The sequence below is a fragment of a genome, unplaced genomic scaffold (genome assembly GCF_019419815.1).
Source record: "Pyrus x bretschneideri cultivar Hongxiangsu unplaced genomic scaffold, Pyrus_bretschneideri_v1 Contig61, whole genome shotgun sequence".
Taxonomy (NCBI): domain Eukaryota; kingdom Viridiplantae; phylum Streptophyta; class Magnoliopsida; order Rosales; family Rosaceae; genus Pyrus; species Pyrus x bretschneideri.
The window spans coordinates 115,994-181,224 of record NW_025999800.1 but is presented as its reverse complement, the minus strand read 5'-3'; the positions used below and the strand labels follow the sequence as shown (position 1 = coordinate 181,224).

At 36.4% G+C, this 65,231-nt stretch overlaps 4 protein-coding genes across 12 annotated transcripts; 3 read left to right on the top strand and 1 right to left on the bottom strand.

Annotated features, from left to right (window-relative positions):
* The first annotated feature begins 5,083 nt into the window (after positions 1-5,083).
* Positions 5,084-10,099, top strand: LOC125471779 (linoleate 13S-lipoxygenase 3-1, chloroplastic-like). Its single transcript, XM_048572527.1, has 8 exons — positions 5,084-5,686; positions 5,913-6,193; positions 6,935-7,172; positions 7,276-7,605; positions 7,786-7,979; positions 8,225-8,526; positions 8,704-8,967; positions 9,147-10,099. Exons 1-8 carry the CDS (start codon positions 5,332-5,334, stop codon positions 9,901-9,903), a joined length of 2,721 nt encoding a protein of 906 aa, XP_048428484.1. The 5' UTR covers positions 5,084-5,331; the 3' UTR covers positions 9,904-10,099.
* A 10,839-nt stretch (positions 10,100-20,938) lies between these two features.
* LOC103932276 lies at positions 20,939-29,093 on the top strand. Of its 9 annotated transcripts, XM_048572491.1 has the most exons (10): positions 20,939-21,454; positions 21,608-21,692; positions 24,016-24,107; positions 24,213-24,323; positions 24,585-24,680; positions 25,611-25,739; positions 26,761-26,882; positions 27,503-27,645; positions 27,861-27,986; positions 28,840-29,093. In XM_048572491.1, the coding sequence occupies exons 6-10, from the start codon at positions 25,616-25,618 to the stop codon at positions 28,916-28,918; spliced, it is 594 nt and encodes a 197-aa protein (XP_048428448.1). In that variant the 5' UTR covers positions 20,939-21,454; positions 21,608-21,692; positions 24,016-24,107; positions 24,213-24,323; positions 24,585-24,680; positions 25,611-25,615; the 3' UTR covers positions 28,919-29,093. The 9 variants fall into 9 exon arrangements, 8 of the variants coding, with proteins under 8 accessions (XP_048428448.1, XP_048428447.1, XP_048428450.1 ...); XM_048572490.1 differs by lacking the exon at positions 24,213-24,323 and having other exon boundaries at positions 20,947-21,454; XM_048572493.1 differs by having other exon boundaries at positions 20,951-21,454; positions 21,608-21,676; positions 24,585-25,739.
* A 17,060-nt stretch (positions 29,094-46,153) lies between these two features.
* LOC103964280 (trimethyltridecatetraene synthase-like) lies at positions 46,154-49,804 on the top strand. Its single transcript, XM_009377199.3, has 2 exons — positions 46,154-47,079; positions 48,943-49,804. The coding sequence occupies exons 1-2, from the start codon at positions 46,180-46,182 to the stop codon at positions 49,570-49,572; spliced, it is 1,530 nt and encodes a 509-aa protein (XP_009375474.2). The 5' UTR covers positions 46,154-46,179; the 3' UTR covers positions 49,573-49,804.
* A 9,954-nt stretch (positions 49,805-59,758) lies between these two features.
* On the bottom strand, positions 59,759-62,656 carry LOC125471795 (putative receptor-like protein kinase At1g72540). The gene is made up of 5 exons (XM_048572558.1): positions 61,455-62,656; positions 61,204-61,339; positions 60,956-61,092; positions 60,739-60,862; positions 59,759-60,539 (listed from the first exon to the last, which is right to left on the bottom strand). Exons 1-5 carry the CDS (start codon positions 61,836-61,838, stop codon positions 59,950-59,952), a joined length of 1,371 nt encoding a protein of 456 aa, XP_048428515.1. The 5' UTR covers positions 61,839-62,656; the 3' UTR covers positions 59,759-59,949.
* Positions 62,657-65,231: the final 2,575 nt, after the last annotated feature.

Genomic DNA, 65,231 nt, shown 5'->3' with positions numbered 1-65,231 from the left:
GGGGTCCTTCTGGAGATCTTTGAGCTCCTTCAGATCCGTTTGGAAGCCATGCGGGGGTCCTTCTGGAGATCTTTGAGCTCTTTCAAGATCTGTTTGGAAGCCATGGATCGACCTCGCAAGTCGTAACGGATCTCAGGAATGGAGGAAGGGGCGTTCCTCTGACGGAGAGAAGAAGAGAGAGAGAGAGAGAAAAGGAACTTGGCAAAGCAGAGAGTCGGACTAATAATACACCGATTTTGAGGAGGATAATTAGTCGGGTGTGAAGAGTATCTGTTTGGTAAATCGGATAAAGGATCGGATAGGATTAGTTATACGGATCCTAGTGTTTGGCGTTCACTCGTACTAAATAAGTACCGGATTAATTTAACCAGTCGGATAGGATAATACGGTATACACCTGCTTAATAAAACCAATCAAAACGTCCGGATTATTTAGTCGGGGAAGAAGAATATGAGAGAGAAAGGGAGGGAGTTTGGGGGGTGTGGCGGAGAGAGCTGGGGAACAATTATTTGGGATTCTTCTATCGTCGGGGAAGAAGAAGGGAGAGAGAGGGAGGGTGTTTGGGGGGTGCGGAGAGACCTGGGAACAAAAAAATGATTTCATTTTTAAATTTTTTTTTTTTTAAAGTTTGATGCCTCGTATCTAGTATAATATCAAACACAGTATAAATAATACGGTCACTAGTCCGATATTGCACCAAACACCCGACTAATTTAGTCAGTACTATCCGGTGGCTATTTATCCTATCCGACAGAAATAGTCAGTACAGTCCGAGCTGCCAAACGAGGTCTGATGGGGTCGGATATTTAGTCTGGGTACTATTAAATACGTTAGGCACCAAACATTCGATTTTTTATTATTAGTACTGTCCAATTCTATATACGGCATACCAAACGAGCCTTAAAGGTATAATTAACGTTTGGAACTTTGCATGCGCACACAGATTTGGTTGCAAAAAGCAAACTTCAAAGTATGGCAGCTTTCCTAGCGGAAATACGCATGAATATACAATATACAACATACTGGTCACAACATTTTAAGGCTTACAATTTATCAACAGACTACAGTTATTTATGTACGTATAGATAATTGACAATCGTAAATATATCGCTCATGTGGATATCGACATACTATTAATAGATGTATGATGGAGATTGGTCTAGTAAGAGTTTGTTAGAAGGTTCGAGTTAGTTACTTTGTAGGCTAGTATAAATCGTAAATTCTCTCTCATTTTCTGTAATCTGTTCAACTATCAAATACAAGCGGTGGCGGATGCATTGAGGGGCATGGGGGTCAGCTGACCTCCTGAACTTCAATGAACATCTATAGATACTTTGGTTGCTGACCCTCCGAATTTCGGTGAATGTCTATAAATACCTTGGGTGCTACCCTTTTGAAGATTAGAGTTGACTTCATACATGCCCTCCAACATCATCATTTTTGGACAAACATATTAATGGATGCAATGATATCAAACATTATTAGTGTGTTCAAGATAAGTGTGTTTCTTTGTTAAGCATTCATATGGGAGCACCCTTGAAACATGTTAGTTACCCTCACAAATGAAGCATTAATAGGTGTGCAATATGTCTTTCCAAATAACTTCAGGCCTACCAAGATTCGATGAAATGATGATATACATCCTATTTATGGTAAAAAAAATTTGCGCGCGCTATTTTTACTAACCCTTATAATATTATTTTCTGGATCTGCCATTAAATACAAGCTTTGATTTCCTTCTAAATCTTTTTCTCTATAATTTCGATAGTTTCATGCCTCTTCTAATGTAGTTAACACATACAACCTACATGCATGAATGGTTGAAATATAGCATCTACATATGCATGCATGATTGGTTACACTAGCAAACACAGTTATAACACGTGCATGAATGATTGCTAGTAACCTACGTGCATGAATTATTGAAATGTGTAGTATATCTAACTTGATCAATCTGTGGCCAAACTCCGAAGTCTCAATTTGAAGTCTTCAGAAGCAGGAATTAATATGCATATAAATAAATCTGATTACGAGTTACCAAGTGCTCTAATATTGCACTTGGGAAATGTCATGGTGGTCAATGTGGTCGTGGCCAAATTAATTAATGTTTGATTCTCTTGCAGTTTCTGGGTAGCTAGATGGTTAGTCGAACAGATTGACGCGAATCACTATGTTTAAGATATAAGGGGACAGATCAGCACACAGAAATTTTCAGACCATATTTTTGTTGTCAAATACAAGATTATGCTTTGGATCCACCCAAAAGTTGATTCGGGTTGAGTTGGACGTGGTCCATATCCCACTCGGTCAGCTTTGATCGAATAACTTGCGGTATGCTTACATGAAGTTTCCATGTCATTGTCGTCTATGGTTGTGTACTACTTTACTCATATTCCTACCAAAATTTTCAGCCACTAAATACAATATAGTATTATTCTTCACTATGTATACATGCAAATTTAATGGACGTATTGTATATAGAATTTGATAGACTTTACTTTACCATTAAATTCAAGTGTATTTAATACAGATTTTTAAGAGCAATCCTAGGTAATATGCTACTATGCATATTTGACACAAAAATCTCTCCAACCAAAGTGTTATTTGCACCAGATTTGAAAGCTTTGTGATTCGAAGTCAAATTTGACATCAATGTCAAATTTTATTTTAATTTATTTTAATGGTGGATCCCTCATTCCACTAACATTCCAACTTTTTAAACATTTTTTTTAATAATTACAACCATTTATAACTCTATTTAAATAATAAAATAACATTTGTCAATTCGGCTGGAGAAATACAAAATTTGACATAAGGTTTCAGATTGCCACATCAGCCATCAATTGGAATGTGACTCTTATAATTTGACATTTCCTTTGAGGATGATCTAAGATGTCGATAAGTCACCTTGTATTAAATAAAGATTTTTTTTGATCTAATATATCTACAAAAATCTTGTGTTATTTAATTATGACTTTTTGTTAGTTTGGCAAAAGTCTATGTGACATCCCACATCGTCCAGGGGAGTGATCCTTATATATATATTCTCATTCCTACCTAGCACGAGGCCTTTTGGGAGCTCACTGGCTTCAGGTTCCGTAGGAACTCCGAAGTTAAGCGAGAAGGGGGTTAGAGCAATCCCATGATGGGTGACCCATTGGGAAGTTGCTCGTGAGTTCCCAAAAACCAAAATCGTGAGGGAATGGTAAGCCCAAAACAGGACAATATCGTGTTACGGTGGTGGAGCAGGCTCGGGAAGTGATCCGCCCCATGCCGGGATGTGACAATTTGATATCAGAGCCTAACTTTGGTGGTGGTGTGCCGATGAGGACGTCGGGCCCCTAAGGGGGGTGGATTGTGACATCCCACATCGCTCAGGAGAGTGATTCTTATATGGATATTCTCATTACTACCTAGTACGAGGCCTTTTGGGAGCTCACTGGCTTCGGGTTCCGTAGGAACTCCGAAGTTAAGTGAGAAGGTGGCTAGAGCAATCCCATGATGGGTGGCCCACTGGGAAGCTGCTCGTGAGTACCCAAAAACAAAACCGTGAGGGAATGGTAAGCCCAAAGCGGACAATATCGTGCTACGGTGGTGGAGCGGGCCGTGGAAGTGATTCGCCCCGGGTCGTGATGTGATAGTCTAGGTGTTCAAAATTTCATCTACTTTAAGGGATTTTAAAAGCCATGAATTTTGATGGACTTGGTGCTTTCGTTGTAAGTTTTTGTTACATTAAATCCAATTTCTTCTCTTTAAGATTTTGATGGATTTCATTTTTCTTAATTCTCTATTGGTATACTTCGTCATTCACCATAATGTAATGACTATTATTATCAACTTCCATCACCATGTCGCCTCATCACCTTATTATGACCATCTCCTCCACCTCCACCACCGCCAACATTGACACCATCATCGCCACCACTGTCATTCCAATGAGCATCATCACCACCTCTACTTTGACCACCACCAAACACCACCATATTGCATGTATACAATTCATGAAGTTGATCAGTTTACCTTATGTCCAATAAATTAACGTTTATATGATATTTTAATCCATAACATATATTTTTGCTCCTAAAGATTGTTCTATTAGTGTTCTTGTCATAAACACATTGAAATTTCAATGAAAAAAAATTGAAAATGCTTTTTGAATAAGCATACAGTAGGTTTTTTTTTTTTTCCCAAAAAAGACGTTTGTACGAGATCAAAAGCATTTCCAAATTTTTGTCTCAAACGTTTTGTGCCTTTCAGAAACAAGCACAAAACATATGTACGTATTCAATGAAAATATAATAATAGGTTCTTGATAGTTGACCAAAAAAAAACTAGGTTCTTGATAAATCATGAAGAGCAAAAAGAAAAAAAAAAAAAAAAAAAAAAAGCTTGCCTCTTTCAAACAATAAATATTGAGAGAGACAATCCAAAATAGAACTTCGAATATAAAAGTAAATGCTTTAACCATTTAAACTGTAAGTTATCAAATGCTATAATAAAACAAAATAAAACTTTTTCTAGTGAAGAAATGTCAAAAGTTTTCAAGGTTAATTAGTAATGGATAGCGGTAGTGGGTAAAATAATTAACATGAAACTATGAATAGCTTAAAGATTTAGGATTCTAATTCCTATTTTGTAACAATAAAGTGGATATATTAAATAAGAACCAAACATGGTCAAAGAGAAAAATGAAACTTTAGTTCAGTAATACGTTTTTCAAACACTTAATATTTTATCAAATCACCCATGGACCATTTGCTAAACCCCTTCTCCAAGAATCAACTTCACACTCATGAAACTTTTCAACACACACGGACGCAGTTGCCATTTCTACAGAAGACAAGGAGACACTCGTCCTTTGCAACCAACATATCTTAGTTTCTCGTTGGCTTCCCCACGTTACCGCACCGCGTCTTTACTCGGAAACCTGAAACTCGTTTTTGACTCGGACCCGTTTAGTCTCTCTTTCTCTCCCTTTGAATTCGTCCCCAGAAAAATGTTTCCCAAAAACAAAAATACAAAAAACGAAGCCAACATTAAAAAGTAAGGGAAAATGCCCAAGTGTTTTTCACAAGCACATATTTTAAAATAAACGTGTGGACGGTGTGATCGAACTTTTCTCTTGCATGATCATTTTCTCTTTATATATATACACTAAAGCAGAGGCACCAACTCATCATATTCTGCGAATTCCATTGACAAATAAATCATCTCCCTTCTTCTGCAGCTACCGTTCTTTTTTTTTTTTTCTCTGCACAAAGCAAGGAAAAAAAAGATTCAAACTTTCTCGAACAAATTTAAGTTTGCAGAGAATTAAGGAAGAAGAAGAAGATGGCACTGACTAAACAAATCATGGGCAGTTCTCTGATTGAAAAATCTGAGTTTTTTTCATCATCTTCTAAGTTGTTTTTGGCAAGACCAAGTTTGGTGCCTTCACAGAGGACGGCGGTGCATTTAAGGAGGTCACAGAGGGGTCCTTTGGCGGCCATCAGTGAAGATTTGGTGAAGATTGTGCCTGTTTTTTCTGCTGAGAAGCCTGTGAAGTTCAAGGTGAGAGCTGTTGTGACTGTGAGGAATAAGAACAAGGAGGATTTTAAGGAGGCCATTTCCAAGCACTGGGATTCCCTCGCTGACCAAATTGGTAGAAATGTTGTTTTGGAGCTTATCAGTACAGAATTAGACCCAAGTAAGCAACTTTACTACCTGAGTTTTCTTAGAAGAAAATGATTTACTCACACTTTTTTTCTCCTCTTATCTCTGTCGGTTGATTTTTTTTGTTTATTCAATTTGAATACTAAATATAAACAAGGGTGTGTGAGTGTGTGGAAATCACTTAGAAATATGAAAGTTAATTTCTTTAAGTACACTATTTAAAATTGTACTAAGATTTTTATTTCCCTAAATTTTTGTAGGAACGAAGGCTCCCAAGAAAAGCGGTCAAGGTGTGGTAAAAGATTGGTCTAAAAAATCAAATCTAAAGGCAGAAAGGGTGAATTACACAGCTGAGTTTATTGTGGACTCAAATTTTGGCGTCCCAGGAGCAATCACAGTTACAAACAAGCACCAAAACGAGTTCTTTCTGGACACCATAACCCTTGAAGGTTTTGCCTGCGGTCCACTGCATTTTCCTGTAAATTCCTGGATTCAATCTAAGAAAGATCACCCTGGGAAAAGAATAGTCTTCTGCAACAAGGTAGATTCCATTTTTCCATTTCCCATCGATTTTGCTTGGCCTAGGTTGGAAAGTCAAACCTAATTTTTTATTTAAGGCTTTGATTACATCTGCAAGTGACTAATAATTTAGGTGGGTATATTTACGTCACAGAAGTTGAATGGTTCAGTTTGTACCTTCATGGCAAGCAGCCTGTAGCATTTACAGATATTATTAATATTCTTATTTTATTTTTTGTTTTTTTTTATGGTAGAAAATTTTCATTGTGATCGGAACACGTATGATACGTCATATATTATTATATAAACGGTAGAAAGTTTAATTTTTTAAATTATTAATTTTTTGTCACACATATCTTTCCAATATACCATCATGTGTTACGGTCATATTAAAAAATCTCTTGATGTAAAATTTTTTCATTGTGACTAAAACATTAGCCCCCACAGAGCATTACCAACTGAAAGGGATCCACTGAATCCTTCTATTAATTAATCTGGGCTCTTGAAATTTGATCTAACGGCTAAAAACAGGGGTCCATTTTAAAAGTTATAACAACTTTAGTCGTTGGATCAAATTTCAAGAGTTTAAATTGATTGATGGGGAAGATTTGGTGGAAGAGATCTGGAGGATCGCTTTCCATTACCAACTATCATCATTCCAGTCTTTTTGTTCTATATTACTTAATTTATTACAGAATTTTTATTTTTGGCAGCATGTTTAAATGCATTAAATAATTATTGACTTTTATTTAATTTTGAGCAGCCATATTTACCAGACCAGACCCCTGAGGGGCTTAAGGAACTGAGACAGAGGGAGTTGAAGAATCTGAGGGGTGATGGCAGTGGAGTTAGAAAATTATCAGATAGGATCTATGACTATGCTTTGTATAATGATTTGGGAAATCCTGATAAGGGAATCGGCTTTGCTAGGCCTACACTTGGCGGTAAAAAAATCCCTTACCCTAGAAGATGTCGCACCGGTCGCCTCCCTACAGATACTGGTATGAAATGTTCACTCGGTAGACTGTCTGTCACATTATGTTACCAAACTTCTATCTTGATAACTTAAATTTGAATTGTCTGTTTGCTTTGTTTGTATCACAGATATGCAAGCGGAGAGCAGGGTTGAGAAGCCACTACCAATGTATGTGCCAAGAGATGAACAATTTGAAGAGTCAAAAATGGACACATTTTCATTTGGAAGGCTCAAGGGTGTTCTTCACAACTTGATCCCCACCCTTATGTCCAGCTTCAAAGCTGACAAAGACTTCCGGGGATACGCTGACATCGACAGCCTCTACAGTGAAGGCGTCCTCCTCAAATTGGGTTTGAAGGATGAATTCCTAAAGAAGCTTCCGTTGCCAAGTATGGTTAGCAAATTCCAGGACTATAACCAGGGCGTTCTCAAATATGACACCCCCAAGATCCTAAGCAGTGAGTTTCACTTATAAACATGCTCTTAATCAATATAAACCCCTCAATGTGCCCACTGAGTTTATAAAAATATGATTGCGCAGTCATTGTGTGGGAAAATAATAAACCCTAAATAACTAATTAATGACTCAGAAGCCATGATTAATCTTTTGATTAACTTAGATATTATTTCATGTGCAGAGGACAGGTTGGTTTGGTTGCGAGATGACGAATTTGGCCGCCAAGCAGTTGCAGGGGTTAATCCATTAAGCATTCAGAGGCTTAAGGTTTTTCCACCGGAAAGCAAACTTGATCCTGAGGTTTATGGGCCATTAGAGTCTGCTCTTAAAGAAGAACACATCTTACCGAATCTCTATGGCATGACTGTTCAACAGGTATTGCTCATTATCTCTCTCTCTTTTTTTTTTTTTTTTTTTTTTTTTAATACTTCCGATATTTTTTTTAAGGAAGCTGTTATTGACATTCCGATCGTCAATCTGTAGTGTTGGTAGTTTAAATATGGCATACTAGGAGTTGGAATAACTTTTTCCAATTTTTATGGGACCTTACACCTCCTTCATGAACCATATTTTGTAATGTTGTTGCTCATTTTTGTTTTTTGTATTGTTTAATTTTGCAGGCATTGGATGAGAACAAGTTGTACATAGTGGATTACCATGACGTATACCTTCCATTTCTTGATCGGATTAATGCTCTGGATGGGAGAAAAGCATATGCAACTCGTACCATTTATTTCTTGACACCTACTGGAGCTCTGAAGCCCATCGCCATTGAGCTTACCCTCCCCAATACGGGACCAAGTTCAAGATCAAAGCGTGTTTTGACTCCTGCTGTCGACGCCACCACCAACTGGATGTGGATGCTTGCTAAGGCGCATGTCAGCGCCAATGATGCCGGCGTCCACCAACTCATACACCATTGGTACATAAATTCTCTCTTTTGTCATATTGGCTTATATTATTATGTGATACTTGATTATATATTATCAAAATTATTCATACCAATTTATGTGACCGACTTAGAGTTACTTATTTTATAATTATATATAATTTTGTTGCAAATGTTGTTTGTGCTAAAAATTTGTCGCGTTGGTTTCAGGCTACGTACCCATGCGACCTTAGAGCCGTTTATCTTGGCAGCACATAGACAGTTGAGCGCAATGCACCCGATTTTCAAGCTTTTGGATCCTCACATGAGATACACACTAGAGATCAATGCACTGGCTCGCCAGAGCTTGATCAGCGCTGATGGTGTCATCGAGTCATGCTTCACTCCAGGTCGGTATGCCATGGAAATCAGTGCTTCAGCGTACAAAACCTGGCGCTTTGACCATCAAAGCCTTCCTGCAGATCTTGTACAAAGGTAGGTGACTAAAGATATAGCATGTTGCATGCGTTTCCATTAGGTTTACTATTTTCCTGAATGTATGGTTCAAATTTACAGCTTGACAATATAAGTCTGGTTAGCGTACGCTACCTACATGTACTATATGTTTTTATGTTCCTCATCTAATTTATTTGGTTTATTATTTTGTAATGTAGGGGCATGGCAGTGCCTGATCCAACACAACCCCATGGTGTGAAACTTGTAATGGAAGACTACCCATATGGCAGTGATGGATTACTCATCTGGGGTGCAATCGAGAACTGGGTTCGAACCTACGTGCACCACTACTACCCCGATTCAAGTGTAATCCGAAAAGACAGAGAGCTGCAAGCATGGTACTGGGAGTCCATCAATGTAGGTCACGCTGATCTCCGCCACGAAACCTGGTGGCCTTTACTGTCCACAGCAGATGACCTAGTCTCAATCCTCAGCACATTGATCTGGCTAGCATCAGCTCAACATGCTGCACTTAATTTTGCACAGTACCCTTATGGAGGCTATGTCCCCAACAGGCCACCCCTGATGAGAAGATTGATCCCGGAAGAGGGTGACCCAGAATACGCAAATTTCATATCAGATCCACAAAAGTTCTTTCTCTCAGCTTTGCCAAGCGTCCTGGAAGCCACAAAATACATGGCTGTGGTGGACACATTATCGACACATTCGCCGGATGAGGAGTACCTCGGGGAGAGGCAGCAACCGTCTACTTGGTCAGGGGATGCTGATGTGGTGGAGGCATTTTACAAGTTTTCTGCAGAGATTAGAGAGATTGAGAAGGAGATTGATAGGAGGAATAGTGATCCAAATCTTAAACACAGGTGTGGAGCAGGAGTTTTGCCTTATGAGTTGCTTGTACCAAGTTCCGACCCTGGGATTACGTGTCGTGGTGTGCCTAATAGTATTTCGATATGAGTCTCGAGAACATTTAGTTCATTATTTTGAGGTGGTGGTGGCAATTGCTGACCGTTCTCAATAATTTGTAATTAAATCAGGCTATTTTGTCTTTGGGTTATCTAGTGGGATGTATATTCAGGACAAAAATAAAATCTAGTGGGATGTATATGGTCAATAATTTATTCGTAATTAATAATGTTCTAGAAGTTGGTCATTTTCTCTCTATTTTCTATCATCGACTTCTTTTTTATTGTATTCCTCTTCTATTGACAATTTTTTATGATCAACAGCCAATTATTTTTCCTACCAGCATAAATAAGTACTAATTAATTAGAGAGCGAACCAAAAAAAAAAAAAATTCGTGAATTTTACAAAATTTGGTTGTAAATTATTACACTGTTTTAAGAGAAGTTTAAGATCACCTCAATTAGCAATGAAATCTTCCATAGGAGCAGGCCAGCGGAATATCACTGAAATAAATTGCTATAGTGACCAAAATTTTTAAAATTTGCCATGTCAGGTCCAAGCTATAATGATTCCAGGGTGGAATTGAATTCAAGCATTGGGAATATTTTCTCAAAAAACTTGGCAGAAAGTTTTGGTTTCCTTAAATATATAATTCATCAATATCAGGTCCATTGAATCTTACCATCATGTAATGTAATGTTTATTTTACGTTGGCTAAAGCCCTACGTTGATCCTATGTAGAAATTTTTTTTTTTTTTTTTTTTTTTTTTTTCGCTTGATTTCTATTTTTTATAGAGTTGAGAATATGAGTTTTTGAGTTTCAATTTACGGCCATCAACACTAAAAATTGAGATGATGGGTTTGGGGCGTTTGGGCTTCGTTGTGTAGGTGGTGGCGAAGCCTCACCTTGGACTTAAGACTCTGTTCTTGGTTGAATATTTCAACGGAAAAGAAGTGGTTTCTCAGCTTGAGAAGGAGGTGAGTGTTCCCGACGATAAGTCACTTATGAATATAACACATCGTCTCCATGGTAGAGCTTGGCAAGCTCATCCTCCACCACTACGTGACACACCCCGACCCAGGAAGTCCACTTGGACCCTGAATCGAGCTGTGCTGGCCGACACCTGGAAGGTGACGAAGCCATAAAATGTGATAGTGTATAAAAAGTGAATGAATTTGATTCCAAAAGTGTATAAATACCAGAGTGCGCTACGAGTGGGAGCGAACCCATTTTCACGCGCGATGTCAGAGCATAAGTAAAGTACAGTAATGTGAGTAAGAATCATACCCTCAAAAATATCCATCAATACTAAGATTCGCCACAGATTCTTGTCGATATAAACTCAGCAGCTAAAACCTGGAGGGCACCAAACAGAAGGTGTGAGTAAGCAATAAAACCAAGCTTCCCAAGTTACTACCTCTCTGAAAGTAATGCCCCTAAATGTAAAACCCGTATCGTTTTCCATAAAATGGTACAACATATATACATATATCCAAACCATACTAGGAAATGACCAAAACCACGGTTTGCCGTCAAATCCACCATACATTAATAAGTAGGCCAAATGAACTAAATCAAATACAAAGGGATATATCAGTCAGAGTCAGCTAAAATGACATGTACAACTTATCTGTATCTCATCAATCATGACTAGCATATAAGTCGGAATCACCTATAGTGACCTGTACGACTTATCCATATCTCATCAATTCTGGCTAGCATGTAAGTCGGAGTCACCTATAGTGACCTATACGACTTATCCATATCTCGTCAATCCTGGCTAGCATATAAGTCGGAGTCACCTATAGTGACCTATACGACTTATCCATATCTCATCAATCCTGGCTAGCATGTAAGTCGGAGTCACCTATAGTGACCTATACGACTTATCCATATCTCGTCAATCCTGGCTAGCATATAAGTCGGAGTCACCTATAGTGACCTATACGACTTATCCATATCTCATCAATCCTGGCTAGCATGTAAGTCGGAGTCACCTATAGTGACCTATACGCCTTATCCATATCTCGTCAATCCTGGCTAGCATATAAGTCGGAGTCACCTATAGTGACCTATACGACTTATCCATATCTCATCAATCCTGGCTAGCCAATAGCTCAATAAGTATACCTGCACACGAGTCGGAACCACCTAAGGTGGTCTGTACGACAGGACTGGGTGTAAATAAATACGCTCAAGTGCTACGATCACGTGAAGACTGGGCGAATAATCGCGGGTCACCTACGAGTCGGAACCACCTAAGGTGGTCTGTACGACAGGACTGTGCACCTACCTTGGATCCAATGTGAGCATAAGGTGCGGGAGGTGAACATCACGTGAAGGACTGTGCCCTGGCCACGGGCGGGAGCACTAACACCGAGGTGCAGGTTTATGAGCTCTCAATGCATCTCAATATAACATGTGCAACTCATGACAACCAGTACAACCGTATCGAAGTTGCCTAACTCATAACTGTAGTCATGCTATAACGCAATCGATTCAACTAGTACCATAAACTCACCTGAACTTACCTGGGTGTCCTGAGTTCACATTTGCACTTGAAAGCATTCCCAATAATTATATGCAAGTAATATACATTTAGATATATCATGATGCAATCTACTACAAAACCATGCCGTAGCATTTTCAATTATAAACAATATAGGGTGAAGTGTACAATCAATAACGCCCTACTCCCAAACTACTTATTTTCAAGGATAATTATTCATGACAACCCAATCAAATCTAATTTAACTAACTAATTCACAATAACTAAAACTTGTCTTTACCAATTTCCTTCGCATTACTCAATTTCCCAAGCAAGGCTTTTGTCTCAAATATTTTATGGCTGCATCTAACGTCTCGTTAGACTGCCTACGTACCCTAAATAGGGATCAAGTCATTCGTAGTTCATATAGGTACTTTAAGCATTCACAATAATTATATAAAGGTAATATACCTAATCAATTTAAAAGTGTCGATTGAACTCTCAATAATATGCACAATAAAAAGGAAAAGATCCACTCACCTGGAGTTCACGCTATGATTCTCTAGCGCACGCATCGAGGCGTCCTGAATGATTGGTCCCTGTGACCAATTATCAAATCACATCTCAGAACTCTTATCCGTAGAATATGTAATTCACATAAAACACAACCTCAACGACATTCTAAAATAGCTTGAGACCCATTGACCACAAGTCAACCGTCGATCAAAGATCGACGGTAGGGTTTACAACCCTGTATAACCTGACCCGGAAGATCCGCACATCAGATTTCCAATCCGCAACTTCCAACGATCCACAATATATTTCTAGAATAACATATTAAAATTTCATTACGATCCAACGGTCAGATCTCCGCCAATTGCCTAAAACAAGTGGCCGTGAACATTTATTTTACTAACTTACAAATCCAATTCAGGAAGATCCGTAAGTCGGATTCCCGATCCATAAATTCCTATGATCTTTAAATATTACGTATTATAATGTATCCAATTTTGGTGACGATCCAACGGTCGGATCATCGATTCACATTTTATCAAGTAACGTATTGTAACGAATTTAGGTTCCAACGATCAACCTACGTCATTCAAATGACAAAACTGAATTCAAGACATTTGACATAGCCTAAAAATAGCATTGGCGGCCCACTGGCCACGCGCCGCCGCACGCGCCGCCGCGGGTGGCGGTCGGCCGCCCCGGCTCGCCGGAAAATCCAACTATTTCCAAAAATTCTCAAACTTCACAGAAATGAAGATCTCAGTGAGTGGAGCAACTTTCATACCTGCCACGAAGTCCAAAAATGGACGGAAGATGGTCAATTTTGCCCACGAAGCCGGCGGGTGCCTAAAACTTCCCGACGTCGATTCGTCGTCCACGGTGGTCCAACGGGGTCAAGGTTGGTTGGGTTTTGCTCCTGGGATGATGGGCTACAAAGCCCAAGTGGTGGCATCGGCCATTGCTTTGCCGATTTGCCGGAAAATCGAAAAGGGTGGCCGGAGCACCATTGATTTTCGTCAACTTTCGTGGCCTCAAACCGCCTCATACCATGGTTAATCAAGGTGGTTCTTGGGTGGGTTTTGTAGAGGGGAATGAGAGCTTCAAGATGGTGGTGGTGGCATCGAAAAACTCCACCGGAGTTGGCCGGAATCGGCCTCGGAAAATGGGCACCCGCGGTGGTGCGGGTGGACGAAACCCACTTTTTTTTTTTTTTTTTTTTTTTTTTTTTTTTGTTTCTTCCCATTTCTGATTGGGCCTTTCCCCACAAGGGGGAGTTTAATTTAAATAAACGTTAAACCTTGAATAACCAATTTCGAACGTCCGTAACTATACCGTTATAATCCGGACTCGCAAACAGCTTTCGCCGATACATTCGTACCAATAAGTACTACGAGGATATGCTAAAAGAATAAGGCCCACATCTCTCGAGTCGATGGTCAACGGAAGTCAAAGTCCTTGCCTCTAGGGCAATTTTGTAAATTCACGCTTTTTAAATAAAATAAAAACGTAAAATTTGGGACGGGTTGTCACAATCTACCCACCTTAAGAAAATTTCGTCCTCGAAATTTAAAATCATCAGTCGAATGTAGAATACTCAAAATTAAAGAGATATATGCATGTAAATACATACACGAGGAAGACATCAAGTTATGGCGACTACATAAAAGAGGATGACATTCCGTCATGATCGGAGTGTAGTGACTCTCCTTTCATGCCTCCAAATTCCTACTTTCCTTCTCTTTTACATAAACGTGTTCAAAGCGTAACGCACTTCGAAATTTAGCATGTAGTATTTTTGGGTCAAGCCTAAACAACAATTAACGAATTAAATAAGTAAATACAAATATTAACGTAGAATAATCTACTTGTTTATTTGCTTAACAATCTAACGAATAAGTTATTAATATTATGGTCTGCACCCCCACAAAACCGACAATTCACTGATGTCTTGATAAGCAAGTAACAAATCCCGAGAGTGCAATATTACCATCTTGCCCCTCAATGGAAAATACACATACCAGCCTCGATCGTACTCATTCACTACCTTCTAAGGCAACATCGTCAATAACATAAATTTTCTACATCACAATCTCAATCAAATATTTGTTCGCAATAATCTGTTGTAAATCACAAGCTGCACATACAATATTTGTATTATATTTTGAAGATACCATACTCCTAAACAGGTATGTAACCGTAGTTACCCATAATTCTAACAAAAGTATGCGTCCATTAAATATGCGCTGTGCGTAAAATCTCCATACATCAACCCCAATGATACCATAATTAACCCGAAATTGTAACCGTGGTTACAAGTGACTAGAATGGAGATAAGGATATACTGCAACCATGCTACTGGTGGGACAAACAAGATGCAACTTGTCCACAAAGGTCTGAGTAACTCATTTCAAATTAATCGTTAATCTAGGGATAGAAATGCAATAATGAACAACTTCTAATACTCAAACCTTCATAACGACTTCCAAAGGCTTGGAAGTGAAACATGTAACACAATGAAATATAAATACACCAAGATGATAATCTTGTCAGGTTTCTGGTTGCTGAATTTGTATAGAAGTCTAGGAGTAGTTTTCTCAAAAAGTCATCGTCCTGTGGACGCAATTAGAAAATTGTAGTTGCCCAAGGAAGTTTGAACTCTATATCCTCAATATCCCCACAACATTAATCAAAAGCAAGGTTCATCTAGAGTGAGGATTCATTTAAAACACATCAAAGGAAGCCTTGATTTTATCTCGTCCCTACTTCCACTTTTGATCACGTCACAAAGAGAACTTCTAAATCACATCACCCGAAGAGGTTGACTACGTCCCACTTCTAACTTAGTGGTCTTTACAAGTGTCTTGTTGTTGAAATTTCAACACCCATTTTTAGGAAACAACTATTGCCAATACTTCAATTTTTAGAGCAAGAAAAATATTGTTTTATACTCAAGTAAACAACCACCAATTGGAACATCATATAAGTGTATCATTGGTTTAGCATCACGATCAATGAATTTCACATTCTTTACATATACCACATATCTCGAACTGCGCATATAAAAAGATACTTCCTAACTCCATTCATACAAAATGATTAAAATCATTTGAACCATTTCTTGGTAGATTAAAGGTAACTCTATATCGATACTCATACTTCCCAATTAAATAAAAAAAAGGACAGGCTGGAAGTGTGCGAGAGTAAATACACAATAGTGCACTCATAGATGCCAATTTAATTCTACTATTGCCTCTGACAAAACTTAGCTTGTTCCAAAAAGTAAATGTAATAAAAAGTTCGAAGATCAATGAAGATTTGGACACATTTTCTACATAAAAGTCCCAATCAATATTCCAATAAAATTAGAAATTGTTAATTCTAGGTAATAAGTATGATGGTTCATCTTTAGCGGTTCTACCACCGAGAAACATAAGCGTTAACCTACTAAGAAAGTCTGAATCCGAATTGACTTGTCACATCAATCGACAATCACTATGCATCATCAAAATCTCCACCAAGAAGTGTCATCTAGCCTTTGAAATAAGGTGACGACTGTTGACTTTAGGTCAATGAATAAGATGGTTCGTTTCAAACGGTTCTAATCGTGAAAATAAAAGCAATACCCGTCATGTTGCCATACCAACTTAACAATGTGGTGGTATCCGTTGTAAGATTTTTGAGATATGACGCCAAAAGTATACGTCCTCAAATTTACAGTACTACTAACCAACTCTACGACACGAACTAAAAGGTCTTCACAATTTTCCTCGACACTCATAACAATCTAACAGTAAGATACCATCCCGCATTTCGATTCTAATGTCTACCTATGGAAGTGATCGAGAGGTGGTTAGTCAAAGGATTTTCGTTTACCTAGATAAGTGATAGGGTGAAAACAACAATCATGAGCTTACCGTCCTATTGCAAAGCTTATTCCTGAGCTTCCACGATCCTAATTTATTCGGCTCAAGCGAAGTAGTTCATTGATCCTAGGAGGATTTAATGATTGCTTTTCGGATTTTTACAACTCCCAGGATATGACAACTTACATTCGCAAGCCTATTCTCACCCATTTAATAAGTACAACTACGAAAGCAAAAATTTGAAATAGCGTTGATTGAAAAATCCCAATGCTAGAAAAAGACCTTGCCTAAGATCTACTTTCAAAAAGACTTCATCGACAGTCGATCTTCCTCCTAAAGATCCAACATAAACCCAAATATGCTTGAAGATATTAGTGCTAATAGGGACCGAACAATAATTATCCCTCAGATGATCTTCCGCGAAATGTTACTAAGAAATCAAGACTAACTAAGATTTCCATTCTTTAAAGAATCAATACTAACGGCGGTAGGACAATGATAGAATTATTTGGTAATATCTCTGGCGATACATGATTATCAAAACATTTACTTAGGCCATCAACTCGCCTCACTTTTACACCTTTCCTCCACAAGGAAAATCTTTGTTTTAATTCTAAGGACAACCGCCAAAATGATTTTATAAAATGTCGTGAAGACAACATAATTGTCCAAAACTTAAGAAAAGTTAGCATATTTTTCCATATTCGACGAGGTGGCATCATTTGAACATCAAACACAAAAACCAAGAGTGCTCACATCACGCGTGTGATGAACACAATACTGCCCAACATATGCTCTGATACCAAACTGACACACCCCGACCCAGGAAGTCCACTTGGACCCTGAATCGAGCTGTGCTGGCCGACACCTGGAAGGTGACGAAGCCATAAAATGTGATAGTGTATAAAAAGTGAATGAATTTGATTCCAAAAGTGTATAAATACCAGAGTGCGCTACGAGTGGGAGCGAACCCATTTTCACGCGCGATGTCAGAGCATAAGTAAAGTACAGTAATGTGAGTAAGAATCATACCCTCAAAAATATCCATCAATACTAAGATTCGCCACAGATTCTTGTCGATATAAACTCAGCAGCTAAAACCTGGAGGGCACCAAACAGAAGGTGTGAGTAAGCAATAAAACCAAGCTTCCCAAGTTACTACCTCTCTGAAAGTAATGCCCCTAAATGTAAAACCCGTATCGTTTTCCATAAAATGGTACAACATATATACATATATCCAAACCATACTAGGAAATGACCAAAACCACGGTTTGCCGTCAAATCCACCATACATTAATAAGTAGGCCAAATGAACTAAATCAAATACAAAGGGATATATCAGTCAGAGTCAGCTAAAATGACATGTACAACTTATCTGTATCTCATCAATCATGACTAGCATATAAGTCGGAATCACCTATAGTGACCTGTACGACTTATCCATATCTCATCAATTCTGGCTAGCATGTAAGTCGGAGTCACCTATAGTGACCTATACGACTTATCCATATCTCGTCAATCCTGGCTAGCATATAAGTCGGAGTCACCTATAGTGACCTATACGACTTATCCATATCTCATCAATCCTGGCTAGCATGTAAGTCGGAGTCACCTATAGTGACCTATACGACTTATCCATATCTCGTCAATCCTGGCTAGCATATAAGTCGGAGTCACCTATAGTGACCTATACGACTTATCCATATCTCATCAATCCTGGCTAGCCAATAGCTCAATAAGTATACCTGCACACGAGTCGGAACCACCTAAGGTGGTCTGTACGACAGGACTGGGTGTAAATAAATACGCTCAAGTGCTACGATCACGTGAAGACTGGGCGAATAATCGCGGGTCACCTACGAGTCGGAACCACCTAAGGTGGTCTGTACGACAGGACTGTGCACCTACCTTGGATCCAAGGTGAGCATAAGGTGCGGGAGGTGAACATCACGTGAAGGACTGTGCCCTGGCCACGGGCGGGAGCACTAACACCGAGGTGCAGGTTTATGAGCTCTCAATGCATCTCAATATAACATGTGCAACTCATGACAACCAGTACAACCGTATCGAAGTTGCCTAACTCATAACTGTAGTCATGCTATAACGCAATCGATTCAACTAGTACCATAAACTCACCTGAACTTACCTGGGTGTCCTGAGTTCACATTTGCACTTGAAAGCATTCCCAATAATTATATGCAAGTAATATACATTTAGATATATCATGATGCAATCTACTACAAAACCATGCCGTAGCATTTTCAATTATAAACAATATAGGGTGAAGTGTACAATCAATAACGCCCTACTCCCAAACTACTTATTTTCAAGGATAATTATTCATGACAACCCAATCAAATCTAATTTAACTAACTAATTCACAATAACTAAAACTTGTCTTTACCAATTTCCTTCGCATTACTCAATTTCCCAAGCAAGGCTTTTGTCTCAAATATTTTATGGCTGCATCTAACGTCTCGTTAGACTGCCTACGTACCCTAAATAGGGATCAAGTCATTCGTAGTTCATATAGGTACTTTAAGCATTCACAATAATTATATAAAGGTAATATACCTAATCAATTTAAAAGTGTCGATTGAACTCTCAATAATATGCACAATAAAAAGGAAAAGATCCACTCACCTGGAGTTCACGCTATGATTCTCTAGCGCACGCATCGAGGCGTCCTGAATGATTGGTCCCTGTGACCAATTATCAAATCACATCTCAGAACTCTTATCCGTAGAATATGTAATTCACATAAAACACAACCTCAACGACATTCTAAAATAGCTTGAGACCCATTGACCACAAGTCAACCGTCGATCAAAGATCGACGGTAGGGTTTACAACCCTGTATAACCTGACCCGGAAGATCCGCACATCAGATTTCCAATCCGCAACTTCCAACGATCCACAATATATTTCTAGAATAACATATTAAAATTTCATTACGATCCAACGGTCAGATCTCCGCCAATTGCCTAAAACAAGTGGCCGTGAACATTTATTTTACTAACTTACAAATCCAATTCAGGAAGATCCGTAAGTCGGATTCCCGATCCGTAAATTCCTATGATCTTTAAATATTACGTATTATAATGTATCCAATTTTGGTGACGATCCAACGGTCGGATCATCGATTCACATTTTATCAAGTAACGTATTGTAACGAATTTAGGTTCCAACGATCAACCTACGTCATTCAAATGACAAAACTGAATTCAAGACATTTGACATAGCCTAAAAATAGCATTGGCGGCCCACTGGCCACGCGCCGCCGCACGCGCCGCCGCGGGTGGCGGTCGGCCGCCCCGGCTTGCCGGAAAATCCAACTATTTCCAAAAATTCTCAAACTTCACAGAAATGAAGATCTCAGTGAGTGGAGCAACTTTCATACCTGCCACGAAGTCCAAAAATGGACGGAAGATGGTCAATTTTGCCCACGAAGCCGGCGGGTGCCTAAAACTTCCCGACGTCGATTCGTCGTCCACGGTGGTCCAACGGGGTCAAGGTTGGTTGGGTTTTGCTCCTGGGATGATGGGCTACAAAGCCCAAGTGGTGGCATCGGCCATTGCTTTGCCGATTTGCCGGAAAATCGAAAAGGGTGGCCGGAGCACCATTGATTTTCGTCAACTTTCGTGGCCTCAAACCGCCTCATACCATGGTTAATCAAGGTGGTTCTTGGGTGGGTTTTGTAGAGGGGAATGAGAGCTTCAAGATGGTGGTGGTGGCATCGAAAAACTCCACCGGAGTTGGCCGGAATCGGCCTCGGAAAATGGGCACCCGCGGTGGTGCGGGTGGACGAAACCCACTTTTTTTTTTTTTTTTTTTTTTTTTTTTTGTTTCTTCCCATTTCTGATTGGGCCTTTCCCCACAAGGGGGAGTTTAATTTAAATAAACGTTAAACCTTGAATAACCAATTTCGAACGTCCGTAACTATACCGTTATAATCCGGACTCGCAAACAGCTTTCGCCGATACATTCGTACCAATAAGTACTACGATGATATGCTAAAAGAATAAGGCCCACATCTCTCGAGTCGATGGTCAACGGAAGTCAAAGTCCTTGCCTCTAGGGCAATTTTGTAAATTCACGCTTTTTAAATAAAATAAAAACGTAAAATTTGGGACGGGTTGTCACACTACGGGCCACACAAATTGTCCATCACCATTCTCTATACCCATGCCAGCTTCATCGATACCCCTAACATTCCTGCCTAAGTGCCGCATATCACAATATCTGCATCAGAAAGAAAAGTTATTATTAGTTTATTTTCTATGGTGTTTTAAATATAGACATATGAAAGCATGTATTTTATGCTCATGCAAAACAATCATAGGGATATGGATATCAAGAAAGTATATGAATAAACAAGTATAAACTTCACCAAATTATTCAATTGGGATTTTATTTTTTAAAGATAAATTCACATACAAGTATATGGAAGATTCACAAACAAGTATAGACATTGATATAAAGATAAATTCACATTTTGAATTGAATTTGTGAGGATAATTTAGGTATAAAATTGACGTAAAAAGGAGATATATAGGTTCAAATAAAAATTTTCAAAAAAAAAAAAACACGAATCCATTGTTTCCTTCGAGTCCTCCATTCCCCCACCAGTGACTACTTTTCTACCTCCGGCGAGGTCCATGTCATCATGGGTCCCATGTTCGCCGGCAAAACCACCGCCCTATTCCGCCGGATCAAGTTGGAGGGCAACAGCGGCAGGTAAATTTTAAATTTTTGGTTAAACCCAAGTTTGATTTGTGAAGATTTTGGGTAGAGATTGAAGCTTTGTGTAAGGTCGTGTTAAATCGGTACTAAATTTCCCTTAAATTTAATACTTTATATATTTATTTATTATTAATTTTTTATGTGAAGTTTCCGTGCTGGGCGCTGTCTGATCTGTCGTCGTTTCGGCAGAACTTTGGAGGAGATGCTTATGACAAGGTAATTTTGGAGCTGGGTAAGTGTTTAATCCTTTTTTTTTTTTTTTTTTTTTTTTGAAATAATTATTTGGGCTATTGTTTTACTTTAGTATGTTTTAGTATTGGATCTTGGACCTTTGAGTTCTGTAAAACAATTAGATGAAGGTCTGTCGTTTGCAGAAATGGATATTAGGGGGAGAGAGAAACGGGAGAGCGGGGGTGGAAGAGAAAAATGGCTGGGCTCTTTTGCACTAATTTATTTTATTTTAATTTTAATTTATTTGAGGTTTTGTGGTAAGGGAGGTTGTGGTCTGGTAACATGGCTTAAATAAAAGCAGAAACCATGATGTCTATGAACTGGACAAAGTTTTGTCCAACTCTTTGCTCTTTGTTCCAGTTCTTCTGCAAAGGGTGTGTCGGGCTTTTACACATAGAGTGGCAAATGCTTTCTCTTTGTTATCTGTTTTAAAGTACCAAGACTAACAACTATTTTTTGTTTTGTCTAAAATAAAGGACCAAAAACATAATGTTGCTCTTTTTTTTCTTTTCTGTATCTTTTACAAGCCATAACGTTAATGAAAACGTAATGTTGAGCGAAGAAGAACTCAGCAGATCGTATGTCACTCCTCCCCAACATTTTCTATATGTTTTCTTCAATTATTTGTTTTTGGGTTTGTTTCTTTCCCGAGAATAAGAAGCAAGAAACAGGAAAAATATAATATTGGACAGTTAATTATTTATCGAAATAATAGAAATTGCTTTTGGGTTTTTGCGGGTTCTGTTTTTTTTTTCTTTGTTGTTTTGTATTTCTAATTTATCGTTTGCTGCTGGACAATGGTGATTGTATGTTTTAGTTTGGATGTTTTTCTGATTTTGGGTTGGTCAATTTTTTTTGGGCTGCTTGAGAAAATGTGATCCCATGTTTTGATTGAGTGAAATAATTAAGAGAAAGAAAAAAAAGAGTGGAGAATTAAGAGCGATGATGGAAAAAAAAGATAGATGTGGAAGAAAGGGGGGACTTGAAATCGAGGAAAGTGAAGAGAAAAAAAAATGTGGGTTAAGTGAGCAGCCAAAAGAGAAAAAATGAGGAAAAAAAAGGCTTAATGTGGGGAGTAGGCGAAAGAGAAAAGCAAGAGAAGGGAGACAGAACAGGAACAAGGTGTGGTTTTCTTGTTGGTTTTATCCAAATTTTTTATTTGGAATTTGATTTGAAGCCTGTCTTATTAGTTTAGTCTAATTTAGTGTTGGTTTGTCTAGGTTTGTAGCTAGTTTAATGTTAATGTTGATCTAGGCGTTTTAATTTGTTGTGAACTCATATGGGTCGTTTTTTAATTGTTATTTTACAGTTGCTAGGAATGACTTTGGCTTTTATATTGGTTTGGTTTTTTTTTTTAATTTTATTTGAAGATTTAGTGTCATTATACACCTTTGCACCACTGTTTGTTCTGTTTTTCTCGGTTTCTGTATATAGTTTTGGTAGAATTGGACTGTTCTTTTTAACTTAATTAAAGTGTTTGAGACTTAATTGAATGAAAGTTTAGTTTGGTTTGATCATGATGAGGTGTTTGATGTTGGGTGTATGATCCTTAGGTCCAATGGAAATGTGTAATTCCCATCTTCCAGTGAAGCTTTTAGGACAAATTGTGGTTCATAAAGATCATTCACTGTATACAAGCATTATGATTTCTGGGATTTGATATTTCATTTAGTTTTGTTATGTTTGGAATATAAGTTTTTCAAATGGTTTGGTTCTTCTTGGGCCGTGCTATGCAAGAAGGTTATTGAAAGAATTTTTACTAAGGGTTCATCGAAGAGCTCTGTGTGTTTACCGTAAGGTACGGTGTTCATCGATCTCAACTTTTAATTTGTTTCTCAATTTTTTATAGTTTTGGATTTGTAAAAACTCTGGATTGAATCGGGTACTGGCATGGTCCCTTACAGGAGAAAAAAGCTTCATTTTTTTTTTCTTAAAATTATTGTTTTTGTTAATTTTTTCAGAGGAACTCAGGTGGTAGCTATATTACTAATTAGCTACAGAAGTTATATATTCTTATGAGTACGCTATGGATGCTGGTTTGCTGTGTCACTTTTTGAGATGAAATTACTATAAATACACAGGAAAAATTGGATTACTAAACCCTTATTTGGTTCTGTTTGATTGATTGTCTATTTAGGGTGTATTTTTGTTTTGCTTATTGGGTTCAGATTCATTTGGGTTTATATGTGATTTCCAGTCGATTATTTTTTTATTAGTTGCAGATCATATTTACTGTGGAAGTTTGAATCTTTGTGGTTGTTTCAGTGTAGTTCTTGGGTACACACACATTTATCCAATAAATAAGTTCATGACATTGTTATTAGGGGATGGACAGAAGTCCCAGGCAACAATCTCTCTGTAATCATCGCCGGGAAAATATCATGGTCATTTTGAGCTCGGATTCAGCCAGCATGTGGTAAGCGTTTCTTTTCCGATTACTTTCATTTGTTTATTTGTGAATCAATAACCTTTTTTGGAATGATGAATGTCACAATTGCTGGTAAATTGATAATTTGTTCAGAGCTTGAACTGTAGATCTGTGCAATTCTCGAGGACCTGCATCAGGTCCTCTCCCTGATCGTCCTAATGATTACAACACATATTACTCAATGAATCAAGAAAGATCCATAAGGTTGTAGTTGATTATGTTTCTTTTCGGTTTACTAACAAACACTCATTCAGTTACTCTCTAAATTTTGATGGCAATGGTGATAACCTTCATACGTACAGAAATTGCTTACCCTATTATCAGTGTTGTCAGTTATTAACATCGGACAAAAAAAATTCTTTTTTCATAAGCGTTTGTTTTATATTAGAGTTGCAATAATCTTTCCATACATGTTGTCATACCCCCATGAGCTTGCCAAAGGTACTGAGTGGTTGCTGATTTCAGGTTCACGTAGAAATGTGACTAGTGGGTCAAGTTCCATAAGGAGGTGGAAGCAGAAGAAGAATTGGCGTCACCCTTCAGTTTTTCAACCAAAAGGGGGTAACCTTTATAAATGATTTATACAAGCTTCTCTGTTTTGTATCTCTGAAATTTGAGTTCTTTGACTATAACTGTGAATAGTGATTGGTAAATATTTCGCATTTTTTTTTCTATGGGCCATTTGTGTTCTATTTGGGTTGTATTTTGAGTCATGTAATTCAAATTGCAAACAAAAGGCTAAAGAAGACAAATCCAGTACAGGCTCTCATGGAAAAGTTGAAATTGAAACTACACTATGGAATGTTAAATATTTAGTCTAAATCTGAAGACCGAAAATAAAATAACTATTGAGTAGAGTTAAATTTTTAGCCTCAAATATCGTTAGGTGGACACAAAATTTTGACCCCAACATCCAATTTAATTAATTCAATTTTGATAAGTGAGTTCAAGAGTTTTTCTATGACTGTATTATTGTATTTGATAAATGAATGACAAATTGGAAATAGTTTCTTACTTATGTTTTTCTTAGGTGTGTACTAAATTGGATGTTGGTTTGGTTATTTCCGAACTTTTCACATGACTTTCATTGCTCAATAGAGAATATGAAAACCCTAACCTTAATTTTGTAAATTGATTTGGGTACCTGCAAATGAGAAAAGGGTAAAGTTTCTTATCCCTTTAGTGTTTGATCCTGAAATTAATTTATCCGTGCGTCCTGGATCTCTGTACATTTTGGGTAAATTTCAACGACTTTCTCTTTTCGAATGCCTTTTTATTTTCTATTTTTGTCTTTGAGCTTCTGCTTTTTGGGCATTTAGGGTTGTATTTTCTATTTCCCAGTCAACTGGAAATATTGAGGGGGAGAAAGAAAAATTGCTCTTCAATAACTATGCTTCAATATTTCTCAGGGTCTGGTATTTGATTAATTAGAAATGACAGCTTTACTTGATTGATGTTTTTTTTCTTCTTTTTTTCTTTTATCAATTTAAGGTACTATGAATTGGGACCCGACAATCCACCATATGCTGCCAAGTTCTACGATTTTTGTGGGGCTGAGGATCCTGAGGCATCCAGCTGCACTACCAGTTTCCATGTTTCGTATAATGCTTATTGATCCATGTAATATCTCTCTTTTAAGTTTCATCATTTCATTCAGTCTTGCTCTTGCACTCTAACCAAGGTTCTGTATTTCCAATAATCTCATCTCTTTTATATAAACATGAAGTTGATGCGTAATTGGGTTTTTTTTTTTTTTTTTTTTTTTTTCTTCGTAAGGTCTGTGTTTATTTTCATTACTCTATTAATGTTTTCTGCTGTTGTTTATATAATTCTAAGAGGAGAGAGATTAATGGCATGAGGGTAAAAAAAACAAGGGAAGGAGGGAAGGATGAGGAGTGCACCTGTTGGCCTGTTTTGGCCTGAGTTCTTTTTTCAATTGGTTTGAGATTTTGTTTATGTTTGGGGTTCTTTTGCCCTAATTAATAATGTTTTGAATTCATATAGAATTTTGTTTATGTTTGGGGTTGTCATGTTGGAGTATTTAATTTGGTATTTGGTAGTTTACGTTACAGTTGTTGTTGGTTTTCTTAAAGGATAAATCCAAGCGATAATGCCTTTCTGATATATGTGCAAATGTAAACACTTTGTAGATTTTCAGTTTTTAAACAATGAGAAAATGTAACTGTTCAGACTCCAGAGTGCTTTGCCATTAAGGTAAATGATTTTCGTTTTTTGCTTTCTGCCTTTTGTGGTTAAGAAAGTTTAGTAGTTTGTTTATTCACTTATTAATTAATTGGTGAGATGAAGAAACATTTCACAGCTGGTTACTAAAACACTAACAGAATCTGACACAAGAGCTTTCGTTTCTTTTTCTTTGCTTGCATTAATTTTGTATTGTTTTTTTTCAGAAATTTTTGTGCATATTTTTGGGAATTTTTATTTGGTTAGAGAAAGGGGAAGAATATAAGGAGAGGAGAATTATATCCTTCTAGTTTCTAGAAGTTTTAATGCGTTTCTAGTCCTGCATTTTCGTAACGTCCGTACAAGTTGTCATTTAGATCTCTTGGTTTCTGGCTACTTCAGTTTTTCAGCATTGAATTGTAGGATTAAAGCTTTTGATTGAGTTCTTATTTAATTCCAGATCAGAATGGGTGCAATCTGAGCACTGCTAAAACTGCAAAGTTCTCCGAAATTTGTGAGAATGGCTGTGTCAGATATGGTTTATCGTCCATGCAAGGATGGTGTACCACAATGGAGGATGTTATGAATGCATCAAACTTTTCTCTTCCTATTAGAAGTTTTCAGAACATAAAATTCTTTTGTGTCTATTCTCAGAAGTTTCTACTGTTGTATCCTTTTCCGTCTTTATTTAGCATGCTATAGTTTGGATTCAACTGAATATGATTTTACTTGACATGTTCAATTGACTGCATAGATCTAATTCCATTGGCGGGTTATTATTTGTCCTTAGTCTGAATGCATCAGTAAACATTGTTTGTTTCACCACCAAGTACGATTATTGAAAACATGTATAATAGAGAATTTGTTTACTTTTTGATGGACATAGTAGAGAATTCGTAAACATGCGAATAGAAAATACTCTTGATAAGCACTAGAGAATGATGTTATTCATGCAGTTACGTCTGAAACAGTTGGTTCCCGTCGCAACGCGCGGGTTTATTATCTAGTAACAACTGTACTACAAGAAAAAGGCTCTTTTGCGACACTCTATTTGCAACAGAGCACACAGCCCTCGTAAATTCTCAATAATACAGCACGCAAGTGTTTGCGAGAAAACTTTTGCAACTCTGCTTTAAGTAATGTCGCAAATGATGTTGTGACGTTATCAATGTTTTTTGGTAAACTTGGCGCCTTCTTCTCAGATCTTCAATCAGGCTGGCCCCAAATCAAATCCTCTCCCTCACTCTGAGTCGCAGTCGAGTACCTCAAAGAAATCGACGAGGCTCGCTGTGATCTTCGCGCTCTCATTTACAGCTGTAGCTACACTCCGATTATGCTCCGTTTGGTATATGCTCTCTCTCTTTCTCTATTTGTTTAACGAGAAAATTTTCGATGAATGAAAAATCCTATTCCTTTTCTTGCGTTTTCTCGGCCAAACAGAACTATTGCATAGTGTTTCATACTTACAGAATGGCCTTTGATTTCTTTTTGTAAATGAAAGTGTTTGCATGCCATTGTTCGTATAGATTTTGGTAGAGTTTTGATTGATTGTTTTTGGAGGTGTGAACGATGCCGGGACCTACGATGCCAAGACGAAGACGGGTGGGCCGAATGGGTCGATTCGGAACACGGAAGAGTAATCTCCTGGTTCCAACAATGGCTTCAAGAAGGCCTATTCATTTTACGGTATGTTCGTTTCTTTGGTTTTGTATCGTCAAATCTTTATTCAATTTAACCCATTTTTTTACAAATAGTGCTACACTTACTATTGTACTATCATTGATACTATTTCTCTAATAGAGGTAGCACTCATCAATGCATGTGGATTCCATCTGTATAAGAGAGACGGTATAAATAGATTGTAAGAAGAATAACATTTTTGTTTTCTGGCTAATGTACAGATTATTTGTTTTTTAATTCTCTTGTTTTTTTCTTGCACCCTATTTTCTATCTAATTTTCAGCATTGGTTTGAACCAATCGCTTCTATTATATGCTGTTATTGGGTTTGAGATTGACCCTTGAGCTATTGGAGATTTATGATTTGCTTTGCCTCTGTAATTTTCGTAAACCCAAAAGTGATACTTGTAAAGCTGTGTAAGAGAAACAGCTGAATGCAAGCGGAAATACGACTTTGAGAGAATTCTCCTCTGTGCCATGGGGATTTGAAACTCCATTTTGACACTAGAAAACAGAAAAGGAAAAACAAATCCAAAAGAGAGATATTGAAGTAAGCTCAGTGTAATTTTCTGGATAAACAGCTTTTAATCATCTAATATCTTCATAAGCTTTGTCTTCAATATGCAGTTCTCGGCGTTGGCTGCGAGCTCCTTATGCAAATGGTTCCATGGCATTGCTATAAGCTACTCCATGTTAAAACTCAACCCACCTGTCCCCATCTCCTAGATTTCTTAATCTACTTAGAATGCTGAAGATTTATGACAAGTTTTCATGCTTGCATGTGTATCATTTTCAGTAAAATTCTTTGGGAAATGTTGATAGAAATTGAATTTCTTGTCGTTTTTTATCTTCTGATAATAGCTGCGCCACATTGGAGGGAACGGGGCTGTCTGACAAGGACCTCTGCAGTTTGATAACTCATGCTTTGTGTAAGAATTGAAAAAATGGTGAGAATTAATCGTTTTATGTCCTTCGGATTTTCATCTCATCTTGTTCTTCTTGCGTTCTCTTAGCAGTCTCTGTACATTTAGTAGTGTGATTAATACACTCAAATGAGATGACGGTGATGCTTTTAAGTTTTGACGATATTTATATATAAAACAAAAATTCATGTATTTCTAGTTATATCTATTTTATTCTTGTTGAAATGATGAAACTATGTTTTAAAAAAAAAAAAAAAAAAATTCATACATTATTGATGGTTCCAAAACTTCACTTGTAGGTTTAAGATAAAGACTACATGATGTCATTCAGTGGCCGATCTAGGAAAAATTATTTGGAGGGTCACGAGTAAAAGTTCACAAATATCTTTTAGACATATAATAACTTTAAAAATTAAACCATAGTTTCATCGGACATAATTTATGGAACAAATACCAATACAAGTTATAATTGTTCACGATGCATTTTTATTTTCACACTTGACATCTATTATTATCGATATTTTAGATTACGTTGATATGTTATCGCAATTTGCCACCGGTCATGTCACGTCGTGTATAGTTGTTAAAACATTTAATGGATATAAGGTTGATAGATTAACAAGGCGACGTCAACTTAGAAGAGATGTCATCTTATTTATGGAGGGAAAAACTAAACATATGGTTGTTGAGAGATTGCTACCATCCTTCATAGTCTTGATTACTCAGGAACATGGAAAAATGAACATTCATGATTAATTGAGGAATATTAATTTTGCTTACCAATCTAATGGATTTAAAGTTGACACAATATGAAATTAAAAGCATAATTCGTAGAAGAACAAAAGTTTTTGAAATCCATCAGTTCGATAGAAATCCCAAACGATATTTGTGCCCTTCCCATAACATTCTTGTATTGTCCTTGAGTATTACGGTCTAATGATATTCCTCTTTACTTGCAAGTGAGAGATCTTAGGTTTGATTTTCGTCAAAGGTGAATTTGAACCATATTATTGCTAGCTTATTGTGAGACGAAATTCACTCCCTTTTTCTTAGTATAGATAATATCGTTTGTTTAAAAAAAAAAAATTGATACAAGAAGCCATCCAAGTGTTAATATATATAGAAATTGATCAATATAATACAAAGACTTTGTGTAGAAGCAAGAACCATGAGCTAATTAATTAACAAAGGTTCTTTTCTGGTGAAATTAATAAGGCGACATCACCTTAGAAGAGATGTCATCTTGTTTTTTTTTTTTCTTTCCTTTTTTTCGGAGACGAGATGTCATCTTTTTATGGAGGGAAAAACCAAACTTATTATTATTATTATTATTATTATTAAAGTGGGACAACTAGTGGTGACAACTAATGGTAAGCCACGGTTATCCACCCCTTCTAGGGGCCTAAAAGACTTACAGAGGCATTTCAGCTTTCTCATGGCCACAGTCAAGCAGACTCACTAGCTTAGAGCCTCGAACTCGGGACCTCCCTGTTTTTTATTTTTTAAGAGCCGAAATGCGCGCCCTTACCACTTGGCTACTTGATGTGGTTGATTAATTTTGATTATTCAATAAACCAAATTCAATAAAAAATAGTGTTATGGAACCAAACTAGTTTAATATATTTTTTTTGAACTTTTATCTTGGGACCCCCCGATCTTGAAATCCTGGATCCGCCACTTCCTCTAGTACATCCTTTATACTGCTACAAGTTTGCTACTCGATTCATTTGCTTTCCACTTTCAGTACAACAACCTAAATCGATTTACTAAACAACAAAAGAAAACTGGTCTTTCAAGTTGAATACATCTATCACATTATGAAGGAATATTACTATTTGACTCACCACGGCTATCAGGACTAATTTTATTCTTCACTAGTCTAGACTATTATACATAAAACTAATGAACAATAATTAATGATTGAATTGAAAATTACCATTTTTGTTTACTTGTCTATCTAATGAATATAAAACCAAATTACCCAATAGTACATACTGATGAAGACTTATCCAACCATAATTTTTCTTCAATAAAAAAGACGATTACGGTGCATTTGCCAATAAAACTATAACGACGTCATTAAGTATAAAAAAGTCTTGAAAAACCGGATATTATATTGTGGATTATGAGATAACTCCTCTTACATCCCACAACCATAGAATGTAGTCATGAAAGTAAATGAAAAAATTAATGGGGAAAAGCTATAGTCTCCATAAGTGTAATTTTCCTTTGACAAAAAGTAATATAAAGCGTTCCAAAAAAAAAAAAAAGTAATATAAAGTTTAGTCGTGCCAACAATAATAATAAAAGTGCAACCTTTTTCCGAGGACCATACAAGTACAAGTCTGCTTCCCATGTCATCGTTTGTTTGTACCTTTATCTGTCCTCGAAATTTCCTTTCAACAAAAAAAGTTAACCCACTTCGGAAAAGTATACACCACAAAATCGTTTCTAGGTCCTTCAACCGCAAAATGGCTAACTTGCCGCCCACCAACCCAAAATGTGACCCGCACTATGTCCACACTATGCGATCCGAATGTACGTGTATTAAAGAATTGTCACTAGCATTATGCTTCGGTCAAAACGTTGTTTTATTTGTAAGTGAGATTTTAGTTTAGTTTTTGTAAATAACAATTTGAATTTTAGTTATAAAAGATTATTTTGTAGCTTAGCGGAATTTTTATGTTTAATAACGTTTTATTATATGTATACAATCAAACATGGGCATAATGCACATATTTCTCCTTTTACGAATGACATATTTCCATATAATCGAAACAATTCAATTTCGCGATCTTCATTTAAAGACCATACCTACAAAAATAATCATTCGAATCAAAGTTCTTTTAATCATCCAAATGTTCAAAAATGAATAATTCATCATAAACATGTTATTTGGTACTCATATAATCGATTTGTTTAATGCATTTAGATGCATAAACAATCTAAGACTTGAATAATTTGTTGCCATTTTGCATGCATCAATTCTTATGTCGGGAAGTTTCCATGCCACTCGTTTATTTCCAATTCTATGTAATAATGAACAAAATTAAACAAGGAGCGGTCAGTTAAAACCTTGGAACAAAGTTAAACAAGGAGCAGTCATCAAATCCAGGTGAAAAAAATTCAAGATGTTTTTAAATTGAGTCCAATTCTAACATATTTATATCGCTACTCAGTACCACGGTCTAATATTGATATTTTTCTTCACTTATAAGTGAGAGGTCTTATGTTCAATACTCACTATAGGTGAATTTGAACAACATTATTGCTAGCCTATTGTGAGGCTTAACCCACTCCCGCACCCTTTAGTGTAGATAATATCACTTGTTAAAAAAACAATTGTAACATACCTATATCATTAGAAGACTACAAAACTTTTCCAAGCGAAACATATTTAAGATGAATTAATTCTGAAGTGGTAGATTATAAAAAAAAATCTATAAATATAGGTAGCTAAAAACGATATATCCGTGATATAGGTAGATTATTGACAAAAGAAATATATGATATAACAATATTAAACAAGTAAAGACGGTATGTAGTATGGTTGAAGGGATTTTTTGTACCGTAAATATTGGATTTCATTCAAACATCATTCAAAATCATAAACATCAACATCCATGTTACAAAGAAGCCGCCTACGAAGCCAAATTTAAATTTCCCTCTAGTCATGGACGGATCCATATAGTGGCTAGGGCAAGTCTTCCTACCTGTTCTTAGAAACGTGGATTTGAATTTCCCTCTAGTCATGGACGGATCCATATAGAGACCCGGGAGGTCCCGGGACTCTCTGGAAGTCCGAAGAAACACTTGTGATCGACCTTCGGGACCCTTCAACAATTTGGGCAGGTGCAGCGGAGAGGCTTGTTGCCTCTATGGATGTGCATGCAACAATGCTTACAAAGAAGAAGAAGAGGTTTCTAATTTTTGTTTTAATCCTCCAAATCATCGTAACTTCCCAATTTTGAACTTAAGTTATCCCATCCCCCAGCACCATTTGCTGTTCCACCACCTCTAGCTGCCTAATTTTATTTCTTCCAAATTCATTTAAGTTTTTTAATCCTAAACTCTAGTCTCAACTCCCAATTGTAATATATATGTTACATTAACAAATTTCATCTTTGTAAAGTCATTAATATCGTGTTATGTTGCTGAGGAGAATTTGTTGGTTTTATTACCTTTGAGATTAATCTTGATTATTATTATTATTATTATTATTATTATTATTATTATTATTTTAAAGTGGGACAACCAGTGGTAAGCCACGGTTATCCACCCCTTCTAGGGGCCTAGAAGACTCACAAAGACATTTCAGCTTTCTCATGGCCACAGTCAAGCAGACTCACTAGCTTGGAGCCTCGAACCCGGAACCTCCCTGTTTTTGTATTTTAAGAGCCGAAATCCGCACCCTTACCACTTGGTTACTTGATGTGGTTGATTAATTTTGATTATTCAATAAACCAAATTCAATAAAAAAAATAGTGCTATGCAACCAAACTAGTCTAATATATTTTTTTTGAACTTTTATCTTGGGACCCCCTAATCTTGAAATCCTGGATCCGCCATTGGCTTTAGTACATCCTTTATACTGCTACAGGTTCGCTACTCGATTCATTTGCTTTCCACTTTCAGTACAACAACCTGAATCGATTTACTAAACAACAAAAGAAAACTGGTCTTTCAAGTTGAATCTATCTATGACATTATGAAGGAATATTACTATTTGACTCACCACGGCTATCAGGACTAATTTTATTCTTCACTAGTCTGGACTATTATACATAAAATTAATGAACAATAATTAATGATTGAATTGAGAAATACCATTTTTGTTTACTTGTCTATCTAATGAATATAAAACCAAATTACAGACTCATGAAGACTTATCCAACCATAATTTTTCTTCAATAAAAAAGACGATGACGGTGTATTTGCTAATAAAACTATAACGACGTCATTAAGTATAAAAAAGTCTTGAAAAACCGGATATTATATTGTGGATTATGAGATAACTCTTCTTACATCCCACAACCATAGAATGTAGTCATGAAAGTAAATGAAAAAATTAAAGGGGAAAAACTATAGTCTCCATAAGCGTAATTTTCCTTTGACAAAAAGTAATATAAAGTTTAGACGAGTCAACAATAATAATTAGGGGGACGTTTGTTACACCTCCTTAAGTGGGACAGGCTTGGACTGGCTTAAGTAGAATTATAATCCTACGTTTGGTAAGGGCCTGGACTAAAGTAAATGAGACTCGCCTCGACTAGGAGGCGGTCTCCGCTTCGCTAAACCTCGTTAACGAGTCCCGAGCTTTTGCTACGTATTAAGTGGGACTAATATGAAGACGAGGCCGACAGCAAGACCCAAGCTTCCCCTTGCTAAATCCCAACTTCCATTCCCTGGGTTTTCCATTCTTTCTTCTACGGCACTGTAACCGTGGCCATGCAGTCGGCGACACTTGCTCTTCCGTGGCCCGAGTCAGGGGGACAACTGCAGCTCACAACCGCGCGGACACACCCACCGCCTAATCTCAAACTCTAACCCCCAAAATTGAAAGAAAAAAAAAATTTATTAACTGCTGCCCATATCGCACAGATGAACGAAGTTCTAATAGCTTGGCATAAAGTTCTCACTTCAAATCTGGCTAATTGAATAGAGAAATATAACATCTTTCGTTGCTAGCTTGCTATTAAATTCGTGAAATGATTGACAACGCAGTAACAGAGTTACGAACCACTGTTGTAGACTTGCAATGGCAATCCTTTGCTCCAGTCATCTCTGCAAACAATTTTGATAGAGAAAACAAGTTTGAGGACGAAGAGAGATATAGAGACAGAGAGGGAGAAGGAGGGTGATAAGGAGGGATTGGGACAGAGCCAATGAGGAGAAGTGAGAAGTTTCCAGAGAGAGTAGAGTTTTTAAGAAAAGAAAAAAAGAAAAATGTTAAATCAATAATAAAAAAATATATTATAATATGTATTAAATAATATAATAGTATGGTTTGTTAATTACCATACTTCTTAGTCCGACACTGCATCAAACGTTTTACTAAATTAGTCCAGCTTAGTCTAGTCTAAGCCAGTCCAGCTTAGTCCCTACAGCTAGTCCAGTCCGAGACAGTCCGGTGCAACAAACGTCCTCTAAAAGTGCAACCTTTTTCCGAGAACCATACAAGTACAAGTCTGCTTCCCATGTCACCGTTTGTTTGTACCTTTATCTGTCCTCGAAATTTCCTTTCAACAAAAAAAGTTAACCCACTTCGGAAAATTATACACCACAAAATCGTCTCTAGGTCCTTCAACCGCAAAATGGCTGACTTCCCTCCCACCAACCCAAAATGTGACCCGCACTATGTCCACACCATGCGATCTGAATGTACGTGTATTAAAGAATTGTCAATAGCATGCTTCGGTCGAAACGTTCTTTTATTTGTAAATGAGATATTAGTTTAATTTTTGTAAATAACGATTTGAATTTTTGTTATAAATGATTATTTTGTGGCTTAGCGGAATTTTCATGTTTAATAACGTTTTATTATATGTATACAATCAACTATGGGCATGATGCACATATTTCTCCTTTTACGAATGACATATTTCCATATAATCGAAACAATTCAATTTCGCGATCGTCATTGAAAGACCATACCTATAAAAATAATCATTCGAATCAAAATTCTTTTAATCATCCAAATGTTCAAAAATGAATAATTCATCATAAACATGTTATTTGGTACTCATATAATCGATTTGTTTAATGCATTTAGATGCATAAACAATCTAAGATTTGAATAATTTGTTGCCATTTTGCATGCATCAACTCTTATGTCGGGAAGTTTCCATGCCACTCGTTTATTTCCAATTCTATGTACTAATGAACAAAATTAAACAAGGAGCGGTCAGTTATAACCTTAGAACAAAGTTAAACAAGGAGCAGTCATCAAATCCAGGTGAAAAAATTCAAGATGTTTTTAAATTGAGTCCAATTCTAACATATTTATATCGCTACTTAGTACCACAGTCTAATATTGATATTTCTCTTCACTTATAAGTGAGAGGTCTTATGTTCAATACTCACTATAGGTGAATTTGAATAACATTATTGCTAGCCCATTATGAGGCTTAACCCACCCCCGCACCCTTTAGTGTAGATAATATCACTTGTTAAAAAAACAATTGTAACATACCTATATCATTAGAAGACTACAAAACTTTTCCAAGCGAAACATATTTAAAATGAATTAATTCTGAAGTGGTAGATTATAAAAAAAAAATCTATAAATATAGGTAGGTAAAAACGATATATCCATGATATAGGTAGATTATTGACAAAAGAAATATATGATATAACAATATTAAACAAGTAAAGACGGTATGTAGTATGGTTGAAGGGATTTTTTTTACCGTAAAGATTGGATTTCATTCAAAATCATAAACATCAACCTGCATGTTACAAAGAAACCGCCTATGAAACAAAATTTAACCGAGTAAAATCCAGTGAGAAAAAAGCCTAACCCGCGTTTACAGACTCATGTATACAATACATCAGCCACGGTGGCCCCGTTCCCACCCAAAACGATAATGCCCAAAATTAAACAATTGTTTGTACAACTTGTGTTTGTGTGGTCTTTCATACATATATAATACACCTCGACGTCACGAGATTTGAATTGTGAAAGATTTATTTTCATGTTTTGGCCAAGTGTTGCTGTCTGTTTGAACGGTTTCATAATTATATAATACAAGATGATTAAAATATTAACTTGTTCAGACAGTGCAATACCTACGCATTATTGTGTGTGGAGAAAAAAATTATACTAGTCAAAACAACAATTTACGATGATTAACCGTTACTTACTATCAGCTGTCTTTCTTTTTATGAAGGAAAAAAAGCAACAATCTACCACCCTAAAGGTGGATAAGTGGAATTATATGGTCAAGCAACATTTCCACCATTTCTACCAACTACCACAAAAACGAAATCATGCAATCAGTGGAACTTGATGGCCAAGGCCCTATCAAGGCAAGAATGTTTCATGCCCATGATCAAAGGTAAGAATGTTTCAAGTGGGAAAAGGTAGACATATTATCTGCAATTTGATTGCAATAATTTCAAACACTCACAAAATTGAGCGTTGGAGTGTCTTTTTGCAAGCACAATCGTAGAATGAATCATGCATTGATGTGAGAATGGACTTTGCATGGACTTGTAAAGAGTTGAACTACTCTCCATTTTGTTACAATTTGTTGAGAATAAATCTCATATTAACGTGACAAGAAATATATACGAATAAGGGCGGAGTCATGAAGTTTTATAAGGATATATGCTGTGATTTTACTTTATTTATTTCATTTTAGGACTTGCTGGAGTGGAGTGAACAATTTTTTATATAAAATTACGGTGTGCTAATATTCACTAACTAAGGTGAATTTCACCAAAATTAATATGAAATTTCTATAATTCCAAGTTTTCGCACTGGATTTGAACCCGCAACTTAAGAATGGCTCTGCCCTTGTATGCAAATATATATCCTTAGAATTAAGTCTTATAAAAGACTCTATAACTAATATCTAGTGAGATTTTGAGTCTCCACATTTACACCTTTTGTATTTACTCACATTAAATCTTGGCCATTCTATTAATCTAACATCTTCAAGACGTGACATGCCAAATTTTAAGTTTTGACACCTATGCACTTGATTTTTTTTTTTTTTTTTTTGGTGATAAGAGGTAAATTCATTTACCAGCAAGAAGCTTACGTAAACGTAGGTCCAAATACACATAAAACACAAGACAAATGATGGGCCTCCAAAACAACAACCACAAAAGCCCTACCCGTGGGTTGAGCCCACAATAGAAAACATTGAACAAACCCTAGCTACCAAGTTCTCTTGCCGCAGTAGAAGCACTTCCCGACGACCACAAACCAGCCTCCTTGCAACTGCCAGAGAAGAAACCAAACCAAACCCCAAAAACAAACTGAGAAGCTGTCGTTGTCCTCAATCAAACCCAACAACGAACCAATCTGCCACCACCAAGGGAATAAACCTGAAAAGGAAACTAGTGGGACCACTGGCAACAATGTCGAGATCGACACAAAGTGGAAGGTGGTGGTGTGAACACTCGAGCCTGAGCTCTACTCACCTTCCGATAAAACCGTGAACAATGGCGAAACAAAGTAGTGGTAGATCGAATCACAGGTGGAATCGAGAGAGGGCAAAGCCAAGTGGGAGGGGAAGAAGAAGAAGCAATTGGACTCATGGAGGGGGAAAGACAGTGGAGGGAAGGATAAGAGGGAAATCAAAAAAGAGGTTTTTCGATTGTGGCAAAGCATGGCTAAAATTGGGGCACATGGACTGGGAAACAGAGAACATACAGAAGGGGGAAAAGCATGTGTGAAGGGAAATGGGCTGCCACCGACCTTAGCCAAAACTAAGATCGATGGCTAAATGAGGTGCCGAAGTTGGAAGCACTCAAACAAAGTTGAGGAAACCTCTCACACAAAGAGGAGGACTCACCAAACGGGAGAGAAAAAAACCTATGCACTTGATGAACTCCAACTTATCACTCATAATTCTAAAAGAAGAAAATAATTGAAAATAAAAACAGACGATTTAAAACACCCATCGCACCCCCAAAACCCTATTTTAGTTTAGAGATTCACAGCATTTAGAACCAACGTCAAAGTATTGGTACGTCCGTAACAATAAGGAATTCAGAGTTCAGAGCCCTATTTGATTGAATTTGGCAGCTATGGACCAATAACTCGTTGATTTCTGTCCCTAATTACATTGATTGCCGTGGTGGGGATCGAGTCGAGTGGGGTAGCTGATTTGGGGCGTGGGTGGGGTGGAGTGTTTCGTAGGTTCGTACAAGGTTGTAGGTATTGTTGGTTGATACATTTATTCTTTATTGCTTTATATATGTTTATACGCACTTTATAGTTAATTTAAGGTTGATCAAGTGGATAGGTGTCAAAATTTAAAATTGACGTCATATGTCTTAAAACGTTAGATTAATGAAATGGTTGAGATAAATTTAATTCAAATAATTAGATACACATCGAAAAAAGAATAAATAATATATAATATGTTATTTCAATTATATCTAGCTGATTGTAATTAATAAAGCAACAAAGAAAAATAATGAAGGGATTACTTACATAGATCCTTAGCCACATGTGCATCACTTTGTATGATCATCCTTGTGCTTGCGTTCTTCGTCTTCATGATTGATCATGTGAAACTCCCTAAGTATTGAGCATGTAGGAGTATCATATTGATACACCAACAACAGATAATGGAGTGATAGTTTCGATTGTGCTAGCAAGATCTCTCTCGTGGAATAATTTATAATTTGAGTAACATCATTGGTACTATTATAGATGTATGACCTCTTTTATAACTAAAGCCGGCTATGAAATTAATTGATAAGTTAATTTAATTCCACAAGCCATGAATAACATCTAGCAGTATGTCATGGCTGCCTGGATTAGATAGAAGTATTGTGAATCAAACATGATACTCTTTCGAACCTTGATCGTATCTATTGCAATTCAGTTCTTCTATCATCAATATCCCAATCAAGATTGATGTGATATGGATAATGTCAAATCACATATAGATATCTATGATAACTATGTTGAATCTCATGTTGAAACAGTTCTTACAAACATAGTTTGATCAACAAGTACGTCAACCGAAATTTTTTATACCAATCTTCAAGTGGCTTCGAAGGATATCTCCTGCTATTGAACAATTGCCAAAAGATGATAGCTTCATTATTGTGCATCCATATATCTTCATACTTATACATATGAGCCCAAACAATATACTATTTGCCCATGCGAGTTAGCGAGGACTTTGAGGTGAAATCAAAGTTCATATTTATAAGCACAAGATATCTAATGATACCTCAGGTCTAATCACTATTCGCATACTACAACCCGGAGTTTTTAATGTGTTACATGTGGTATGCATCCATACGTTTAAGCTTCTTAGGCAGTCAATATTTAGTGAACTTATCCAACAGACAAACACGTGTATATCCATCATGTGTTCAACACACAGCACGAGACCATACTAACCTTATTGCAAAATATACCAGCCTTATCAGATAATCATAGGTGTCTAAACTTTAAAATTTAACGTGTGATGTCTTAAAACGTGACCCGCACTATGTCCACATTACGCGATCTGAATGTACGTGTATTAAAGAATTGTCACTAGCATTATGCTTCGGTTAAAATGTTCTTTTATTTGTAAGTGAGATGTTAGTTTAATTTTTGTAAATAACGATTTGAATTTTAGTTATAAATGATTATTTTGTGATTTAGCGGAATTTTCATGTTTAATAATGTTATATTATATGTGTACAATCAAACATGGGCATAATGCACATATTTCTCCTTTTACGAATGACATATTTCCATATAATCGAAACGATTCAATTTCGCAATCTTCTTTTAAAGACCATACCTACAAAAATAATCATTCGAATCAAAGTTCTTTAATCATTCAAATGTTCAAAAATGAATAATTCATCATAAACATGTTATTTGGTACTCATATAATCGATTTGTTTAATGCATTTAGATGCATAAACAATCTAAGATTTGAATAATTTGTTGCCATTTTGCATGCATCAACTCTTATGTCGGGAAGTTTCCATGCCACTCGTTTATTTCCAATTCTATGTACTAATGAACAAAATTAAACAAGGAGCGGTCAGTTATAACCTTAGAACAAAGTTAAACAAGGAGCAGTCATCAAATCCAGGTGAAAAAAATTCAAGATGTTTTTAAATTGAGTCCAATTCTAACATATTTATATCGCTACTTAGTACCACGGTCTAATATTGATATTTCTCTTTACTTATAAGTGAGAGGTCTTATGTTTAATACTTACCATAAGTGAATTTGAACAACATTATTGCTAGCCCATTGTAAGACTTAACCTACTCCCGCATCCTTTAGTGTAGATAATATCACTTGTTCAAAAAACAACTGTAACATACCTATATCATTAGAAGACTACAAACTTTTCCAAGCGAAACATATTTAAGATGAATTAATTCTGAAGTGGTAGATTATAAAAAAAAAATCTATAAATATAGGTAGGTAAAAACGATATATCCATGATATAGGTAGATTATTGACAAAAGAAATATATGATATAACAATGTTAAACAAGTAAAGACGGTATGTAGTACACCTATGAAACCATCATTCAAACATCATTCAAAATCCAGTGAAACCAAATTTAACCAAGTAAAATCCAAACATCATTCAAAATCATTCAAACATCAACCTGCATGTTACAAAGAAACCGCCTACGAAACCAAATTTAACCGAGTAAAATCCAGTGAGAAAAAGCCTAACCCGCGTTTATGTATACAATACATCAGCCACGGTGGCCCCGTTCCCACCCAAAAGATAATGCCCAAAATTAAACAATTGTTTGTACAATTTGTGTTTGTGTGGTCTTTCATACATATATAATACACCTCGACGTCACGAGATTTGAATTGTGAAAGATTTATTTTCATTTTTAGGCCAAGTGTTGCTGTCTGTTTGAACGGTTTCATAATTATATAATACAAGATGATTAAAAAACGACAAGCAATTACCTCTTTCTTTCCCCACGCCTTCTGCCTCGATTCGGATGATGCATTCCACTTTAACTTGTTCAGACAGTGCAATACCTACGCATTATTGTGTGTGGAGAAAAAAATTATACTAGTCAAAACAACAATTTACGATGATTAACCGTTGCTTACTATCAACTGTCTTTCTTTTTATGAAGGAAAAAAAAAAGCAACAATCTACCACCCTAAAGGTGGATAAGTGGAATTATTTGGTCAAGCAACATTTCCACCATTTCTACCAACTACCACAAAAACGAAATCATGCAATCAGTGGAACTTGATGGCCAAGGCCCTATCAAGGCAAGAATGTTTCATGCCCATGATCAAAGGTAAGAATGTTTCAAGTGGGAAAAGGTAGACATATTATCTGCAATTTGATTGCAATAATTTCAAACACTCACAAAATTGAGCATTGGAGTGTCTTTTTGCAAGTACAATCGTGTAGAATGAATCATGCATTGATGTGAGAATGAACTTTGCATGGACTTGTAAAGAGTTGAGCTACTCTCCATTTGGTTACAATTTATTGAGAATAAATCTCATACTAACGTGACTAGAAATATATACGAATAAGGGCAGAGTCATGAAGTTTTATAAGGATATATGCTGTGATTTTACTTTATTTATTTCATTTTAGGACTTGCTGGAGTGGAGTGAACAATTTTTAATATAAAATTACGGTGTGCTAATATTCACTAACTAAGGTGAATTTCACCAAAATTAATATGAAATTTTTATAATTCCAAGTTTTCGCACTGGATTTGAACCCGCAACTTAAGAATGGCTCTGCCCTTGTATGCAAATATATATCCTTAGAATTAAGTCTTATAAAAGACTCTATAGCTAATATCTAGTGACATTTTGAGTCTCCACATTTACACCTTTTGTATTTACTCACATTAAATCTTGGCCATTCTATTAATCTAACATCTTCAAGACGTGACATGCCAAATTTTAAGTTTTGACACCTATGCACTTGATTTTTTTTTTTTTTTGGGTGATAAGAGGTAAATTCATTTACCAACAAGAAGCTTACATAAACATAGGTCCAAATACACATAAAACACAAGACAAATGATTGGCCTCCAAAACAACAACCACAAAAGCCCTACCCGTGGGTTGAGCCGACAATAGAAAACATTGAACAAACCCTAGCTGCCAAGTTCTCTTGCCGCAGCAGAAGCACTTCCCGACGACCACAAACCAGCCTCCTTGCAACTGCCAGAGAAGAAACCAAACCAAACCCCAACCACAAACTGAGAAGCTGTCATTGTCCTCAATCAAACCCAACAACGAACCAATCTGCCACCACCAAGGGAATAAACCTGAAAAGGAAACTAGTGGGACCACTGGCAACAATGTCGAGAGCGACGCATAAGTGGAAGGTGGTGGTGTGAACACCCGAGCCTGAGCTCTACTCACCTTCCGATAAAGCCGTGAACGATGGCGAAACAAAGTAGTGGTAGATCGAATCATAGGTGGAATCGAGAGAGGGCAAAGCCAAGTGGGAGGGGAAGAAGAAGAAACAATTGGACTAATGGAGGGGGAAAGACAATGGAGGGAAGGATAAGAGGGAAATCGAAAAAAAGGTTTTTTGATTGTGGCAAAGCATGGCTAAAATTGGGGCACATGGACTGGGAAACAGAGAACATACTGAAGGGGGAAAAGCATGTGTGAAGGGAAATGGGCTGCCACCGACCTTAGCCAAAACTAAGATCGGTGGCTAAACGAGGTGCCAAAGTTGGAAGCACTCAAACAAAGTTGAGGAAACCTCTCACATAAAGAGGAGGACTCACCAAACAGGAGAGAAAAAAACCTATGCACTTGATTAACTCCAACTTATCACTCATAATTCTAAAAGAAGAAAATAATTAAAAATAAAAACAGACGATTTAAAACACCCATCGCACCCCCAAAACCCTATTTTAGTTTTGAGATTCACAGCATTTAAAACCAACGTCAAAGTATTGGTACGTCCGTAACAGTACGGAATTCAGAGTTCAGACCCTATTTGATTGAATTTGGCAGCTATGGACCAATAACTCGTTGATTTCTGTCCCTAATTACATTGATTGGCGTGGTGGGGATCGGGTCGAGTGGGGAGGTTTTTTTTTTTTGTGGGGGGGGGGGGGGGGGGTGGTGGGCGGCGGGCGGCGGCGGGGGATGTGTTTTGGGGGCGTTTGGTTGTTGTAGGTATTGTTGGCTGATACATTTATTCTTTTTTGCTTTATATATGTTTATGTATCTTTATAGTTAATTTAAAGTTGATCAACTAGATAGGTGTCAAAATTTAAAATTGACGTCATATGTCTTAAAACGTTTGATTAATGAAATGGTTGAGATAAATTTAATTCAAATAATTAGATACACATCGAAAAAATAATAAATTATATATAATAAGTTATTTCAATTATGTCTAGCTGATTGTAATTAATAAAGCAACAATGAAAAATAATGAAGGGATTACTTACATAGATCCTTAGCCACATATGCATCACTTTGTATGATCATCCTTGTGCTTGCGTTCTTCTTCTTCATGATTGATCATGTGAAACTCCCTAAGTATTGAGCATGTAGGAGTATTCACATTGATACACCAACGACAGATGATGGAGTGATAGTTTCGATTGTGCTAGCAAGATCTCTCTCATGGAATAATTTATAATTCGCGTAACATTATTGGTACTATTATAGATGTATGACCTCTTTTATAACTAAAGCTGGCGATGAAATTAATTGATAAGTTAATTTAATTCCACAAGCCATGAATGACATCTAGCAATATGTCATGGCTACCTGAATTAGATAGAAGTATTGTGAATCAAACATGATACTCTTTCGAACCTTGATCGTATCTATTGCAATTCAATTCTTCTATCATCAAGATCCCAATCAAGATTGATGTGATATGGATAATGTCAAATCACATATAGATATCTATGATAACTATGATGAATCTCATGTTGAAACAGTTCTTACAAACATAGTTTGATCAACAAGTACTTCAACCGAAACTTTTTATACCAATCTTCAAGTGGCTTCGAAGGATATCTCCTGCTATTGAACACTTGCCAAAAGATGATAGCTTCATTATTGTGCATCCATATATCTTCATACTTATACATATGAGCCCAAACAATATACTATTTGCCCATGCGAGTTAGCGAGGACTTTGAGGTGAAATCAAAGTTCATATTTATAAGCACAAGATATCTAATGATACCTCAGGTCTAATCACTATTCGCATACTACAACCCGGAGTTTTTAACGTGTTACATGTGGTATGCATCCATACGTTTAAGCTTCTTAGGCAGTCAATATTTAGTGAACTTATCCAACAGACAAACATGTGTATATCCATCATGTGTTCAACACACAGCACGAGACCATACTAACCTTATTGCAAAATATACCAGCCTTACCAAATAATCATAGGTGTCTAAACTTTAAAATTTAACGTGTGATGTCTTAAAACGTTAAATTAATAAAACGATCAAGATTCAAAGAAGTGCAAAGAAATGCGGGGGTATAAAATGTAGAGACTCGGAATATACTTAAAAGAGTCGCCTCTGAATTGAGTGAAATGTCTGCTTCAAAAATTAAAAAAAAAAAGAAAACCACTTTTTGAATTGTCTTTTCACTTTTGCATCCGATCCCAAAATATGACCCAAAATTTTCCAGGAAACTCATAAGAAAGTAAAGTGAATTCGGTCAAGTTCTTCGGACTATTCACACCTACGAACTGAGGAAACGTACTTTATTTTCTTATTGTATTGGCTTGGTAGGTTTCCTGTTATTTTCCTAAAGACAAGTGTATTGATCATTGACCAAATTATCAAGTTGGCCTTCTCACAGTTTCTTAAGACATTCCACTATTATTATTTAGGAGCCTATTACTAACCCTATTTTTGTAGCTATTAATCACAACATTATTTGAGTTGTTGTGACTCAATTGGATATTTTATTTGGACAATTCAGTCTATATTTTATTTTATTACGTAATTTGGTTCTCCCTTACTATTATAATCGTGGGCAATCGAGCAAAACGCAAGGAAAAAAATTGTATTTACAAGGATTCCATGCGACTATCATATCCTAGCTGTGGGTATGAATGCAATAGTATTCTATGAATCACTTGCGCTCGTAATTATTTTGAATAGAAGTGCTTTACATAAATAAGAAGAAAATTAAATCAAACAGTCACAAATACTTAGAAGTGCTTTCTGAACAAGCACATACCATCTCCTCCTCCAAAAAATGCTTTTATGGCTGAAAAATCATTCTATGATGGTAAAAAAAATTCCAAAGTTTTTATGAAGTAATTAGAAGCACTTTAATTGTTAAAAAAAAAAATTATTTCCAAAATCAACATGTGTTACAATCTCTCCCATTGAACTCACTTGCCATTTACTAACCATAATCAACATTGACTCTACTCCAGAAGGGCAAAATGGCAATTCAACGAAGTTGTTCTGAAGCATAAGTTGGCATCGTGAAAAACGACAATAAAAATTTCATGACGACTTGTGTACTGACTTCAATTATAAAATCCCCCTCCCACCACCTCAAACATGCATCAATAATTTCATCACACAACACATACCACTTCACCGCTACTTCCAAGAAAATGGAAGCCACTTGGGTTGCATACGCTGCCGCATGGCTAGGAGCTCTAGCCCTCATCCTCCTCTCCCGCCGCCTCCGCCGCCGCAAGCTCAACCTGCCACCCGGACCAAAACCCTGGCCCATCATTGGAAACCTCAACCTCATAGGCCACCTTCCCCACCGTTCCGTCCACGAGCTCTCCCAAAAATACGGCCCCATCATGCAGCTCAAGTTTGGGTCATACCCCGTCGTCGTCGGATCTTCAGTAGAAATGGCCAAGGCCTTCCTGAAAACCCACGACGTCACTTTTGCCGGCCGCCCCAAATTTGCAGCCGGCAAGCACACCACCTACAACTACTCAGACATCACTTGGTCCCAGTACGGCCCATATTGGCGGCAAGCCCGTAAAATGTGCATCATGGAGCTTTTCAGCAACAAACGCCTAGAGTCGTATGAATACATTAGAAGGGAGGAAATGAGTGCCTTGCTTAAAGGCTTATATGACTCCTCCAACTCCAACATTTTGCTCAAAGACCACCTCTCAACCGTGAGCCTCAACGTCATAAGCCGGATGGTGCTCGGAAAAAAGTACACCGACGAGACTGAAGACTCCATCGTGAGCCCCGATGACTTCAAGAAGATGTTGGATGAGTTGTTCTTGCTCAGTGGGGTGCTGAACATCGGCGATTCAATACCTTGGCTTGACTTTCTGGACTTGCAAGGGTACATAAAGAGGATGAAGACCTTAAGCAAGAAGATGGATAGGTTTTTGGAGCATGTGTTGGATGAACATATTGCAAGGAGGGAGGCTAGCGGGAAAGACTTTGTTGCAAAAGACATGGTTGATGTGCTACTGCAGCTTGCTGATGATCCTGGTCTTGAAGTTAAACTTGAGAGGCATGGGGTCAAGGCATTTACTCAGGTATGATTTGCAGTCCATCTATAAATATTTACATGAGTCCGAGGCAAAAGGCCTAGGGGACTGCAGCAGGTCTGCTGTCTTCTAACTTCGTCTCTTCAATGTCTCTCGTTTCACGTGTCCTTCAATTTAACAAAGAATTAACACCGTTAACTTCTACTATTTTGCATTATTAAAATAGAGTTCCAAAAATCTTTGGGCATTACCCATATCAACCCAGATCAACACGGCCGACGAGACCCCGTCTGGTAGTCGCCGGAAAAAAAATCCTCTTCTTTCTCCACATTTTTCTCCGCTTTCCTCCTTTATCTCATTAATATTATAATCCAATCTTCCAGCCAATGCTATAAACACAACCTCAATTCACAAAATTAAGTGCACGCCTGTACCTGGACAAAATCAAGATGAGAAGAATCGAGAGATGCAGATTTCAAACGTTTTAGAAATGAAATTGAGTCGGAATCGATAATTGAAATCTAATTAATTCGTAGCCTGCAATCGCACTGGGTTGGCCGTGAGTGATGACGATTCGGTGGCTGTCGGGGCTGATCAGTGGGGATTGATGGCGATTCGGTGAGGTGGGTTGGTCGTGGGTGATGACGATTTGGTGGCTGTAGAGCTCTTGGCCGTCCACGGCCTTCGTGTTTTTTGATTTTTTTTTTATATATTTTTAATACAAAATAATAAAAGTTAACAGTGTTAAACTATGTTAGGCTGAGAGACATGTGTCATACAATTAGAGAAAAGACACAAAAGAGACATGAAATTTGAGGACTCCATACCTGCCGCTTAAGAACATCTCTAAAGTAGATGTCAAATTGTCCAAATCAGTAATAACGGTAACAAAAGACAGCATTAATGTTCAAGAAGCCAAATCTGATGTGGCATGACATAGATTGACATCTCTCCCTCTTTTTGCCAAATTTGACAGCACTTTCATATTTTTTTAATTAATTATTAAATGCTTTTTTATTAATTTTTTATTGGTTTAAAGCATTATTTTTTTGTTTCTTTTCATTTTCGATGCAAAGAAAATATATATGAATTATTATTTTATGTTTAATATTTGACATATCGGTTAGAAAGAAGAAGTTTAAAAAATGTCAAAGTACCATTTAAAAAATTATCATTCTAACCGTCTCATCCAAACTGAGCAAAAATAAAAAAAACTTGGACAATTTAGTAATTACATGTAACATGAGTTTTGCTAATTTTTACACTAACCTCACAGCCATATGAGCATAACATGTCCTATTTAAAAATAAAGAATTAAATAACTAAAAATTAAAAATTTGCTCACGTTAGAAGAAACTACCCCATCATTGTTCCATTATTCATAACTGACTTTTTTTCTTTTTTAAAATTTTAAAAACTATCACAATCCTTAATAAAAAACAAAATGAAGTGAAATTATTAACACACATAGTGTGTGTGGGCATCTATTATTTATATGATAATAATATGTTTATTTAAATCTATTTAGTCTGTTTAAGCTTCCATCTAGGTCCCACCTAGGGATCATCTATGGGCCTAAACACTATGTTCCAATCCATAGACGGTTGCTGTCTAACGTCTCTTAGAACATTAATTGACTATAATTATTGAGATATTTCTTAAAGTTTAGTAGATGTGTGGCATATGAGGTGTGAAATACTAGTGTCATATACAGTAGATATACGAGGAATGTTAGGCTGCATTTAGGTCTCACAATACAGTAATAGGTCATAGTTTTCCGCTCACACGTAAGAAAGAGATTCAAGACGAGCCTAGATGAACGCTGATATCTTATTTGTGACTGAAAATATTGAGATTTATTTTGGTGTACTCTTGCTCAGTATTTGTGTTGATCGATTCTTTTGCTATTAGGACTTAATTGCCGGGGGAACAGAGAGCTCAGCGGTGACGGTGGAATGGGCAATTGCTGAGCTCCTAAGGAAGCCGGAGGTATTCAAGAAGGCAGTGGAGGAGCTAGACAGGGTGATTGGAAGAGAGAGATGGGTTGAGGAGAAGGACATTGTTAATCTCCCATATGTTGATGCCATTGCCAAAGAAACCATGAGGCTACACCCAGTGGCACCCATGTTGGTGCCAAGGCAAGCCACGGAAGACTGCCAAATCGCTGGCTATGACATTCCCAAGGGCACCAGAGCCCTAGTCAGTGTGTGGACAATAGGAAGAGACCCTGAATTGTGGGACAACCCTGAGGAGTTCTGCCCCGAGAGGTTACTAGGAAAGGACATTGATGTCAAAGGCCAGGACTTCGAGCTGCTGCCTTTTGGGTCAGGCAGGAGGATGTGCCCTGGCTACAGTCTGGGCATAAAGGTCATTCAATCAAGTCTGGCTAATCTTTTGCATGGGTTTACATGGAGATTGCCTGATAACATGAAGAAAGAGGATTTGAGTATGGAGGAGATTTTCGGGCTTTCGACGCCGAAAAAATTTCCCCTCGTTGCAGTCTGCGAGCCTCGTCTTCCACCTCATGTTTACTCACTGTGATCACGTGAGTCTCTTCGTCTCAGCTAGTTCCCCCTCAATAATGTAGTACTTGGGAAAGTAGGTTATGATTGTGTTTGGGCCCGATGTTGAGTGCTTGGGAAAGTTTGTAATCCCTATCCAGGCCTTTACTGTATTCCCATTTCTGATATGGTCATAGAAGTCCAAAAATATAAATAATTGTTGAAGATATTTATTAAATCACAACTGACGAGCCATGACTCATGACCACCCATTCCTGTCGGCCCTTTAAAAGTATCTCGCTTCTCTACCCTTCCAGTTCTTATACACTTTTATCTTTTTATATTTATACGATTATGGTTAAGTCACGTTAATATTTTATTATTTTTTATCTTATTATCTTTATAAAAAAATTAATATTAAATGTTGACGTGACTTAACCATAATTACACAAAATAAGAAGAGATAAAAGTGTATGAGAACGGGAAGGGCAGAGAAGGCGGGCCCCCTTTTAAATGCCATGATTGAGATGGAACAATTGAAACTGCAAGTTGCGTGTATTTAGGGTTTTTAGTTGTTAAATTCGGATCAGGATCTCTTCCAGATCTTCATTGAGGGATTGTAAAGATTAATCAATCTCGCTCACTATATATTTTGCGACCATAAATCATATAATTTTTTAGTTCTTTTTATGTGGAAGAACGATTTTTAACGATGTATGGTGAGTGGTTATGATTGATTGATTCTTAGGATCGTTTAAATTCTTGATTAAAATTCATTGACTAAAAATTAATGATAAAAAATCTTCGTGTATAATATACAATAGAGCATATAAGAATATCTATGAAAACTAAGCAACAACAAACACAACGATCGAGCCAAGATTCTTGAGTCTGAAAGCTGAAATTGAGGTTCTTACATGATTTCACATGAACATACTAAAAACATTAACATCAATCGATGCATGAACAAATTCTTTCGGCTAGACTTAAATCGATTCCACAATGCCAACAATTTTATGGTCTAAACTAAACAGCCAGAATAACATTGTCGGTCATTGAACTTTAAGAGTTATGAGCGAAAGACGATTATTTAAATTCACATGAATATATAAAAAAAAAACCATAAATCGATGCCATAAACAAACTTTTCTACTAAACTTGAAATTGATACCATAAACCAACTTTTTTTTTTTTTTTTTTGGTACAAAACAATGAGAATGAAAGTAACTCCAAAATTTTATAGTTTTCCCAGAAGAAAAAAAAAAAGTAACACCAAAACTAAAAGGGAAGTTTTGATACAGATGCTTATTTTTAAAATTTTGAGATTAAACATTCATGCTTTTTAGAGTTTTGATTAAGGAAATTGTTATTAGCACTCCAAAAATCTCATTATATACTCCAAACTTTCTATATTAGGAAAGAAAAATATACTTATGAGGAGTGTAGAATGAGATTTTTGGAATGCTAATAACACTTCGCTTGATTAAACATTTTCCTACAATTTAGGTGCCACATGCATTAGAAATAGCCTTTTTTATAATTTAAATTACCCAACTTGCCATTATATAAATATACCTTTTAATTCCTAGATAATACATCAAAACTCTTAAAATCTTGTAGATAAATATTGTGGAATTTAATTCCAATAAAAAGTCTTTCAAAATACCCATGAATGTGACTTGCCGTTATATTTAATATACCTTTTAATTTTCTTCGATAATATCTCAAAACTCCTAAACTCTTGTAGATAAATATTGTAGTATTCAATTTTAATAAAAAGTCTTTCAAATTACACATGAAACATAGATTTCTTCTTGGTACATATTTGGTACGTTACTTTATATATCTTCTTGGTACGTATTTGGTGTGTTCATATTTCTTTTTTGTATGTATTTGGTACATTTATATATTATTTTGGTACGTTTATATTTATTTAAAAAAAAACATATTTGGTACGTTACTTTATATATCTTCTTGGTACGTATTCGGCACGTTTAAATATATTATCTGAACATACCGGCCTCAAGCTTCCGAAAATAGAAAATACGTCTAATTATCTCGTATAATATCAATATAAAATAGTGAAAACAACCACTAATTGAAATGGATAAGTCCATTCAAAATTCAAAAATGAGGATCACATAATTATAACGTGGGAGAAGAAATCATATGGCTCAAATGTGGGAGAAGAAACTGGCTTCCTAAAAAAAAGGCACGTACAAAAATATATCAACCTAAAAGGATATATATGGAATTTAATAATTAGCATTTTAAATTTAAAAAAACAACACAATAATTACATGTAATCTAAATAAATATAACAATGCTGACATGGCTATTATTGAGGCGTTATAATCAAATTTCAAAATAGAACCAATGTTTAATCTACATAGTATTAGAAAAGTGCAGAAGATTCTAATTTTCCCAAACTAAAACAACCACAATTCCCCAAATTAAATATAAAAATATAGAACCAAAACATTCCCAAAAGTATGATTCAAAAACTAAATCGGGCCTTGGTTTTGCTTGTTTGTTTGTTTTTGGTGTTTAATAGAATAGCCTTTTAACAAAAATAAAAAAATAAAAACTAAATTGAGCCCACAAAAAATCATATCCTCCACAAATAAATAAAAAAATCTGACAAATAAACAAACAAAACAAACGTAGGTGGGCCCTGTGTTATGCCCATCACACGATTCAGAACCCACATACCATTAGATGGGCCCTGCACTGTCCCACATGCAAGCTTCAATTCAATTCTTGTCGGTTTGTGATTTTGAATATTAAATTATTTAAACACCTAATCATCATGTATTCAAATACATATTCTAAAACAAATTATATAAAGTTGCATACAACACATATCCTTTTTAATGCAAATGTCTTTGGTCAGTGGCATCAAGTCAACAAAAAGAGGCAATTAAAAGAAATATGCATTGGTCAGCCAACAAACAAAAAAAATCAAGAACTCAAGCATCATTAGTCTCTTGATATTCGTAGTAGCATCAACAGCAGCAAGCAAAAAGAAATATTTAAATAGCATTAAAGGAAATATGCATTGGTCTATTGATATTAGCAGCAACAAGCAAAAAAAAAATCCAAATATCCTTGGTAGTGGCAGATTCTTTTTCAAACAGCAACTCTTGTATACAATCAAACAACATATAATCAAATCAAACAACTTATTTCAGAGAGCAAGCAAAATCAAACAACTTCTTATTTCAGAAAGCAAGCAAACAACATACATCAAACAACAAGCTTACAATTCAAATTAGTAAGGTAGGTGCTAAAAAACTAAAGTTACATACATACCAACAGTTGTAAAAGGTGATAAGGTAGGACTTAATAGTTTCTGAATCCCCAAATGTGCCGCCATTCCTTTTTTCTAGAACATATAAAAGTCAAGAACTCATTAGAAAATAAAAAAGTAAGCACACATACAGCAACACCTTGTATTCTCTCATCCGTGTAAAACACCAACCCACCTTTTCCCTTCCCTCCCCTCCCCTTCTGAGTTTCAATCCAATTTTCAATACAAACAACAAATCCATTCACACATATACTAAATTATAGAAATATACATTCACACATAAGGTGTGGGCATTGTCCTTAACAACCCATGTGATTTTGATTGTCCTTAATGTTGTGTTACCAATGTTGGTTTATAAAATCCCAACCCATGAAAACCCAACCCACCAGCATGGTATTAATACAAGCTTTTATTTTTAACACATGCCACATGACATGCTCTTAATGGATGCAAGTTAGAACTTTGTGGTCTTTCCCACACCTTAGCATTTTGATTTCTAAAATATCATAAGCCGTTTTCCTTCTCCATTATCCCCAACTTCAGTTCTCTCCATTGCATCCTCCATAGCCACTCCATTAAATTTCCTCTAAGATTCCTAGTTTTCTATGCATCTTTGTCGGTATTCCGAGCATGTCGACTTGGCCTATGGGTTGAGGGTAAACCCCGTCCAATCCACCCAATGTCCAGTTCTACATTTTAATTCTTGGCAGAAATAATAAATGCTCTTATTGATTACCAACATATGGTAGTTTTAAGTGATATTATTACAGTTTAGGCAGCACATCACTCAACATGAGCTAACCTCACAAGAATACAGTAGTATGACAACAAAACAAGAGTAAATTGTAATTCAGCCCAAGAGAAAATGGAAAACCAGTAGAACTCAACCATATACCTAATCTCAAATATGAGAAAAGATAGAGAAGATACCAAGGAGGGAGGACGAAGGACGAAGAGTCATGAGCTGTCGCGGAGGAGGGATGACAAGGGTAGTCGCTGAAAGCTGAGGTTGTGGGCTTCCTGAGGAATCGTTGATATTTTTAGATGAGAGGTCGTGAGTGAGGTAATCAGCTGAGTGAAAAAGGAATGAAAGTCTAAAAGTGTGAAATGGGGGATGTGAGGCCGTGAGTGAGGTGAGGATGAGGTGGGTGTGTCACATCCCAGCCCAGGCCTCCACCACATCCTAGGCTCGACTCCACCGTAGCACAATATTGTCAGCTTTGGGCCTCCACCACATCTCTACCTCACGGTTTTGTTTCTGGGAACTCATACGAGAACTTCCCAGTGGGTCACCCATCTTGGGATTACTCTTGCGCGAACTCGCTTAACTTCAGAGTTCCGATGAAACCCGAAGTCAGTGAGCTCCCAAAAGGCCTCGTGCTAGGTAGAGATGAGAATATACATATAAGGCTTGTAGGATCCACTCCCCTTGGGGATGTGGGATGTTACAATCTACCCTCCCTTAAGGGCTCGACGTCCTGGTCGGCACACCACAGCCAAGGTTAGGCTCTGATATCAAATTGTCACATTCTGGCCTGGAACCTCACCACATCCCAGGCTCGACTCCACCGTAGCACGATATTGTCTGCTTTGGGCCTCGACCACGCCCTCACGGTTTTGTTTCTAGGAACTCACACGAGAACTTCACAGTGGGTCATCCATCCTGGGATTGCTCTCACGCGAACTCGCTTAACTTCAAAGTTTCGATGGAACCCGTAGTCAGTGAGCTCCCAAAAGACCTTGTGCTAGGTAGAGATGGGAATATACATATAAGGCTTGTAGGATACACTCCCCTGAACGATGTGGGATGTTACAGGGTGAACCCTAATTAGGATGGGATCCACTGCTTTGCAACTTGTAAAACTAATTTTTCAACCTATTATACCATGACATGTGTGTGTATATATAATTAATTTATTTATTATTAATAAAACGGTTCGGTTCGGTTTCGACCGGTTCTTGTTCATTCGAAATCGGAACCAGAACCGGTTTAAACCAGTTAGGTTCGATTTTTGACTCAAAGTTGACTTTTTTAGTCAACATGGTTCTTTTCGGTTTTTTTTCATACGGTTCAATGTGGTTTTGCGGTTTGACGGTTTTTATGCCCACCCCTATGGACCGTTGGGTATTTCTAATCAAGTGTCTAGACTTTTTAGACAAAAAAAATATAAATCAGAAAATTTTGAATTGTTACTGTAGCAACATATCCCTAATTTTACGATTTTATTAATTTTAAAAGAGTGAATTAACCAAAATGACCTTAAAGGCTAAGATTTTGACTTTCGTTGACCACCGTATAGTGAGATGTATGACCCATTCTTTTAGCATATTGGTGTAGTAATCGTCACCAGGAACTTGTAGGTGCAAGTGAATTTGAATTCGGAGCTGAAATAAAGATCTTACGAAACACTGAATACCGAGGGCAAATTAGTAATTTCACGTTCGAAAGATACTTTGGACTTTGTTTTGTGAGCCACGTGGGGCCCACACCCCACTCTTTCCTTGTTCCTGTGTCCCATTTTCCTCCAAAACTCTTGGGGACTCTATCACATTTCTCAACTCTCTCTTCTCTTCTCCCTCACATTTCACTTTCTCTCTTTTCCTTAGCCCTCTACTTCTTCTTCTCTCTGTAAACACAGAGGCAGCAACACCAACTCACTCCGGTGATCCTAACCATTTAGATCACCACCACGTCTCACCCCACTCTCCTATATCAAACTCGCATCTATAACTTTCCCTTATTCCTCTGCAAGCACCAAGTAGGTGCAACAGTAACACCGCCACACCACCTCGCCAACTCTGGTGAACCTCCTAACCACCTTCAGATCACTGCCATCACCACCTACTTGTACGACCAGAATTGAAGAGTAAAGCTTTGAGCTCGTTTGTCTATCTCGTCTCTTTCCTCTGTAAATTAAACCAAACCACCAAGGGAGCTATGTTCCCTAGCGAGTTTCTTGCATTTTCGACTAGGGGTAAGCCTCGGGAAATCCAAAAAACCTTTCATTTTATTCTTATGGTTCGATATTGATCTTGTGTACATGTTTTAAATGAACAAAATAACACATAAATCTCGATGGGGGAGATTCCCCAGTTTTTCAGCAAAGGAACCATGATCATCTGGTCACTTTTAGCTCATTCCTTGGGCCAACACCAACCATAACTCAGTCCTATTTTGGTATGGATTTGTTCCCTACAATTCTACCTTCAAATTGGCTTTTGAATCATCAATTTTGGTTAAGTATCGAGCTCGAAATGAGCTCTGGAAGCTAGAGAGAAAACCTGCAAAAATCTAGAAATCACGATGAAGGCGCGTGGTGACCGACGCGTGGCTACCAGTGCAGCTACCTTGTGGTGGCACGTGGAGGAACCCAAGGTCCATCCTTAAGTTTCTTGATATGCCGAATCCATATCTGCCTTCCATTTTTTGAAATTTGATCAATTTAAAATAATTTCTTTATTGACCGTACTTTGTACAAATACTCGAATTTATGTTAGTACGTTATATATTGATGTAAAGGGTTTCGTTCCTAGGTGAAACACATCACAAGGATCTTTGATGCCCGCGAGACAGGTTTGACCCAGCGACATGATTTGTGGGTGGGTCTTTGCTTTTAAATATTATATATTTATTTATTTTCTATTTATATATTTGATAAATAATTTTCTACATTACGCATAGAGTAGATTAACATCTTTAAGAATTAGCGTATTGACGGAATTCATGAAATTATGCTATGTCCTATATGATGCACAAGTATGCGTATTATTGTGGATGCCTTGGTTGTATTTATGGTCATGAATAATATTTCATTGATTAGAATTATCGAATTGTTGATTTACCGTTACATTATCATATTTATGTTATCTGCTTATCGTGTGCTATATTTGTGTTAGTACTCGCCTGGATTAGGGCCAGTCTTCACATGTATGTTCATATCGCACCGTACACTCACTTTGGATCCATTATAAGTGTCAGTCCTGTCCTAGATTGCTAAAGGCAATTAGAACTTGTATGTGACGCGCATAGCTCCAGTCTTCATGTGATTGTAGTACTAGCGTATAAATCATCATTACATCGAGTCCTATTCATGTTAGAATACTTATGCATGAGCTCGTGTGTGAGCATATGTCGATGAGCACCAGATATTATATGTTCATTTACGCAAGATAATGTGATTATTGGATGTTATATGTTTTATATGTGAAATATTGTGACTTACCGTATTTCTGAAGTATTACTGTTTACGGTAAGTGTTTTCATACTATATATATTATATATATTTAGAAACTATACTTGTTTTACGGTGATAGGTTATACGTTTTTTTAAAACGTTTTACAAAACTTTATTTTTAGGCACACTCACCTTTGTTTTTCGCTCCTCCAGGTTTTAGTGGCAGAGTCTTTGTGTCGACGAGGATTCTTGGCAAATGTTGGAATAGAAGATTACCTTCGACAATATAATTCTCATTTTACTTTTACTGGACTATACTTGTGCTTTGACATCACGTGTGAAATGAGTTCATTCTCACTCACATGCGCACTCTTACATTTAGGCACTTTTAGATTTAAATTTATTCACATTTTTAACCTCACTACACTTTATGGCTTCGTCACTATCTGGGTGTCAGCTAGCACAACTTAATTCGGAATCTAGGTGGACATTCTGGTTCAGGGTGTGTCAGTTACTATTGGCATACGTGTCAAAATCTAGGTTGTTGAGTCACGATTTTTTTTGTAATCTAATGGTCCATATTAATTAAGTTAATAAAAATTATAAAAACAAAAAGGTACAGAAAAACATAAGTACCTAACCATGCTCTTCCACCTTACACCACATTTTAAATATTTTCAAAGGGAATTGTTATTGACACTCCAAAAATCTCATTCTACACTCCAAACTTTCTATATTTGGAAAGAAAAATGCACTTCTGAGGAGTGTAGAATGAGATTTTTGGAGTGCCAATAACACTTCCCTTTTCAAATATTTTCAACTAATCTTTCTCTCAAAATTTTCATATACTTTTAACCAATCTATCCACAAAATTCTTACGGAATCATGACAAGTGACGCTACGAAATTAGTTAAAAATCTACTCGAAAATCTAACCATGCTCTTCCACCTTGCACTATATTTTAAATATTTTCAAATACTTTCAACCAATCTTTCTCTCATATTTTTCATCTACTTTGAACCAATCTATCCACAAAATTCTTACAGAATCATAGCAAGTGATGTTGCGAAATTAGTTAAAAATCTACTCGAAAATCTATCTACAAAAATTGTACTTTCAGATCCTATTTGAAATTAAAAATAAAATTATCTTTTATTATTTTATATAAAAAAATAATAATAATTTAATACCAATAGCCTAAGCTATTTAGTTTAGGGATAAAGATGCACGTAATGAGTTAATGTTCACTAAATGCAGTAATTGCTTGCTCAATCTGCTTGGGCAATTTGGCAGGGATGGAGTTGGTTTAAGAAGAGTCATTAAGAAGAATTAGAATGTAAGTGGCGAAACGGCAAAAGTTTATTAGTGCGGAGTAACTTAATGGGTCTGCTTTCTTCGAGCTAGAAAGCGGCTGCTTACCTGGGCAGATTTATTCTCGGACGTCTTTACAAGTCGTGCCAACACATAACATGTAAACTCATCTAGCTGATGCCAAGCCACAATCCATGTTCCCATATAGGTTATCAATCATTGTATTTTCTGAACATGTTCTTGGTTTTGGACAGAAGAGCCTTTAGTTGAAGGGGTTGCTCTTCCATAAGGTGAAACGTATGACGCAGACTGGGTGTGTGACGAAAAATACAAGGCTTAATCACACCTATGGCCCCTGCATTAGTGCTCTCGGTTACTTAATCCGGATCAGGCTGCTCATGAAGTTTCACCTCCTGGTGATGGAAGCTAGAAATTTTAGTGACAAGCAATTGCATCAACTCGAACGCCATCCATTGACTTTCATCCAAATGGATTGTACAAAGGTTATCTTGGGGGTCTTAAGTCTTCAAGCTAACCCTATTTCTAGCTTAAGCTTTCCCACTTATCTAGCTAAAAGTTGCTTTGAATTTCTGTAACCCTGACCCTTTTCTAACCCTACTTGTTTCAAATTGGGGATGGGATGGATGTACACAATTTTTACTGCTCAATGAATATTAGATCGAATTCTCATTTTTTTTATCATCAATATGAATTAATCGAATTCTCATTTTTCTGATCATGAGTATGAATTATTGTACTATAAATTATTCTATATCGTTTTGCTTGTTCATCAATATGTGATTTCAAACGACATGGACATGAGTAAACCTGAACACGAGCCCAATGAGACCGTTGCAAGTTGTTTACTAATTGTGGTCATAAGCAATGGCAAATAATTCAAAGTCTTACAAAGACTTTCATCATTTGAATCAGCAAAACTCATCTTATGAATTAGGCCAAACTTGGGATTTGGGTGGGTTTGGTGCAAAGGGTGGAAAAATATGAGGCAGGCCCCCGCAGAATTCTAGTCTAACTATGATGACCTTAACCCTCCAAATATTTTTGTGAAATCTGCTTGGTGGGTTGTTCAAACCCTTTGATTGGTGCACTACATTTGAGCTAATTTTGAACACAAAGGGAGAATTGATGGAAAATTGACTTGGAACATTGAATAGAATATTTTGCACTCCAGAAACGAATGGAAGATTAAAATAGTGAGTCCATAAATAATTTAATCAAGGTCATTTTTATTCTTTATATAACCTTATGCACTAGTAATAAATTCGTGTAATATGAATTCTTTATATGGAAAGCATAGAAATTTGAAGTTGAAAACAGAGTATTGTGTTTCTTCAAAGTACTTGTTTTTCCTTGTAATAATAATAATAATAATAAGTTACAAAAATCATACATAAAGGGAAGATCCTCGCAACAAATAAAACAACTCTAATGTATACGTACAAATATATTATTTGTTTAGTGTCTTTCAATTCTATTTTCAACTAAAAGCTTGTAATCAGTTCTTTCTGTGCATATTTCGCCTTTTCCGTTTGTTTCCAAGAGGATGCATGACCAAATCATGCTAAAGCATGTGCATTTTTTCCCTAACGACATCAATTGCTTATTTGGGAGAGTACAAATCAGTTCCAAGAATTCTATAAAGAGCAGTATCAGAATAAACGGTACTAGACCTCAATGATTTAATCCGATTTCTATACCGATGACCTTTACGTCTCCTGTGGCGGCCCTTCGCTCTCGTTTCCACCACTTTTTCTTCACCTTTGCTCTCGTTTTTCACCACTTCCCACTCAGCTTGCCCCTCTCCTTCAACCCTATGCACACTAACTTTGTTTTCTTCCTCAGTTGGAACAACGTACACAAAGGGTCCGATTGGGATGTCATTAGTCAAGTCCATAAGAGGCTCTAAGGTCTTGACCACACTGCTCATCGTTGGTCTACATTTGGGGTTGTAGTTCAGGCATTGGTGAGCCAATGCAGCCGCTTTTCTAGCCCCTTCAGTCGAGTACTGACCCTCGAGCCTAGGATCCATCACGCTGTCAAGTTTATGTGTATCCTTCAAAAATGGTTTGGACCACTCCACTAGGTTCTGTTCTCTACCATGACGGCTCTCATCCACGGACCTTCTACCAGTTAGTAGTTCCAAAAGAACTACGCCGAAGCCATATACATCGCTCATTGCTGTTAAATGACCTGAAAACGAAGAGTATATGATTAATGAAAATTTAAAATTTTATGCTATTATGAATAAATGAAAGTAGTAACTTGAAATAATAAAACAATTTGTATAGTATTAACTGGACATGTGCAGCGTTTTCGATGTGTAGTTGATATAATAGTGGTCGGTTGACATGGTACAAATAGCAATACTCAAGATACCAACTTGAATTACCTGTCTTGACGTATTCTGGAGCTGCATAGCCATGAGTTCCCATGACGTGCGTTGAAATGTGTGTTTCATCTCCTTCCGGGCCATCTATGGCAAGACCGAAATCAGACAGCTTAGCCGTGTAATCCTGCAGGAAAAAGGAAGACATAATTTTATCAGATAAGCAATATTTACGCATGTATGAAGAGCGGAAGAGTGCTAATTAAGGAGAGAAAATTACCAAGTCCAGTAAAATGTTCGAAGTCTTAAAATCGCGGTATATGACTGGCTTTTCTTCCTCATGGAGGCAACTGAGGCCTTTTGCAGCTCCAATTGCTATCTTGATTCTTGTTAGCCAAGGCAGGGTTCCACCATAACCTGCATTAATGAACAAACAAACAAATTCATAAATTTTCTGATCCAAATATTTTGTGCTAGTTTCAAAATTAAAAAAACATAAAAATCATGCGTGCATGATCAGAATTGTACGTTTAAATAGATGGTGATCTAAGTTGCCTCTCTCCATGTACTCGTACACCAGAAGCCTGTGATCGTCTTCACAGCAGTACCCGATCAAGTTAACAAGATTCGGGTGCTTCAGTTGCCCAAGAACAATCACTTCAGCCTACAACATAAAAAAGTGTCTGATAATTAGCATTTTCCCACAACTTGGGAAGCATATGATATGATTAGGAGCATAGCCTTGAAATGGGAAAAAAAAAAAAAAAAAGAATTACTACCAGCCACTCCCTATGTCCTTGCTTGCCATCTAAATCCAAGACTTTAACAGCAACAGGCTGAGCTTCCAATCCAGGCCTAAGCTTGTCATCAATGAAACCTTTGTACACCTGCCCGAACCCGCCCTCACCGAGATAGTTGCTCTTGGAGAAACTTTGTGTAATCTTTTTAAGCTCCTTGTGTGCAAAAATATGAAGGTTTGAGCCAATAAGTGAATTTGACAGATCACTGAGGGCTGTGCATACCGATGAGTTACTCAAATCCGAGAGTGACAATCTCCGCAATGAGATTTCTTTTGACGTTTGGGATTTTTGATCTGCAATTAGTTTGTTGGCCTTGAAACAACTAGGAGTCAAGAAGGTGAATGCTAGTTTCTTGAGACTCATATTTGCTGAAGCTACAAGTTAGTTTACAAAATGCGTACGGTTGGATTGGATCAAACTAGAGGATAATATGGGGGGTAGATATAGGGCTATAGGGTAATCATTTATATAAACTGCAAAAAGAAGTCAAGGACCCAATGATGATAACCAACCTTTTTTTTCCTTTCCCTTTTTGTTGATATTTCATGTGTGGTACAAGAAAAATATATCATTCTTAATTTTCTAAATATTATTTTAATTTCAGTCATGAGTCTAAAGTAGTGTATAAATTTTGGTCCCTCCAAGACTTAGAAGGTTTACTGCAAAAACGCACTTTTGGATGTTTCATATTATGAAGGGCCAAGTCTCAAGATTAATTTCCCTTGATCATGTGCTAAATTAATTAATGGAGTTTCCTAGTAGGTTCAAGTGTTGGTCTTTGTGAGACCTCAGAGAACTGCTGTTTTTTTTTTTTTTTTTTTTTTTTTTTTTGCGGCAACGACTAATTCGAATGGAATAACCCATGTTCTCACTTCTCATTTCCTAGTACTCCGAAAATTCAGTGCATCAGATATAGGAAGCTGGATTAGAACACGGGATCTCAAGTGAAGTGGTTTCCAGCATAAGATCTCGAGTATTGGGGTGAATGAACGTAACCCTTGAGCTATAAGAACCCCCTTGCAAGGATGGTCAGTTTTAATAGTTTTATTTAATCATTTATCTGTGCAGTCTTACTTTAGTGTTAACATTTGTGCTTTGGAAAGCTGAATCTCTTCATATCATTTTCGGTTCTGTTGGTTCTAAATTAATGTGCGCTCTTCGGCTCTAAACACAACAGTTAGATGACAGATTGAAAGGTTTTTTTGTAAAACTTTGGAAGACAAACACTAAAACAAATCCCTATCGTCGACTCGTTAAGATGTTTCATTTGTTCATAAATTCGACCACTAAAATTGCTTGTGGCATGACACATTAATCCGGTGAGTAAATTTAAAAACTTGGGTACATAGTGAGAAGCACATCTGTTCTAACTCTTGTGGCTGCAACTCTGTATGAAACCATGAGCTTAAAGAAACGCCAGCCTCTATCATGTTACATTAGACGATAGGACTTGTGGTGGTTACAACAAACATATTCATTGCTTGAAATCCGTCAGTTGACACAGTGAAAAAGAAGATAAAAAAGGTGAGAAAAAGAAAGAAAAGATATATCATATTCGTTGCTTTATTCCTTTCCTTCAAGTTGTGTGGGACTGCAGGCAGGACCTGATGTATGCAACCGAGACGAACTCACAAGGTTACAGTTTTCTGGGAGGAGGTCAACACATTTTGTTTAGGCAGTCAATGTTCTTGCTTCCAGGTTATAACCAAGAAAGTGAAGTAACTATTTATTCTGACCTTCCGTGTAATTTCCATTCAAACATGTGTTGCCTTTTTAAGAAAAAGAAAGGATTTGTCGTTCGATAATCATTTCAGTTTTGGGTATTAATTTTTATTTTGTTATTATTTTATGAAGGAGAAAAAATATTAGAGAAATAAAGGATGAAGGAGGAAGAGAAAATACGGTAGAGGGATGTAAAATAGCTAAAAAAGTGTATGAAATGGTATGCAAAATTAAAATAGGAAAAATAAGGATCCAATCCCTAATCATTAATGTTCGTAGATTGAGATTTTATTGGTTTTTAATTTTTTTATTAAAGTCTCTTGACTTTGTACAACTCAACAATTTACTATTATAATACTTCCATGTCATATTTTTATTTGTTTTACATATTTTAATTTATAACTTTTACTACATTATCACGTTTGTAATTGAAAATCTCAAAGTTCTCTCACTCAAGTTTATGTTTATAAATTCAACATTATTATATTAAATATATTCTTCAAATTAAATTTTGCCAAAAAAATTCAAACTTACTTTTTTTTCCATGACTATCATATTACAAAATCATAATAAATGACCATTATATTGCTATGAACACAATTTTAATTTCATTGGGTACATTCTCTTCTCTTGTTCCTTAATCCATGTACCCAACTTTTATTCTATACTACCTTTGTAAACTTTTCTTATAAATTATTTTTTACCCATATATATATATATATATATATAACATTTTCCTATAAGATTTATATAGTATGTACCCTTAAGTAATTTTTTTTTTAACGAACGATATTATGTATATTAAGAGGAGGGGTCGACTGAGCCTCACAATGGACTAGCAATAACGTGGTTCAAACTCGTCGTTGGCAAGAATCGAACCTAAGACCTCTCAATTATGGTTTGCTTCCATTTTTCCATCCTTTAATCATTTTTTACATTAAGAGTTTATATGGGTACATTGTTTTTATTTTTATTTTTTGTCACATATGGGTTTTAATGTTGAAATTGTATATGGGTACATTCTTCTGAATTACTATAATTGTACATGGGTACATTCTTATGGGAACATTTATCTTTTATCATGCCTTTCAATAAAAAAAACAATTCTTTTCATAACTTATTTTCCACATTTTAATTACCAAATTTTAATTGGTTTAAGGTTTTCTAAGGGTGGAGTTTATTATTTAATCCCATAAACGTAAATTTCAAATCTTATGGGATTTTATATCCCATAAATGTGGTAATTTATTTTATTTAATTGCTTTAAATGTTTGGACAAAAAAATTACTTTAAAGGATGTCTATATTACAATATTTAATTTAAAATATAAAATAGTTGACATGGAAATTGATTAATGCTAATATGTTGATGTGTACAAAATTAAAGGATTTTGATTAAAAATCTAAAAACTAATAAGGTTTCAATCAATGTACACTAGTGATTAAGGATTGCATCCAAAGTATCCCATAAAAATACAACAGCATGTTTGATAATTAATCGTTTCGATTTTAATTTTTAGTTTTCATATTAGTGTTTTTTTTTAATACATCGATATTTTTACACTAAAGGGAGATGGAATTCGGCTAAGACAGACAATGGACAGTCTAATTTGATATCGAATTCATCATCCACGAGATTCAAACATAAGACCTTTTACTTTCAAGTGTAGAGTAATACTATCAGACCATAGTACTAAGTGGCTTCATATTTGTGTTAGAGATACAAAAAATTAAAAAAAAAAAAAAAAAAAAAAAAAGGAGAACGAATGGTTAGAGAGTTACAGAAGAAATGTGAAAGGAATGGTACAAAATGTTAAAAAAGAAAAGATTAATTTTTGTTTACAACTATGAAGTTTCTTGGTTTTCATCATTTGGTACATCAATTTTTTTAATCCCAGAATAGTACATGAAGTTATAATTTTATGACACTTTCATACATCTGTTAAAGTTGCTGTTAAATCAGCCATTAACTGATGACGTGTGGTCATGTAGATATTAAAAAGTTTAAAAAAAAATTGAAGAAAATTAAAAAATA

Excerpts from the sequence above, each read along its gene's own strand:
- LOC103964280 (XM_009377199.3), top strand. The coding sequence starts at position 46,180 with ATGGAAGCCACTTGGGTTGCATACGCTGCCGCATGGCTAGGAGCTCTA. Across the intron at positions 47,080-48,942 it reads GGGTCAAGGCATTTACTCAG|GACTTAATTGCCGGGGGAAC; the intron begins GTATGATTTGCA and ends TTTTGCTATTAG.
- LOC125471795 (XM_048572558.1), bottom strand. The coding sequence starts at position 61,838 with ATGAGTCTCAAGAAACTAGCATTCACCTTCTTGACTCCTAGTTGTTTC. Across the intron at positions 61,340-61,454 it reads AAGGACATAGGGAGTGGCTG|GCTGAAGTGATTGTTCTTGG; the intron begins GTAGTAATTCTT and ends TTTATGTTGTAG. Across the intron at positions 61,093-61,203 it reads AGATCACCATCTATTTAAAC|GTTATGGTGGAACCCTGCCT; the intron begins GTACAATTCTGA and ends TCATTAATGCAG.
- LOC125471779 (XM_048572527.1), top strand. The coding sequence starts at position 5,332 with ATGGCACTGACTAAACAAATCATGGGCAGTTCTCTGATTGAAAAATCT. Across the intron at positions 7,173-7,275 it reads TCGCCTCCCTACAGATACTG|ATATGCAAGCGGAGAGCAGG; the intron begins GTATGAAATGTT and ends TTTGTATCACAG. Across the intron at positions 8,527-8,703 it reads CACCAACTCATACACCATTG|GCTACGTACCCATGCGACCT; the intron begins GTACATAAATTC and ends CGTTGGTTTCAG.
- LOC103932276 (XM_048572491.1), top strand. The coding sequence starts at position 25,616 with ATGAATTGGGACCCGACAATCCACCATATGCTGCCAAGTTCTACGATT. Across the intron at positions 26,883-27,502 it reads GTACCACAATGGAGGATGTT|ATCTTCAATCAGGCTGGCCC; the intron begins ATGAATGCATCA and ends CCTTCTTCTCAG. Across the intron at positions 27,987-28,839 it reads GAAGGCCTATTCATTTTACG|CTGCGCCACATTGGAGGGAA; the intron begins GTATGTTCGTTT and ends TTCTGATAATAG.